At 44.1% G+C, this 65328-nt stretch overlaps 2 protein-coding genes across 3 annotated transcripts; both read left to right on the forward strand.

Annotated features, from left to right (window-relative positions):
• The first annotated feature begins 3524 nt into the window (after positions 1-3524).
• On the forward strand, positions 3525-32430 carry LOC139388076 (metal transporter CNNM3-like). Of its 2 annotated transcripts, XM_071134605.1 has the most exons (13): positions 3528-4241; positions 4540-4734; positions 5596-5735; positions 6046-6222; positions 6569-6726; positions 6912-7055; positions 8126-8284; positions 9163-9332; positions 14012-14108; positions 21752-21882; positions 21968-22097; positions 24152-24220; positions 28805-29117. In XM_071134605.1, the coding sequence occupies exons 1-12, from the start codon at positions 3528-3530 to the stop codon at positions 24199-24201; spliced, it is 2265 nt and encodes a 754-aa protein (XP_070990706.1). In that variant the 3' UTR covers positions 24202-24220; positions 28805-29117. The 2 variants fall into 2 exon arrangements, with proteins under 2 accessions (XP_070990705.1, XP_070990706.1); XM_071134604.1 differs by lacking the exon at positions 24152-24220 and having other exon boundaries at positions 3525-4241; positions 28805-32430.
• A 23705-nt stretch (positions 32431-56135) lies between these two features.
• LOC139388329 (interleukin-1 beta-like) lies at positions 56136-60457 on the forward strand. The gene is made up of 7 exons (XM_071134937.1): positions 56136-56415; positions 56548-56583; positions 57196-57247; positions 57493-57715; positions 58089-58274; positions 58432-58568; positions 58763-60457. Exons 2-7 carry the CDS (start codon positions 56552-56554, stop codon positions 58973-58975), a joined length of 843 nt encoding a protein of 280 aa, XP_070991038.1. The 5' UTR covers positions 56136-56415; positions 56548-56551; the 3' UTR covers positions 58976-60457.
• The last annotated feature ends 4871 nt before the right edge of the window (positions 60458-65328 follow it).

Raw genomic sequence — 65328 nt, forward strand, 5'->3', positions numbered from 1 at the left:
GTTTGTGTGTGATGTCACAGTGGAGTTTAGAATTGAGTTTTACTGTGTGATGATACAATCAGTGAGGGGTTGTTGCCACTGCTAATGACATGAAAAAAGGCACGCCACCTCGACCACAATGTTCCCTTACCATTTACATTGTAGGTACTCCAAAAAGACATTCCAAAAACAGGGGATCCACAATTGACCCTTCAGATTCAATCTGATGTAGGATTTATTGTGTGTATAAATGAAGCTGTTACACGCACTGTGCCCTGCCGTGCTGTCTTAGAGATGACCACATGTGTTTCCCTCACCATGCATTCTCTCTGGGTGGAGGGCAGACCACACATATATAATGCTGCTATCATCTACCTATCTTGATCCCTAGAAATATATTATGAAGTGACAATGAAGTAACTCAAGCAACGGTCGACATGAAGGAAAAGAATGTACGCATACACATGTATTTCTATGTAAATACATACCACTGATAAGAATATCACTTTAGAACAACGAGAGAGAACTGAGTATTTATTCCAAAGAATTTCTGTAAGGTCTGTTCCACAGGGACGAGTTCCTACCTGAGTTTTAAGAGTATATCCCCTCCTTAGAATTGGAATAAATAGAACGGACACACGCCCCTCAGTACAGGGTATTGAATGGGGTCGTCCATTCTAGGATTTCTAAGTCTATGGTTGGTGCAGCCTTACACACTACTACACACAAAAACCCTAGACCTGACTGCTGGTTCACATAGGTCACTTCATAGCATTGGGCCTTACTGGTTCCGTTACACCACTGGTCTAGTTCCCAGTCTAGCCACTGGTTGGCTGCGAAGGTCCTAGTCTACTGAGAACGGTCAGATTATGAAAGCGTTGTTCGACTACTTAGAAATGTTGTATTTATTTGAAAAATAATAATATTCTGTCATTTTTGTTCTGTGTTCTCTCATGTGAAACAGGCTTTCGTTTTTGACAGACAGTCATGTCTGTCAACGGGTTACTGGAACGAAGGAAGAGATTTGTTATATATTTCCTGCTTGTACTATGTTACTGTGAATACTACTGTATATTGTGAAGACATTGGCATTTGTCTACTATATTATCTGTGATGGGAGTGAGAGGGGGGATGCCTATATGGAACACATGTATAAAGTAACCTCTGTGAGAATACTTACCGGATATACAAACTTTTATCTCCTTACACTGAGTCATTTTACTTGGAAGATATTGTATTAGCAATAAAATTATTGCTCTGTTTTGACCTCAAAGAACATTTCTACCTTTCTCTCAAATTCATTTCCCCCCCCCATTGAAGTAGCATGAAGTAGCATTCTGACCATGATTTATTGCAGCCGCTGTGTTAATGTAGCTGTTAGCTTATGTTATGTCTGGCTAGACCGAACTACCTTGCCCTTCACTAGCACTCCTCCTTTCTTTCATCTCCTTTCCTTCTCCACACTTCTTTCCTCTCCTCTTCCTCCCTACTCTGCTACTTTCCTTACCCTCTCCCCCAGCTTCTCTCCCCTCACACCCCCACTTCTTCCCTTCTCCTGCCGGTCATGTTATATTGACATTCCTTGACTGCTGGTCTGAACAGTCTTATAAGCTCTTTTTAATGTCCAGATCCTTCTAGCTGGTGGGTGGTTCCTGGCGGGAGGGCAAGGCTTAACTGGCAGCCAGGCTCTGCTCTGCTGTGTTGTTAGCTCAGCCCCAGTGTGATTATTCGACCTAAACGAGGAGGGTTTAAGAGTTCTGGTGCTGTATTCTCAGACCAGGGACAGCTTTTCCACTGTGTAGACAAAGGGGTGCCATACTAGCCTGGTCCCAGATCTGTTTGGGCTCTCCGCCAACTACTATATAGGAGATGGCACAAACAGATCTGGGTTCAGGCTAGTGCCATACTGCTAGACTGGGTGCATGGGAACCAGAACCCTACAATGGAATAGAACACTGTCCTCCAAGAAGGATGTTTTTGTGCGTGTATGGAATTAGAATGAGTTCAATGATTATAAACACTACAGTCTAATACAGGTTACTCAGACAGAGATAAGCACACGAGTCCAGTGTCGGCCCCATATGTAAAAACACACACTGAACAGTCTGACAGAGACTACGGGTCTGGCCTCCAGGCACACACACTATTCTCTCTCTCTCTGCTAGAGTCTTCCACAAGAAGCTGGTCAGTGATGAAGTTCTAAAGGTTATATTTAGGACTTAAAGTTAGGGGGTTGGAGTGCTTGTTTTCAACAACTATGACTCATGTTTAATGACTGATCAGCGGTAAGTTCTGTGGTAGAGACTTTTCCCGGTCTGTTGTTTTCTTTTTTGGAGGGGGACGTTGATTTGAAGAGTAAACGCCTGTCACTTCATCTGACCCCTGGGGTTGTTCAACTTGTTCAGCAAAGTGTACATACTGTTTTATAATGACTTTGGAGGGAGCTGTGAAGAAGTCAACATGGGGTTAATAAACCTGAGTTCTATTTCTCTACGTAAACTACTGTCTCCTGTGCTCTTTTTATTTGACTGTCTGTGTTCACTGTTTTTCTCACTTTAGTTGAGTCAAATGTACAAAAACAGAGGTTTCCCACAATTGCAATGTCAACAGTAGGTCACAAAGATTAGTGACTGTTGGCAAACAGTGGAGCTATGTGACAAAGTAGGCTAAGTAACAAAAGGTAAACAAAAAATGCTCTGTGGTGCATGACTTCACAACAGCACAAAGTGATCTAGCTCAGTTTGTTGGGTACAAAGTATGCAGCGCAGTAGAAGTCCTCCACCACATGTCCATGCTGTGTGTTCATCTGGGTTACATGGTAACTACAGAGTTTGGCTCAGTGACAGGTGCTTCACGGGAATCCTTCATCAGTAACCATGTTTTAACTGACCCAGACTCTTTAGGATTCTCTTGTGAATGTATCCCAAAGTACACGGCTATGTATCAGAGGGAGCCGTCTGTGCACAGAGTATGATGACTTCCCTAGTAGGTGCTGGTCTGTGTAAATTGTGTGCGCCCTCCCCAGAATAGTTGAGGTTAGGATTTAGGGAGGGAGGGTAAACTGTTCCTGATCCTGATCCTGCTGATGATAAGCTGATGATAACAATGTCCATCAAACGAAGGAAAACAAAAAAAGCCCGGCAAATGGTTAGTTACATAGTCGTTAGGCTGCCTAAGTAATCTCAATTATGCGTCAAGGAATATTGACGAAGACCCTTTAAATTTGACTTGTTTTCAAGACTCTCAAACAAAGATGGGCGTGGCACGATACTCATTTTCCCTGCACCCATTGGATGTCATCAGCCATGGACTCTCATTGGTTAATTTCTGAGAAGGTGGGTTTAGTTTGCGAGGAAAGTGCGTCCATTGTGGCTCTGAACGAGAGCAGCGGATGACACTAAACCAATGTCCTTTCTCCCCAAAATGGCGTCAAATGGGAGCCAGTTTTTCTCTGAGCGCTGTGTGGCTCGCAGAGCCTCCGTAGGCGGGCAGCTGCGAGAGGGAAGCAGTCACATGATTCGCGCAGAGCCCAGCTGCCCAATTCCAATATGGTGGCCAGCTTGGCAGACCTACGGTTCTTGTTGATGATATTGTTGCTCTGCGGGAGGATCGGGGACGGCGCCTGCAGCCAGCAAGCCCCGCGCGTTCTGGGGTTGCGACTGGAGGACCCAGAAAGCCGGGTGTATATGAAGGAGAGGATCATCTCTGCGCCGCAAGGGGCCAGTTTCAAGCTCCGGCTGTTCGGCTCGGATCTGAATGGTACCTGGCCGTGGGTGGCGTTCGCTGGGGCTAGACTGGGAGAGGCCGGGGCGGTGGGGGATGCAGCCGACCCGTGTGGGCAGGAGACCCGCCGTGACACCTCCGCCTTCCAGGTCACCGGGGAGGTCACGGCGGACGAGGAGTACAGCGGGCTGATAGAGGTAAAGGTGCGGGACAAGAGCATTATGTCTCTCGCTGCAGGGGATGATGCCAACCCGACCTACCACCTGTGTGTGCTGAAGAGCGGGAGTTGGGTGTCAGTGGGACCGGACAGGCTGCGGATCAACAACGAAAATGGTCTCCCAGCGGACTACATCCCTCCGTGGGGTGTGGCGGTGCTGATTGTGCTGCTGATCCTGGTGTGTGGGGTGTTGAGGACTGTGAACCTCAGCCTGCTGTGGCTGGACCCTCTGGAGCTCTATGTCCTGCACAGCTGCGGCTCTGAGGAAGACAAACGGGCTGCCAAGCGCCTCGAGCCCATCAGGAGAAGGGGCAACTTCCTGGTGGGTCCCTAGTGTACACACACACAGTTAAACACCAGAATTTGGGGGGGTCTCCAACTTTCACCAGTCCTGTAGAGCCAGGGTTCTGGGTATGCATGCAGGCTTTTGTTCCATCCCAGCACTAATGCACCTGTTTCAGATAATCAGCTGGTGTCTAGATTGGAACAAAAGCCTGCATGCATACCCAGTAGCTCTCCAGGACCGGAGACCCCTGCACTACCCTCAAGAATATTCAGATGTATGACATCTCTCTGGCTCCACACTATCTAACTCCACATCTCTCCACTCTCGGTTTTAGGTGTGTTCCCTGCTTTTCCTGTGCGCTCTGGGCCATTCGGTTCTAGGTGTGCTGCTCTACCGGGCCGTGGGTTCCATAGCGCCCGCAGTCTTCACCAGCGGGTTCCTCATCTTCCTGGTGTCAGAGCTGGTTCCACACATAGTGTGTTCCGGCTACGGCTTCCAGCTGGCCCCAGGCCTCACCTGGCTGGCACAGGTCTGTATGGAGACATTTTGAAAAAGCCAGGGTTGTGTTCATTAGGCATCAACCAGAAGGAGACAGACAGACATTTTGAAAAAGCCAGGGTTGTGTTCATTAGGCATCAACCAGAAGGAGACAGACAGACATTTTGAAAAAGCCAGGGTTGTGTTCATTAGGCATCAACCAGAAGGAGACAGACAGACATTTTGAAAAAGCCAGGGTTGTGTTCATTAGGCATCAACCAGAAGGAGACAGACAGACATTTTGAAAAAGCCAGGGTTGTGTTCATTAGGCATCAACCAGAAGGAGACAGACAGACAGACAGGGACTACCTTGTTGTTTTCCATTTGAAGACCTATTCTGTTGCATGCCCTTAGTGCAGTGGTTCTCCTACCTTTCCTTGGGGAGCCGTTACATGTATTTTATCAGTTCCAGACTTAGCACACCTGATTCAACTTGTCAACTCAGCCAAGCCTTTGGTCGTGTTCCTCCGCTCAGACGTGGTCGACACATGCCGGATCTTACAACTCCTGGATAGGTATTTTACGTATCAGCTAACCACATCATGTGTTATAGCAATCTAGTGCCCGACGGCACAGTCAGTGATGTGGCACTCGACCGTTGGTTCATGCGTGTAATGTCTGAGCAGGGGAACACGGCTCTTGACTAGGTGACTGAGGTGAGCTACTTCAGGGCTACAACAAAATTGTGACATGTCCGGGGATCCCTGAGGAGAGGTGTGAGAACCACTGCCCTAATGAACACACCCTCAGTTTCCTTTAGCCTCTGGTTGGACGGGTGGCTTCTAGGACCCTTTATCATACTTTTTCTTAATACAACATCATTGAACAGGCTCCTCCTTTCTCTAACTACCAGGTGTGTATGGTGCTGACGTGCCCACTGTCGTGCCCACTGGGCCTGGTGCTGGATCTGGCACTGAGGCGTGACATCAGCACCTGCGGCGTGAGGGAGAGGGCCATGGAGATGATACGCACCAATGTCAACGACCCCTACAGGTACCTGACACACACACACACACACACATACAGATGACCGTGTGTGTGTTGTGTTCATGGGTGGCACACACTGCTCTATGAATGGGGTGGCCAATGGGCGCAGGCTTTTGTTCCAGCCCAGCATTAACCTGATCAGGTTGGTGAGTGCTGGGCTGTAAACAAAAGCTTTTACTCTCATAGCTTTCTAGCGCTGTAGTTCTCCTTCCTCTGCCTAGGGTGTTTTGAGCGTTTTGTAAAGTAATTTTGAAGGCCCTGTATATGATATCCATGTAATCCATCCATTGTCATCGTTGTTGTGATTCCATTGCAGTGAGTTTGTGAAGGAGGAGTTTAGCCGTGGTGCGCTGCGCAGTAAGACCGTGGAGGACATCCTGACTCCGCTCAAGGACTGTTTCATGCTGTCTTCCACCGCTGTGCTGGACTTCTCCACCATGTCGGAGATCATGCAGAGTGGATACACACGTGTCCCAATCTACGAAGAGGAGAGGTGGGAAGATCTGACACGCACTTAAAGGGCCACACACACACCAATGACTGGTTCTATGAATGGACAAAGTTATCGATCACGTGACACACATCTCGTCTATCATAAGCAATAAGGGTTGCCATTGGTTGAAAAAATATATATATATTTACACAGATTGACCATGAAGATTGCCATTTGTCCATTCACTATAATGGGGGATCCCGTTTACTGCTTAAATGCGGACAGCCTAGACCTTCCGTGTTTTCAATGGGGGGTGGGAGGGGGGGGGCAGGCAGTCATTCATTCTCCCCTGACGCACACACGCATGCATGCACACACTAACAGGTATCTAATGTAATTTACCCAGGTCCAACATCGTGGAGATACTGTACGTGAAGGACCTGGCTCTGGTCGACCCTGATGACTGTACTCCCATGACAACTATCACCAAGTTCTACAATCACCCACTGCACTTTGTCTTCAACGACACCAAACTGGACGCCATGCTGGAGGAGTTCAAGAAAGGTGAGACTGTGCATGCTTGCGTGCACGCGCACGTGGTGATAGTTTTAGAAAAATAGCCCAAAAAGGCAGTAATTTCTTTAATGCGACCTACGTAGGCCTGCCTTGTGAACAGCCAAAGTTGTGATCCGCTTATGAATTCACCTTTGATGGGCCCAGCTCTCCTGACCTTTTACCCCTCACTCCAGGAAACTCAGCCCTGGCCATCGTTCAGAAGGTGAACAACGAGGGGGAGGGAGACCCCTTTTATGAGGTTCTGGGATTGGTCACCTTGGAGGACGTCATCGAGGAGATCATCAAATCAGAGATCCTGGATGAGTCTGACGGATACAGTAAGACGAATTGATTTTGTGTGTGAGAATGTAAGAGTGTGTGTATGGGAATGAATGAGATACAGAGAGCGTATGTGTTTGTGTAATGGGTTACTGGGTAAGAGGACAGCATTTTGTATTTAGTATGATTGCTAGAATTTCCTTCTGTCTTCCTACAATTTATATCCCTCCTCTCTTGCCCTCTCCCTCCCTCCTGTCCCCTAACCCCTCTCCCTCCCTCCTGTCCCCTAACCTCCCTCCCTCCCTCCCTAAAACCCTCCCTCCCTCCCTCCTAACCCCTCTCCCTCCCTCCCTCCTGTCCCCTAATCCCTCTCCCTCCCTCCTGTCCCCTAACCTCCCTCCTATCCCCTAACCTCCCTCCTATCCCCTAACCCCCCTCCCTCCCTCCCTCCCTCCCTCCCTCCCTCCCTCCCTCCCTCCCTCCCTCCCTCCCTCCCTCCCTCCCTCCCTCCCTCCCTCCTGTCCCCTAACCCCTCTCCCTTCCTCCTGTCCCCTAACCCTCTCCCTCCCTCCCTTCTGTCCCCTAACCCCTCTCCCTTCCTCCTGTCCCCTAACCCTCTCCCTCCCTCCCTCCTGTCCCCTAACCCCTCTCCCTTCCTCCTGTTCGCTAACCCCTCTCCCTCCCTCCTGTCCCCTAACCCCTCTCCCTCCCTCCTGTCCCCTAACCCCTCTCTCTTCCTCCTGTCCCCTAACCCCTCTCCCTGTCCCCTAACCCCTCTCTCTTCCTCCTATCCCCTAACCCCTCTCCCTCCCTCCTGTCCCCTAACCCCTCTCCCTCCCTCCTGTCCCCTAACCCCTCTCCCTCCCTCCTGTCCCCTAACCCCTCTCCCTCCCTCCTGTTCCCTAACCCCTCTCCCTCCCTCCTGTCCCCTAACCCCTCTCCCTCCCTCCTGTCCCCTAACCCCTCTCCCTCCCCCCTGTCCCCTAACCCCTCTCCCTCCCTCCTGTCCCCTAACCCCTCTCCCTCCCTCCCTCCTGTCCCCTAACCCCTCTCCCTCCCTCCTGTCCCCTAACCCCTCTCCCTTCCTCCTGTCCCCTAACCCCTCTCCCTCCACCCTGTCTTTCTGTAGTCGACATGAAGGTGAAGCGTCCTCTGGCCCCTCTGGAGATTTCCCTGGAGCCTCGCAGCGTCCACGAAGAATTCTCTCTGTTCAAACTTCCCGAGGGCGAACCCAAGATCCGCACCTCGCCCCAGCTACTGCTGGCCACACACCGCTTCCTGTCCAGAGGTGGGAGTACATGTGTGTCCATGCGTTAGAAAGACTCCTTAAAATGAGTAAATGAGTAAATGAAATGAGACACCCACACTTCTCATGTATCCAGCCTGTTATGACCCTAACCTTCCCACTCAGTCAGTGGTTTACCAGGACCGTGACAGTTTAGCGCCCAGTGGCGCAACTTTCACTGGGGTCGGGTTTAGTCCTACTCAGTTTTATCATTGGAATGTGATACAAAACAAGGCAACTGTGTGCTTTAGGACCATGCGGACACCTCCAAACGGTCGGGTAGGCTGTTTGGAGTGTTTATCCGACTGGATAAAAAATTATTAAATAATTTCCCCCCCACTTCTAAAACCAAAGTTGCGCCACTTAACACCACTAGTAATGATCAAATCGCTGAAATAGAAGTCAATGGAAACACAAGCTAAATACTCACAGTGGAAAATATGGAGGAATGGATATTCAACAGGCATAGTTAATCTGTGTGTGTTGTAGGACGTAGACTTTGGATGTGGGTCTCTGTTGTTTGACATTTCTGTCCTCTTCAGCTGCTTGACATGGCGCAATCTTAAGCCCATAAGGTTTGGACTTAAAACAGAAAAGAATGTAGAATCTAATTACAATTGAGTGTACTTTTGATCAGCGATGAAACCATAGGTCCGGGATCGCCAAACCTGCTCCTGGATAGTTGCGAGGTGTACAGGCTTTTGCCCCAGCCCTACACAAATGGGTAATGAAAGCAACACAGACCTGTGTATTTGGCAACACGCTTGTGCAAAGCAATGACAATGTGTGTTTCTTGGAAAGGTCCTAAGAAGATGCTGTTCCTGTGTGTGTGTGTGTGTGTGTGTGTGTGTCCTCTCCTGTAACTGTGTGTCTCCTTACAGAGGTAGAACACTTCAGCCTGGCCCGTGTGTCAGAGAAGGTGTTGTTCCACCTGTTGCGTCACCCCAGTGTCAACCAGGAAGTCCACTTTGACCCCTCCAACCGCCTGAGCGCAGACCACTACCTCTACACACGCAACCACCCCGTAGACTACTTCATACTGCTACTACAGGTCAGTGTGTGTGACCACTACCTCTACACACGCAACCACCCTGTAGACTACTTCATACTGCTACTACAGGTCTGTGTGTGTGTGTGTGACCACTACCTCTACACACGCAACCACCCCGTAGACTACTTCATACTGCTACTACAGGTCTGTGTGTGTGTGTGTGACCACTACCTCTACACACGCAACCACCCTGTAGACTACTTCATACTGCTACTACAGGTCTGTGTGTGTGTGTGTGTGTGTGTGTGTGTGTGTGACCACTACCTCTACACACGCAACCACCCCGTAGACTACTTCATACTGCTACTACAGGTCTGTGTGTGTGTGTGTGTGTGTGACCACTACCTCTACACACGCAACCACCCCGTAGACTACTTCATACTGCTACTACAGGTCTGTGTGTGTGACCACTACGTCTACACACGCAACCACCCCGTAGACTACTTCATACTGCTACTGTGTGTGTGTGTGTGTGTGTGTGTGTGTGTGTGTGTGTGTGTGTGTGTGTGTGTGTGTGTGTGTGTGTGTGTGTGTGTGTGTGTGTGTGTGTGTGTGTGTGTGTGTGTGTGTGTGTGACCACTACCTCTACACACGCATCCACCCCGTAGACTACTTCATACTGCTACTACAGGTCTGTGTGTGTGACCACTACCTCTACACACGCAACCACCCCGTAGACTACTTCATACTGCTACTACAGGTGTGTGTGACCACTACCTCTACACACGCAACCACCCCGTAGACTACTTCATACTGCTACTACAGGTCAGTGTGTGTGACCACTACCTCTACACACGCAACCACCCCATAGACTACTTCATACTGCTACTACAGGTCAGTGTGTGTGTGTGACCACTACCTCTACACACGCAACCACCCCGTAGACTACTTCATACTGCTACTACAGGTCTGTGTGTGTGTGTGTGACCACTACCTCTACACACGCAACCACCCTGTAGACTACTTCATACTGCTACTACAGGTCTGTGTGTGTGTGTGTGTGTGTGTGTGTGTGTGTGTGTGTGACCACTACCTCTACACACGCAACCACCCCGTAGACTACTTCATACTGCTACTACAGGTCTGTGTGTGTGTGTGTGTGTGACCACTACCTCTACACACGCAACCACCCCGTAGACTACTTCATACTGCTACTACAGGTCTGTGTGTGTGACCACTACGTCTACACACGCAACCACCCCGTAGACTACTTCATACTGCTACTACAGGTGTGTGTGTGTGACCACTACCTCTACACACGCAACCACCCCGTAGACTACTTCATACTGCTACTACAGGTGTGTGTGACCACTACCTCTACACACGCAACCACCCCCGTAGACTACTTCATACTGCTACTACAGGTCTGTGTGTGTGACCACTACCTCTACACACGCAACCACCCCGTAGACTACTTCATACTGCTACTACAGGTGTGTGTGACCACTACCTCTACACACGCAACCACCCCCGTAGACTACTTCATACTGCTACTACAGGTCAGTGTGTGTGTGTGTGACCACTACCTCTACACACGCAACCACCCTGTAGACTACTTCATACTGCTACTACAGGTCAGTGTGTGTGACCACTACCTCTACACACGCAACCACCCTGTAGACTACTTCATACTGCTACTACAGGTCTGTGTGTGTGTGTGTGACCACTACCTCTACACACGCAACCACCCCGTAGACTACTTCATACTGCTACTACAGGTCTGTGTGTGTGTGTGTGACCACTACCTCTACACACGCAACCACCCCGTAGACTACTTCATACTGCTACTACAGGTCTGTGTGTGTGTGTGACCACTACCTCTACACACGCAACCACCCTGTAGACTACTTCATACTGCTACTACAGGTCTGTGTGTGTGTGTGTGTGTGTGTGTGTGTGACCACTACCTCTACACACGCAACCACCCCGTAGACTACTTCATACTGCTACTACAGGTCTGTGTGTGTGTGTGTGTGTGTGACCACTACCTCTACACATGCAACCACCCCGTAGACTACTTCATACTGCTACTACAGGTCTGTGTGTGTGACCACTACGTCTACACACGCAACCACCCCGTAGACTACTTCATACTGCTACTACAGGTGTGTGTGTGTGTGTGTGTGTGTGTGTGTGTGTGTGTGTGTGTGTGTGTGTGTGTGTGTGTGTGTGTGTGACCACTACCTCTACACACGCATCCACCCCGTAGACTACTTCATACTGCTACTACAGGTCTGTGTGTGTGTGTGTGTGACCACTACCTCTACACACGCAACCACCCCGTAGACTACTTCATACTGCTACTACAGGTCTGTGTGTGTGTGACCACTACCTCTACACACGCAACCACCCCGTAGACTACTTCATACTGCTACTACAGGTGTGTGTGACCACTACCTCTACACACGCAACCACCCCGTAGACTACTTCATACTGCTACTACAGGTCAGTGTGTGTGTGTGTGTGTGTGACCACTACCTCTACACACGCAACCACCCCATAGACTACTTCATACTGCTACTACAGGTCAGTGTGTGTGTGTGACCACTACCTCTACACACGCAACCACCCCGTAGACTACTTCATACTGCTACTACAGGTCTGTGTGTGTGTGTGACCACTACCTCTACACACGCAACCACCCTGTAGACTACTTCATACTGCTACTACAGGTCTGTGTGTGTGTGTGTGTGTGTGTGTGTGACCACTACCTCTACACACGCAACCACCCCGTAGACTACTTCATACTGCTACTACAGGTGTGTGTGTGTGTGTGTGTGTGTGTGTGTGTGTGTGACCACTACGTCTACACACGCAACCACCCCGTAGACTACTTCATACTGCTACTACAGGTGTGTGTGTGACCACTACCTCTACACACGCAACCACCCCGTAGACTACTTCATACTGCTACTACAGGTGTGTGTGTGTGACCACTACCTCTACACACGCAACCACCCCATAGACTACTTCATACTGCTACTACAGGTCTGTGTGTGTGTGTGTGTGTGACCACTACCTCTACACACGCAACCACCCCGTAGACTACTTCATACTGCTACTACAGGTCTGTGTGTGTGTGTGTGACCACTACCTCTACACACGCAACCACCCTGTAGACTACTTCATACTGCTACTACAGGTCTGTGTGTGTGTGTGTGTGTGTGACCACTACCTCTACACACGCAACCACCCCGTAGACTACTTCATACTGCTACTACAGGTGTGTGTGTGTGTGTGTGTGTGTGTGTGTGACCACTACGTCTACACACGCAACCACCCCGTAGACTACTTCATACTGCTACTACAGGTGTGTGTGTGTGACCACTACCTCTACACACGCAACCACCCCATAGACTACTTCATACTGCTACTACAGGTCTGTGTGTGTGTGTGTGTGTGACCACTACCTCTACACACGCAACCACCCCGTAGACTACTTCATACTGCTACTACAGGTCTGTGTGTGTGTGTGTGACCACTACCTCTACACACGCAACCACCCTGTAGACTACTTCATACTGCTACTACAGGTCTGTGTGTGTGTGTGTGTGTGACCACTACCTCTACACACGCAACCACCCCGTAGACTACTTCATACTGCTACTACAGGTGTGTGTGTGTGTGTGTGTGTGTGTGTGTGTGTGACCACTACGTCTACACACGCAACCACCCCGTAGACTACTTCATACTGCTACTACAGGTGTGTGTGTGTGTGTGTGTGTGTGTGTGTGTGTGTGTGTGTGTGTGTGTGTGTGACCACTACCTCTACACACGCAACCACCCCATAGACTACTTCATACTGCTACTACAGGTCTGTGTGTGTGTGTGTGTGTGTGACCACTACCTCTACACACGCAACCACCCCGTAGACTACTTCATACTGCTACTACAGGTCTGTGTGTGTGTGTGTGACCACTACCTCTACACACGCAACCACCCCGTAGACTACTTCATACTGCTACTACAGGTCAGTGTGTGTGTGTGACCACTACCTCTACACACGCAACCACCCCATAGACTACTTCATACTGCTACTACAGGTCTGTGTGTGTGTGTGACCACTACCTCTACACACGCAACCACCCCGTAGACTACTTCATACTGCTACTACAGGTGTGTGTGTGTGTGTGTGTGTGTGTGTGTGTGTGTGTGTGTGTGACCACTACCTCTACACACGCAACCACCCCGTAGACTACTTCATACTGCTACTACAGGTCTGTGTGTGTGTGTGACCACTACCTCTACACACGCAACCACCCCGTAGACTACTTCATACTGCTACTACAGGTGTGTGTGTGTGACCACTACGTCTACACACGCAACCACCCCGTAGACTACTTCATACTGCTACTACAGGTGTGTGTGTGTGACCACTACCTCTACACACGCAACCACCCCATAGACTACTTCATACTGCTACTACAGGTCTGTGTGTGTGTGTGACCACTACCTCTACACACGCAACCACCCCGTAGACTACTTCATACTGCTACTACAGGTCTGTGTGTGTGTGTGTGTGTGTGTGTGTGACCACTACCTCTACACATGCAACCACCCCGTAGACTACTTCATACTGCTACTACAGGTCTGTGTGTGCGTGTGTTACTACAGACGTGTATGTGTGTATTGTGTGTTGGCACATGCATGTGTTTTACTTTAACTGACTATCTCTGTAGGGCCGTGTGGAGGTGGAGATCGGTAAAGAGGGCTTGAAGTTTGAGAACGGAGCGTTCACATACTACGGTGTGTCTGCACTCACATTGCCATCCTCAGGTAAGCCACAGTACTGCAGGACTCACAAATACCTCACTACCATTACCTGGGTCGAGCTCATTTATAATTATTTTCATTTCATCTTTATTTAATACAGATTTTTCTCATGGAGAGAGAATCTATTTTTCGGACTCAGGTCTCTCGATAGAAATGGTGCAGGACAGGGCCGTATTGAACTTTCTTCAGCCGGTTAGCGGGGGTTTTGAGGTCCACGCCATTTGGTCAAATTGTCCCTTCCACGCATCTAGATACCATCTGTAGTCCCCTTCGACGAGAGAGAGGACAGATCAGAACAACAGTGCATTAGGCATTTCCGGTTCAAGAAATCCAGACAAATTCAAGAAACCAAACAAAAATATTGACAAATTATTACTACTACCAATATTCTCAATGCAAAGTTCTAAGACAAATGTCAAAGAAAATAAATGGTTTCAATAATGTTGAAACCATTTATCAACTTGGCTTATACTCCCCTATCACACTGTCGACCTCATCGCCGAGTCACAGGATCAGGAATTTAGGGAGTGATCTCGATCATTCAGCAGACCCAATCTGGTGAGATTTGTATAGAAACAAACAACACAACAATCCACTCCTTCATACATCACTCGATGCACTGCTACATATCACTCGATGCACTGCTACATATCACTCGATGCACTGCTACATATCACTCGATGCACTGCTACATATCACTCGATGCACTGCTACATATCACTCGATGCACTGCTACATATCACTCGATGCACTGCTACATATCACTCGATGTTAAAATGGGGGAATTACCAGTCCTCTGAGGGTTTTTGGATTAAAGTTTACACACATGACTCCCAATGTGATTAATGTGTAAAAACAACACTGCAAATCAAATTATAATTACCATCTTTAACTCCATAAAGAAAAATATGTGCTCATAGTAAAATAGACTAGAGACAGGTATATCCTTCTCTCGTGGTCCGAATCACACAGCTATTCATTTATACTACATAATTATCAGTATTACACATTTCCTTCAAATCAGTATTACATATGACCTTTAACTTCTTATGGCTGAGATCCCGTTACCGGGAGCGATATAACAACGTCCAGGGCGCCATATTCAAAAGAACAGAAATCTCATAATTAAAATTCCTCAAACATACATGTATTTTATATCGTTTTAAAGGTAGTCTTGTTGTTAATCCCACCACAGTGTCCGATTTCAAATAGGATTTACGGGGAAAGCACCACAAACGATTATGTTAGGTCACCACCAACTCACTAAAATACACAGCCAATTTTGCCAGCCAAAGAGAGAGAGAAAAAGCACAAATAGAGATCAAATTAATCACTAACCTTTGACCATCTTCATCAGATGACACTCATCGGACTTCATGTTACACAATACATGCATGTTTTGTTTGATAAAGTTCATATTTATATCAGAAAATCTGAGTTTACATTGGTGCATTACATTTAATGTTCCAAAAACAACAGGTGATTTTGCATAGCCACATCGTTTCAACAGAAATACTCATCATAAATGTAGATGATAATACAAGTTATACACATGGAATTATAGATATACCTCTCCTTAATGCAACCGCTGTGTCAGATTTAAAAAAAACTTTACGGAAAAAGAAATGCATGCAATAATCTGAGACAGTGTTCAGAAGTAAAAACGCCACAGCCGCAAAGATGGCGTCAACATAAACAAGAAATGACATGATAAATATTCCCTTACCTTTGATGATCTACATCAGAAAGCACTCCAGGAATCACAGGTCCACAATAAATGTTTGTTTTGTTCGAAAATGTCCGTTATTTATGTCCAAATACCTTCGTTTGTTAGCGCGTTTGGTATACATATCCAAATGCTAATTCTGGTCAGTGTATGTTGGACAAAAACTTCAAAAGGTGATATTACCGGTCGAAAAATAATTTCAAACTAAGGACAGAATCAATCATTAGGATGTTTTTAACATATAGCTTCAATAAAGTTCCAACCGGAGTACTCCTTCTTGTCTTCATGAGCAATGGAACGCAAGTGACTACCACGAGGAATAAACATGATCAGAAAATGGCTGACTGCCAGACACCTGACTGATTCTGCTATCATTCACTCCCACAACATCATAGAAGTCTCATTATAATTTCTATTGATGGTTGACATCTAGTGGAACCCCTAGGCAGTGCAACATCATTCATATCTCAAGGGGATTTCATTGGAGACTCTGGTGAATACATACAAAGCTCAGATTTCTGACCTGTTTTGATTTCAACTCAGGATTTTGCCTGCCATATGAGTTATGTTATACTCACATACACCATTCAACCAGTTTTAGAAACTTTAGAGTGTTTTCTATCCAATACTAATAAAATGCATATATTAGAAACTGAGACTGAGGAGCAGACTGTTTACTTTAGGCACCTTATTCATCCAAGCTACTCAATACTGCCCCCCAGCCATGAAAAGTTAAATCATCACCCAACGTCTCTCGGGCTTTACAGTGAGGGTGATCAAACCACACTAGAAAGTCAGGACAGAGGTCAAATCTCATTCAAACCCTTCAAATAAGTGTTTATTTCTCTATTCGATCAATTATTTAAAAACAGTAATACATTTCATATTCCAGATTACAGCAAGTTTATACAGTACATTTCTTATAAAATAATTCACGTGTTCAATTAATACTTGAAAGTTTTAATTTGTGTGCCCCTTTTAAGATAACTTGGCTCTAACCTGTGAAAAACCCACTAAACCAAATGAAATGGACCACTCACAATAAATCAGACAAAGCATTAAAAACACTAACAAATATTCATAATGTAAGGTAAAAACAAACAATTTGCCAGGACTTATTTAATGTGGGAGCTCCTGTAACATACATACTGTAGTGGACTTCCTTCAGAAAAAAATCCTACTCAAAACACATCAGATAATAGTGTTCCGTTAACCTCTCTAGGGTATGTGGGACGCTAGCTTCCAATCTGGCCAACATCCAGTGAGATTGCAGCGCGCCAAATTCAAATACAGAACAGTTCTTGTGAATCCAACCACTGCGTCAGATTTAAAAAATGCTTTACGGCGAAAGCATACCTTACGATTATTTGAGAACATAGCCCAGTTGACAAATTATTACAAACATTAACCAGCCAAGCAGAACTGTTACAAAACTCAGAAATAGAGAGAAAATTAATTACCTTTGATGATCTTCATATGGTTGCACTCAGAAGACATTCATTTACTCAATAAATGTTCCTTTTGTTCGATAAAGTCTCTTTATATCCAAAAACCTCAATTTGGTTCGCGTTTTCTTCAGGCTCAAACGCAGTCAAAACAGGCAGACACAAAATCCAAATTGTGTCCGTAAAGTTCATAGAAACATGTCAAAAGATGTTTATATTCAATCCTCAGGTTGTTTTATTCCTAAATAATCTATAATATTTTAACCGGACAATAACGTCGTCAATATAAAAGGTAAACAAGAAATGCACTCTCTCGGGATTGCGCATGAAAAAGCTCTGTGACACGTCAGGGTCCACTCATTCAGACTGGTCTTACTCCCTCATTTATAAGAATACAAGCCTGAAACAATTTCTAAAGACTGTTGACATCTAGTGGAAGGCATAGGAACTGCAAATTGAGTCCTAAGTCAATGGATACGGTAATGGCATTGAATAAAAAACTACAAAAAATACTTCCTGAAATCAGTTCTGTTATACTCACAGACACTATTTTAACAGTTTTGGCAACTTTGGAGTGTTTTCTATCCAAATCTACCAGTTATATGCATATCATATATTCTGGGCCCGAGTAGCAGGCAGTTTAATTTGGGCATGCTTTTCATCCAAAATTCTGAATGCTGCCCCCTACCCTAGAGAAGTTAAGTGGAATAGACACCTTATGGTAAACAATCAGAGAGCCCCTTTCTGGTAATCTTATCATTTTAACCTGTTGAATTAATTTAGTAAAAATATAAAACCTCTTATAACATCTAGGACCTACAAAAAGTTGGTGCTGTCAGCAGCTCAATATTAAAACATTCATTTGAAATACTTGCCACTGTTCCACGTAATGGAAACAGATGATTGTTTTAAAATGACAGTACCTTCCTGCTCCAATTCACTGCTGTTACCCAAACTCTAAAAACCGAGCAACAATAATCAGAAACTGTCAAAGAACATGTCTCATACCTCTGCTCCAAATGTCCCAATGCTTCCCTTACAGCCCGCTCGCTTTCAACCGCAGCTAATCTATTTTTCAATCGCAAGGCTCAATAATTTAACCTAGTATTGAAACCTCGGCTTCTTCAAATTACTAAAATATGGCATTATTAGGTGCTATCCAATAAACCCACTAATAACATATACCACTCACGTCCTGTCAACACATCAATATATCAATCCCCTTTATCAATGTCACTGTCACCCATCGTAAGGTTTAGAAAATAAACCAAAACATGATTATTCTCTCCTTACTAGAAGGCAGTGTTTACGTTGTGGTCTATCCCAACAATATTCATCTATATTTGTAATACCAACCTCTGCTTTACACTTATTAAATGTCTATGATTTTAAGATTAACCTGTAATGAGCCAAAAGTATAAAATACAGCAGCCAATTCTTAAGGAAAAGACGCATTTCGATGGGCTCAATACTACAGCCTCTTACTACCCACAACTTCGATCCATTGCTGTTGTAGCCTTGTTTTATCATGATCACTGCTCTATCGCAATTACCTATCCGCTATTATTAGAATGCATTAGATTTAGGTAACCGTCCCTTCTGATTAGGCTACAGGTAATTAAACAAACACTTGCAATTGTTGACAAGCATATATTCAGTTCATGATTCAGTGATTCAAATACGACCCCATTCTCAGTAGGCAACACAAAAAAGTACTACCTCGAAATAGCCCCTCTATTCATGTTGAATAAATTATCCTTTCAATTTGATCTAAACAAGCTGCTAAAACGTTCAGTTTACATCTTATAACGAACACTTGCTATATCTAAGAAAAACATGGCAATAGTTGAATTGCAATCAAAAACCCAGATTTGAGTCAGTAAGATAGAACCTATCCCACAAATAACCCAATTATAATGCTGTGGGATTTTTAAAATCAGCTTATTATACACATTTCCACGTATAACATAGGAAATCTTAGGTACTCACGTTAACCGTTCCATGTGCATTTTCAACGACTCCATCGCCATAATCCCAGCGGAACCCAAGAACTTTAGTTTCCTGGACGCTGCCCGGCCGGTCATGGGAATAATGCTCCACACGTATCATCAACGGTTCTCTAGACTTCCAGAAATTATACACTTGCCGCTACTGTTCTAAAATAGCATTCCGTGCTCAATACCACCCCGTGATATTCTATGATGGGCAGTGATGGACGAACCCCAAGATAATGCTACATATCGAAACTTATTATCCAAATTTTAAATCAGCTTATTATACACATTTCTATATCTTATTATCCAAACTTCAAATGAACACTTATTTCCACACTCTCACAACTCTCATATCACACTCACGAACATAGGACACACAGGGGAATGAGACAGACGAGGAAAAACCGGTTAGCGCTGTTTTTAGATTTCAAACCCTGTCTATATGAACAGGGAAACCCATACCATACCAAAATATTGCCTAATTAGTGGTCCCACAACGGGGTGTTGTATCCACACAGGGATATTGCCTACTGTGGAATAGATTATCTTATGTCTATCCAAATCTGCAAATCTACCTACAGAGTACCCATGTCTCCTATCTAACAATGTAACACGGTCCCAAAAATCCAATCCAAGTACCAGGAATATCAAAACACTCGCAGTAACATCTAAAAATAGTAAGGGCATACTTGTTTACCTCATTTATCAAAACATTCCATGTTATAATTTGAACTTTACCAAGCCAGATGCCCTCGTAAGGCGTCACCTGCACTCTAGTCCCTCGTTCAATGAGCTTCACCAAGCCGAGTTCTCTCGCAAGTCCACTCGCGCTCTAGTTCCTCGCTCTACACATTACCCTCACCAGTCCTGATCAACTCAGTACCACGGATCTGGACTTTTGGTTACCCGCAACTGGCTAATTTAACAATCATGTCCGAGGATAACTCACTTAAGAACACTCTTATCAACTCAACTCAGTCCTGCTAGTTACCTCAGCTGTGACCCTCTTAAGGAAGACCTCGCTCTGAGCATACCCTCAACAGGGGCTTCTTATTTTTACATTTTCATCACTTATTGATAGATTGTCGAAGCCTACCTCTCTCAGTACTAATTTTGGTATCTGGCATCCACCCGCGTCCACTTCCTCTCAGATCTTAGGCGGGTCCAGCTGCTCTATCACGAGTGCGGTTTCCCTGAGATCCCAATTTTGGATCCCCTGTGCACAGTTTACACAGATCTTCAGGAGCGGTCAACAGGTGAAGTTGCAGATCTTCTCCTCGTTGCCAAAAATGTAGTGGAAATTCATGTATACTGAGAGAGACTTTTGTCATTTCTTCAAACAATCATCTTCATTTAACATCGATTTAATTGTTGCAATAATGAAGCTGGTCGACCACACATTCCGTAGTGTGTGTTGCCGACAGCTGAACCTTTTTAATGAAAAAACTGATCTTATCAAGGAGACCCAAAAATGCTTAGTCATGGCTGGTTAACCAATCCTGATTCAGATCACCCATCAAGACAAACTCAGAGTTGACTGTGATAACAGTTGTAAAAGTACAATCCAAAGAGCCAACAGATGGAGGTCAAAACAACAAGATGCAACACTATTTAAAGATAAGCCGAGGTTTAGGTTCAAAGACAGATATTGAAATTGCTTAGTTTTAATAACCGAAGTCAGAACGACCGCTGAGAACTTGCCTTTCACGTATACAGCAACACCACCACCCTTAGATTTACCATCTGCATGAAAAACATTGTAACCATTTATACCAATATTTATGTCTGTAAATATATATTTTTTTACCCAGTTTCAGAAAGCATAAATACGTTAGGGACGGCAGTTTTAATCCATATATTCACAAAATCATACTTCGTCAGAATACCTCTTACATTCGTATGCAGAAACTTCAGGCCACTCTGACTACTTAATTCGTCAGGGGTAAAAATGTCAGGACCGGATTTAGATTGCACATTTCCAGACCGTAGAAGCAGCAAGATGATTGCAAGTCTATCTCGGGGGTTACAACATTTGGATTTACAGACGGCACTTGAACGACAATCCACATCCTTTAACGTCACAAAGGGGTCTCAACAGAATAAAACAATTATTAACGTTTCACAATGGAAAACAATAATGAGTTGTTTTGGGGGGGGGGGGGGGGGGGGGGGGTGTACATTTTCTTCCGTTTCATGCCTAATGAACACAGCCCTCTGTATCACACCACAACATTCGCTAGCTAGGCCTTTTATCTTGAATTCCAGGCTACCAGTGTTGCATGTTGCATTCTATGGTTTTTGATATTTGATTACATAACGCAAAGTTAGTGTCATATGATGCTGTATTTCAATGTGGTGGCACAGTTTGACAGGGAAGCACAAAATGAGCTGACACAGGTGTTGTGTCCCTTGAGATTCCTGTGAACTTCAGTGTGCGCGTGCGTGCGCACGTTTGTTTGATGCACTTGTATGTGTGTCCAGTGCACCAGTCTCCAGTGTCGACCCAGCGTCGTTCTCCCAGGGATCCGTTTGAGTTGGGAGATGCCACCAGCTCATCCAGCTACTGTCCTGACTACACCGTCCGTGCCCTCACTGACCTGCAGCTCATACGGGTGAGGGTGTGTCTGTGTTAGAATACGTGTGTGAGGGTGAGTGTCGTGCGAGTGTGTCAGACTCACAGTGCCCTCCCTCTGCCAGGTGACTCGCATGCAGTACCTGAATGCTCTGATGGCGTCACGTGTTGGCCAGAGCCCAGACCCTTCTGAAATCAAGATCCTGCCCAACAGTCAGACCAAGCTGCTCAACGAGAGGAACATCACCACGCAAGGTAGGTCACATAGACATACAATTGAAGTCGGAAGTTTACATTTAAACTCAGTTTTTCACAATTCCTGACATTTAATCTTCGTACAAATTCCCTGTTTTAGGTCTGTTAGGATCACCACTTTTATTTTAATAATGTGAAATGTCAGAATAATAGTAGAGTGATTTATTTCAGCTTTTATTTCTTTCATCACATTTCTAGTGGGTCAGAAGTTTACATACACTCAATTAGTATTTGGTAGCATTGCCTTTAAATTGTTTAACTTGGGTCAAACGTTTCAGGTAGCCTTCCACAAGCTTCCCACAATAAGTTGGGTGTATGTTGGCCCATTCCTCCTGACAGAGCTGGTGTAACTGAGTCAGGTTTGTAGGCCTCCTTGCTCACACATGCTTTTTCAGTTCTGCCCACAAATGTTCTATAGGATTGAGGTCAGGGCTTTGTGATGGCCACTCCAATACCTTGACTTTGTTGTCCTTAAGCCATTTTGCCACAACTTTTGAAGTATGCTTGTGGTCATTGTCCATTTGGAAGACCCATTTGCAACCAAGCTTTAACTTCCTGACTAATGTCTGGAGATGTTGCTTCAATATATCCACATCATTTTCCTGCCTCATGATGCCATTTATTTTGTGAAGTGCACCAGACCCTCCTGCAGCAAAGCACCCCCACAACATGATGCTGCCACCCCCATGCTTCACGGTTGGGATGGTGTTCTTCGGCTTGCAAGCCTCCCCATTTTTCCTCCAAACATAACAATGGTCATTATGGCCAAACAGCTTTATTGTTGTTTCATCAGACCAGAGGACATTTCTCCAAAAAGTACAATCTTTGTCCCCATATACAGTTGCAAACTCTGGCTTTTTTATGGCGGTTTTGGAACAGTGGCTTCTTCCTTGCTGAGTGGCCTTTCAGGTATATGTCGATATAGGACTCGTTTTACTGTGGATATAGATACTTTTGTACCTGTTTCCTCCAGCATCTTCACAAAATCCTTTGCTGTTGTTCTGGGATTGATTTGCACATTTCGCACCAAAGTGCTTTCATTACTAGGAGACAGAACGCTTCTCCTTCCTGAGCGGTATGACAGCTGCGTGGTCCCATGGTGTTTATACTTGCGTACTATTGTTTGTACAGATGAACATAGAACCTTCAGGCGTTTGGGAATTTCTCCCAAGGATGAACCAGACTTGTGGAGGTCTACATTTTTTTCTGAGGTCTTGGCTGATTTCTTTTGATTTTTCCATGATGTCAAGCAAAGAGGCACTGAGTTTGTAGGTTGAAATACATCCACAGGTACACCTCCAATTGACTCAAATTATGCAAATTAGCCTATCAGAAGCTTCTAAAGCCATGACATAATTTTCTGGAATTTTCCAAGCTGTTTAAAGGTATAGTCAACTTAGTTGTTGTGAACTTCTGATCCACTGGAATTGTGACACAGTGAATTATAAGTGAAATAATCTGTCTGTAAACAATTGTTGGAAAAATGACTTGTGTCACGCCCAAAGTAGATGTCCTAACCGACTTGCCAAAACTATAGTTTGTTAACAAGAAATTTGTGGAGTGGTTGAAAAATGAGTTTTAATCACTCCAACCTAAGTGTATGTAAACTTCCGACTTCAACTGTACATATATACTGTACACCACTCACACACGTTCCCAGACACCCATATACTAACACCATAGGCTAGAATGATGACATACATAACTGAAGATTGAAGTATGATAATATTTGTTGTTACGTATCTCATGTATAACCTTTACTGTGTACGCTCTTTGGGTGAACTAAGACTTCTCTCTTTTTTTCTCTTCCTTTTCTCCCCTGTCCTCTGGCCACTCCCCTTTCCTCTGGCCACTCCCCTGTCCTTTCCTCTGGCCACTCCCCTGTCCTCTGGCCACTCCCCTGTCCTCTGGCCACTCCCCTGTCCTCTGGCCACTCCCCTGTCCTTTCCTCTGGCCACTCCCCTGTCCTTTCCTCTGGCCACTCCCCTGTCCTTTCCTCTGGCCACTCCCCTGTCCTCTGGCCACTCCCCTGTCCTTTCCTCTGGCCACTCCAGAGTTCCCTGCAAACTTTTCTTTCTTTGACAACATTGACAACTACTGTTAGTGTTTTCTGTGTGCATGAGGTAAGAGTCATGAGCTGTGTTCGAATACTCATACTAACCTTACTATTTGTGGCGGAAATTGAGTATGTAGTATGCTTGTTGGTCATAGTATGGATATAGTTAGTATGCCAAAAGTTCCTGGATGTCGTACTAAATTTGCCAAAAATACTAAGGATACAAGCAGTAGACACTATTTCTGTGCTTTTAGGGCCCATAATGCAATTCTTCAGAAAATGGGCGTGGCTTCACATTTTCAGATTTGAAGAAAATTGCGAAGTGGTTACAAATTCATTGCTTTAACTAATTATGATGAATGTTACGCAATCTAATAAAGAAATTACTTTTCAAATAAGTTACATTACACATTTGGCTGACAATTTGTTAGCTACGCTATCCTTACGTGCGAAGCATTACAGCAACTAGTTACCTAACGTTAGTTGGCTAATACATCAAACTTGCCAGGCAGTATAACTATATGCTAACTAACTGCCCAATGTTTATTGACTTGATTATTCACACCATTCTTAGCTAAGTGTGTTCTCAATGAACATTTCAGAGTGTGCCAGAGTGCAAAATAACTGGTGAATTTATGAACGCTCAACACCTGTTGAATATGGGCAGTGTCTGTAAATGTTGCCAAAAAAAGAGTCATTAAATTGTTGCCAGCAGCACAGTTAGTCACCAATGATCTGGATAACGTGAAAACAGCCTAACCAGCTCTGATAGGGTGAGTAAAATTGTCTGAGTGAGGTGTTCTTCCCTGAGGAGCTAAAAGCTCTGAAAGCCAGTAGGGAAGTTGCTAAGGAGAGCCGTCTTCTCTCTCTCACCCCAGAATATGATCAAATCCTTGGAGTGATCAGAGTCGGAGGGAAGCTGCGCCAAGCAGAAGTTTTGGACCCCGATGCTATCCACCCAATTAGCCTTGACTCCAGACACCCTCTTACCAGGCTCCTCATCAAGAGTTAGGATGAGAGGCTGCTCCACCCAGGGCCAGAGAGGGTCTATGGGGAGATCAGCCGGAAGTACTGGATAATTGGAGTACGAGGAGCCATTCGTAAGCACCAATACGCCTTCGTAGAATGTCAGAGATGGCGGGCCGGAGCCACGGTGCCCAAAATGGCAGATTTACCCCCTGCTCGCTTGCGCCTCCTTAAACCACCCTTCTGGTCAACAGGAGTAGATTGCTTGGCCCCTTGATGATCAAGCTAGTCGTCAAGTGGAAAAGCGCTGGGGCATTTTATTCAAGTGTTTGACAACTAGATGTGTCCACCTGGACCTACTGGAGAGGGGTGGCAGGGTAGCCTAGTGGTTAGAGCGTTGGACTAGGTTGCAAGTTCAAACCCCCAAGCTGAACAGGCAGTTCCTAGGCCGTCATTGAAAATAAGAATTTGTTCTTAACTGACTTGCCTGGTTAAATAAAGGTAAAAATAAAATAAAAAGAGTTTGGATACTGAAGCCTTCCTCATGGCCCTACGGCGGTTTATCTCCCGACGGGGGAAACTCTACGAGATCCTGCCTGGCAGGAGAAGCCAGGTTGTAGGAAGCTTTCCAAGCCATGGAACCCAGCCTCCAGGATCAGCTGATGGACCAACAAATCTCATTAAAATGTAACCCTCTAGGAGCTCCTCATTTTGGAGGAGCATGGGAGCGAGAGATCAAATCTGTAAAGACAGCCTTACGAGTCGCACTGGGGGACCAAACTGTCACTGAAACTGTCTTGAGGACCGTCCTGATAGAGGTGGAAGAGATACTGAACTCCAAACCCTTGGGATATCTCTCTGCAGACATCGCTGACCCTGATCCGGTTACACCGAATATGCTCTTGATGGGACGCCAAGATGCGTCACTTCCTCAAGCCATGTATGCTGATACCAACCTCGTTGGCAGGCGCCGGTGGCGACACAGTCAGATCTTAGCTGACCATTTCTGGGCCCGATTAATTCAGGATTTACCTACCAAGTCTACAGCACAGAGGGAAATGGTGGAGAGAAATGGCCAGCCTGGAAATTGGCCAAGTAATAATGATGGTGGACCCTCAGCTGCCTCAAGCCTCCTGACCGGTGGGCCGTATCACGAAGACCACGCCTGGGACCGATGGTCGTGTTAGATTGTTAGCTTGGGTGCTTGACTGCCGTTGTAAGGTCAGAATGCTCGGATCAACCCTACTCCTCGGCCAGAGCATCCAGTGAACTCTCCGAGAGCAAAATGCTCTGAATTTACGAACTGACCACTCTCTAGCACTCCAGATTGAATTGACAAACACACCCGAAATCATAAAATGTCCAGCTATTCATTTGTTATGCTAACAAGCTGTCAAGAGGTTGCATAGCAACACCATCAACTTCCGGTAGACAGGCGAAGCGCTAGTATGCTCAACTGAAATGATACCGTTCATATACAGTATACTAAAATGAACTAATAATATATACTCATTTAAGGATGTAGTATACAGAATGTTAGTATGGGTATTCAAACACAGCTATGGTCCTCTCAGTAGCATGACGTCAATCGTACACACTCTCTCTCTCTCTGAAAGGTTACCAAGGCATTGAGAGAGAGAATTAAACAGTCTAGGCATTCAGTCACAAACCACCTGAGTTATTAAGGGCTTTATTCAGACTTGAGATCCACACACTACACTTGAATGTTCACGGAAGTCTCCCATTGACATCAATGAATGGTTTACGGGAAGATTGAGCGTGCCGATTTCAAGTCTGAATATGGCCTTAAGAAAGGTTTGTCTCTTTGGCAGATCCTTCTCGGACACTAGAATAACGCTTGCTGAGTGGAACCTTCTCAGATGGAAGAGTTTCTTTGGACATAGACTATTTCCTCTCAATACTTAGTGCCCTTCATTTGTATCACACAGATAGTGAGATATAATCATGAGATTACAAGCATTGGTTTCTCAAATGACTGCCTCGCCTGGTTTACCAACTACTTCTCAGATAGAGTTCAGTGTGTCAAATTGGAGGGCCTGTTGTCCGGACCTCTGGCAGTCTCTATGGGGGTGCCACAGGGTTCAATTCTCAGGCCTGCTCTTTTCTCTGTATATATCAATGATGTCGCTTTTGCTGCGTGTGATTCCTTGATCCACCTCTACGCAGACGACACCATACTGTATACATCTGGCCCTTCTTTGGACACTGTGTTAATAAACCTCCAAACGAGCTTCAATGCCATACAACACTTCTTCCGTGGCCTCCAAATGCCTTTAAATGCTAGTAAAACTAAATGCATGCTCTTCAACCGATCGCTACCCGCCCGCCCGACTAGCATCACTACTCTGGATGGTTCTGACTTAGAGTATGTGGACAACTACAAATATCTAGGTGTCTGGCTAGACTGTAAACTCTCCTTCCAGACTCATATATTAAGCATCTCCAGTCCAAAATGAAATCTAGAATCGGCTTCCTATTTCACAACAAAGCCTCCTTCACTCACGCTGCCAAACATACCCTCGTAAAACTGACTGTCCTACCGAAATGATGTAATTTACAAAATAGCCCCCAACACTACTCAGCAAACTGGATGCAGTCTATCACAATGCCATCCATTTTGTCACCAAAGCCACATATACTACCCACCACTGCGACCTGTACGCTCTCGTTGGCTGGCCCCGCGCTACATATTCGTCGCCAAACCCACTGGCTCCAGGTCATTTATAAATCTTTGCTAGGTAAAGCGCCGCCTTATTTCAGCTCACTGATCACCATAGCAACACCCACCCGTAGCACGCGCTCCAGCAGGTATATCTGGTCATCCCCAAAGCCAATTCTTCCTTTTGGCTGCCTTTCCTTCCAGTTCTCTGCTGCCAATGACTGGAACGAATTTCAAAAATCGCTGAAGTTGGAGACTTATTTCTCCCTCACTAACTTCAAGCATCAGCTATCTGAGCAGCTTACCGATCGCTGCAGCTATACATAGCCCATCTGTAAATAGCCCATTCAACTACCTACCTCATCCCCATATTGTTTTTATTTACTTTCTGCACTTTTGCACACCAGTATTTCTACTTGCACATCATCATCTGCACATCCATCACTCCAGTGTTCATTTGCTAAATTGTAATTACTTCGCCACTATGGCCTATTTTTTGCCTTACCTCCTTACTCCATTTGCACACACTGTATATAGATTTTTCTATTGTGTTATAGACTGTACTTTTGTTTATTCCATGTGTAACTGTTTTTTTGTCGCTTTGCTTTATCTTGGCCAGGTCGCAGTTGTAAATGAGAACTTGTTCTCAACTGGCCTACCTGGTTAAATAAAGGTGAAATAAAAGCAATCAGGTCCGGGTGAACGAGAGTGCATGGAAAGCCCATTTGTTTCCTCATACTCTCTCTTGTCCCATATTTCTGTCCTTTTCTGCCTGCCCTATCTCATCCCTCTCTACTGCGTATGTATGTCGCTCTTTTCCCACTCTTCTCCTTCATCTGCTGTGTATACAGTACACCCACAGGAGGTAAAGACTAAATGCATTGTGACTTCATAGTGGGCTGCATTGTGATTTGTTTCACCGGTGCCATTGTGGAAGTCATAACGGGTGGCATTGTGATGTCATCTCCCCACTCACTCCTCTCTCTCATTGGCTGGGTTCTACAGGTGGCAGTAAATCCCAGGAGAGTTCCACAGAAGAAGAGGCTCATGGGTAATGCAGTTCTCTCCCTCAGAACGACGTGTGTTACTCAGACGACCAACCGACAGTCACATGCGACTGTTTTTAGGAGTAGACTTAAACACATTATCTCTGAAATGCAGTGATTGAACCTGGCTAGTGTGAGCGTGTGTGTCGCTGCTGCACCATCCTCAGCTGTACATCTCATTCATTATGTTTTAAATTGAATCAGCCATGACTATTGTGCGGGTGTATGCATACCTGTGTGTGTACGCGGTGTGTGTGTGTGTGTGTGTGTGTGTGTGTGTGTGTGTGTGTGTGTGTGTGTGTGTGTGTGTGTGTGTGTGTGTGTGTCTCTCCTCCCTGTTGTAATTCAACCTCCTTTCCTAAACGTTACACTGCCTGTTCCTTCATTTATTATCAGTGTGCCAAAGCGACTCACCTTAACCTCCTGTGGGTGTGCGTGTGTGTGGATTGTCAAAATCCGTCCATCCAAGCATTAGACAGAGGGTGGTAAAAAAAAACTAAAAAAACAGTTGATTTGCACTAAAGTGGTGATTTGCTTTAGTCGTTGAATTATACGTCCATTTCATTTTATACACTCCCACATTTCAGATGCATACATATTTGTATGTAGAGCCAAATATTGCTTGTTTTTGTTGTTTATACCATTCAATGCAGTACTTATTGATGCCTAATGAAGGCCTGTATTTTTTCTTTAGTTAGTGATAGTTCGCCCAACATTTAATAAATATCTATTTGAACATTTTCGTATTTTAACATTTTCGGTGAACTATCCCTTTAAGAGAGCTGATTCGATGCCCATTCCTTTGCACAGTCAGACGTTTAGCTTTAGGTCTGAGCTGTGATGAGCGAGGCAGATTACCCTGACCCAATCTGCTTTCATGCATTCTTTTTGTGTGGCCAACAAGATTCATGAAGTTGCCGTAGTGTGTGTGTGTGTGTGTGTGTGTTTGTGTCATATCTAAAGCACCTTGTTGATTTTTCTCATCCTTGATAGCCCAGTAGGTTGAGTTCCATTAACATTCCACATCACTTCTGTGTCCAGGTGTGGGAGTGTGTGTCTGCTGTTTGGCTGGCCATATGTGTAACTCTTAACACTTGTCCGTCAGTATTCAGTCTTACAGACTCCTTCAGGAAACTCAATTTCCCATGTTGCAGCGTACCTACCCATGTGTGCAGGGAACACATCTGTTACCCACTGTAGAGACTGGAAACCTAGAGAACGGCCTGGTCCAGAATCAACCCCTTGGGCCTTCCCCTAATGCCTTCCCCTGGCCCATAGCCGTCTACCCTTTTCTTGTAGGCCCTAGTTATTGAATTAATGTTGGTTGATCTAAAGAAAAGGTGGTGACTCCACCTAGACTTTGTCAGGACTAAGGTCATGGTGAAAGGTCCCCATCTGATTAATTCTGATCTGCAAATATCAAACAGAGGGGGTCTTTGGAGTGGATCAACGTGCACAGTGCAGACCATAGCAAAGAATTTCTTATTGGACAAGTTCGGGTAGTCCAACCCTGTTTCAGTCGTGTTCTTTTGTTTGGTGCCTAATGAACACGACACAGTGTTTCCCAGCGGTCATGTTAGGGGTCGGCCATCTTGTTTGCCTCAGTCCTTCCCCACCCTTCTGAGGGAGGGTCTCATTTTTGTTTATCTACTTTAACAATAAAAAAAATCATTAGCAATCTACACACAATGACAAATCAAACTGTATTTTTAGTTTGTTTTTTTGCTAATTTATTCGAAACAAAAAACAGTACCTTATTTACATAAGTATTCAGACCCTTTGCTATGAGACTCGAAATTGAGCTCAGGTGCATCCTGTTTCCATTCATCCTTGAGCTGTTTCTACAACTTGATTGGAGTCCACCTGTGGTAAATTCAATTGATTGGACATGATTTGGAAAGGCACACACCTGTCAATATAAGGTCCCAGAGTTGACAGTGCATGTCAGAGAAAACCATGCCATGAGGTCGAAGGAATTGTCCGTAGAGCTCCAAGACAGGATTGTGTCAAAGCACAGTTCTGAGGCAGGGTACCAACACATTTCTGCAGCATTGACGGTCCCCAAGAACACAGTGAACTCCATCATTCTTAAATGGAAGAAGTTTGGAACCACCAAGACTCTTCCTAGAGCTGGCCGTCCGGCCAAACTGAGCAGGAGAGAAGGGCAATGGTCAGGGAGGTGACCAAGAACCTGCTGGTCACTCTGACAGAGCTCTAGAGTTCCTCTGTGGAGATGGGAGAACCTTCCAGAATGATAACCATCTTTGCAGCACTCCACCAATCAGGCCTTTATGGCAGAGTGGCTAGATGGAAGCCACTCCTCAGTAAAAGGCACATGACAGCCCTCTTGGAGTTTGCCAAAAGGCACCTAAAGACTCTCAGACCATGAGAAACAAGATTATCTGGTCTGATGAAACCAAGATTGAACATTTTTGCCTGAATGCCAAGCTTCACATCTGGAAGAAACCTGACACCATCCCTATGGGGAAGCGTAGTGGTGGCAGCATCATGCTGTGGGGAGATTTTTCAGTGGCAGGAACTGGGAGACTAGTCAGGATCGAGGTAAGATGAACAGAGCGCTCCTTGATGGAAACCTGCTCCAGAGCGCTCAGGACCTCAGACTGGGGGGCGAAGGTTCACCTTCCAACAGGACAATGGCCCAAAGCACACAGCCAAGACAATGCAGGAGTGGCTTCGGGACAAGTCTCAACGTCCTTGAATGACCCAGCCAGAACCCGGACTTGAACCCCATCAAACATCTCTGGGGAGACCTGAAAATAGCTGAGGAGCAATGCTCCCCATCCAACCTGACAGACCTTGAGAGGATCTGCAGAGAAGAATGGGAGAAACTCCCAAAATACAAGCTTGTAGTGTTATACCCAAGAAAACTCGATGTAATCACTGCCAAAGGTGCTTCAACAAAGTACTGAGTAAAGGGTCTGAATACTTATGTTAATATTAACGTTTTTTTTATTTGAAATAAATGAGCAAAAATGTCTGTTTTTGCTTTGTCATTGTGGAGTATTGTGTGTAGATTGAGGGGGGGGGAAACTATTTAGTACATTTTAGAATAAGGCTGTAACAATGTGGAAAAGGTCAAGGGGTCTGAATACTTTCCTAAGGCACTGTAATTACGTACATATGCTAATTAAGTGATTCACCGTTTTGATTCAAAGTTAAGCTGTTTTAACAATTATTTTGTATCAAGTCCATTCATATTGTATCAAAGACTGAATGTATATTGTAAAAAAAGGTAATCATTACTTGTGCTACTTATACTGATCTGGATAATTATTTTGTTTGTTGATGTGGAGAACTGTATATTATATACATACTTATAGAAAGAATATGAATCAAGGATGTAGATTTTAAGCTTGTAGTTTTAATCTCAGTTTTCAGGTACATATGTATAATACTGTTACCATGACGATAAAGGCCAGACCAGGTCTACTTTCTCTCCAGGTTTTGTTTGTATAGATTCTTTCCCAATTTTTCTCTGGAATGCTGAGTTGTGGCTGCAGGGAACATTGCATTGAAATCTTTCAATATCTGCTGTTTCTTAGTAATAAACCCAGACCTGGTATACATCTGTCTTTTAGTTTTCTATTTTTTTTACCCTGATTTCAGAAGAGGCTGGTGGGAGGAGCTATAGGAGGATGGGCTCATTGTAATTGCTGGAAGGGAATCATTGGAACGGAGTCAAATGTGTGGTTTCCATATGTTTGATAACGTTCTCCTCTCACCATCCTCCTCTAACTGATTTGTTTCTTAGTTAGAAAGCAGCTTTACTCCCTCATTTCGCGTTTAGGCGGCGAGAAGTGGGGGGAGTTAGTGTCTGGAGAGCAGTGTTCATGATGAGAGGAGGAAAAATGACAACAGAAGAGAGGAAAGAGGATCAGAGTAAAGCAGAGTCTGAAATGATTTGTATTTATTTACCTCTGGTACAAGCTGGTGGCTTTTTTTTTCAATCATTTGCATGTCTTTGTGAGTGACGTGTAAAGGGCTGAGTCTGCAACTCTTTTCTCCCCTCTTCTCACACCTCTGCTGCTCTGTAGGAGCAAGCCAGTGGAGTAGATATTGGTGGGCCCAGGATAGAGTTTCCCAGGTCCTGCATGGAGATGATTTCTTCCCTGCAGCTCAGTGCGGGAGATGGGCTGGGGGCCTGATGACCAGTCAACACCGGTAGTGCTTGGGGCTGGGGCGCAGAGAACACAACCAGGTGCTGTTTCCAGTCACTGGTGTTTGTGCCTTGAAAAATCAAAGTAGAGGGCTAGTACACATATCCAAACCATCCAAAACAATCAAATATCATTAACCGAGACTACAATAGGCTATATAATGTTGCAAACGATTGAGCGGAGTTGATTAGGCCTGGCCTAGCCAAGCTACTTCACTCTGCTCAAACGTTTTTAACATTTTGACTAAATGGACTTTGCTACTCAACGTGGGAAGCTTATGATTTTCTTTCTCTGACAAAATGATGTATGATCAAAAGTTTTCTGCTTTTTCTGCAGGAGTATGCTGCTAGGCTAGCTAGCCACTAGCCAACCAAGTAGCTAGCGCTAGCTATTGTTGGCAAAACATGGCTACTCTTTTTCGTCGACCATAATAGAAAATACAACAACATACCTCATCCTTCCCATGCTTCACGTGTTGTACAAGCCAGCAGCAACATTTTGGGAGTAGCCTTTCCACCGGCATCTCCACTGCGGCCCTTGTTTTCCACTGCGACCCTACCCCACTTTTTCGAACAAGGGGTTGTGTCGGACCCCAGCATCTCCGCGATATCCCTCCACGAATTAGCATTTACATGCTGGTCTTTTACAAAATGTATGGCTAGAATCTTAGCGGTAAAGGCACTTCTGTACCTCCTCGGTCTGGACATGCTTGAAGTTGTCGTTCACCATGTTGAATTCACACTGAGTTTTGGGCTGAATCGACAAGGACGAAGGGGCGTAGACTTCAGCTCCTGAACTTTGGCTGAACATGAGGAATAATGTCCTGTGCCGAACACCAAAACTAACAAAAATGTCATAACATATTCTCAAACTATTCCGAACTGTTTCGGTTGGGAAGCATGCGGCCGCCTTTATCAGGGTCTGTTCACACTGCTTGTGGCAAAAACGCTACACCAGGAAGGAAGCCTTCGCTTTAGTTGCACTTGCACTTTGCAACCATACGCGGACAACATCCAATGGAATGGCTTCCTTTCTGCCGTAACGTCTTTGCAGCGTCTCCTGTGAACAGTGTGAACAGACCTTCACTAGTTTTCCACCCGTATTTCTTTGAAGGCAGATGCAGATCATATGTTAGACGTATTCCTCTGAACACCTGGCCCATAGTGCATCATCCACGTTCTCCGAATACTGTGTATAGACTGTTTGGTTCAACTAACTAACATTGACGTTATAGATCAGGGGTATTCAACTCTTACCCTATGAGGTCCAGAGCCTGTTGGTTTTATGTTCTACCTGTTCTACCGGGGCGGCAGGTAGCCTAGTGGTTAGAGCGTTGGACCAGTAACTGAATGGTTGCTGGATCGAATCCGTGTTCTGCCCCTGAACAAGGCAGCTAACCCACTGTTCCCCGGTGGGCCGTCATTGTAAATAAGAATTTGTTCTTAACTGACTTGCCTTGTTTAAATACAATTAATTGCATCTGCCTGGTGTCCCAGGTCTAAATCAGCCCCCGATTAGAGGGAAATAAAAAATACAACCATATGACTGGCTTTGAGGTCCAGAGTTGAGAGTTATAGATATAGATAATAATATAGATAATAGATAGACTCTCTAATATAGATAATAATGCACTCTATGATGCATTATTATTATTCTGAGAGCGGTCTTTAGTATGGTAGCCTACATCTGGTTGACACTAGAGGGAGCCAAAAGCATGCCGCACCTGCGAGAGCAGTTGGTGAGGTAACATCTGATATTTTTTTTTCCACTAATTGGTCTTTTGAACAATCACAGGTGTTTTCACATCAGATTAGTGCAACAAAAAGATGCCTTAGACACACATCAACACATCAACATTATAGACTAATGACATCACAATATACAGTGCTGCTTCTCTTTTTTTTTGCAACAGATCTTCAACCAAAACCCAATATTAGTTCAAGGGAACCTGAGTGAACAAATAACACATCTGATACTTATTTCATTTATTTAATAAACAAACTTATGCAACACCCAATGCACCTGTGTGTAAAAACACCCAATTCAAATCAAATCAAATTTTATTTGTCACATACACATGGTTAGCAGATGTTAATGCGAGTGTAGCGAAATGCTTGTGCTTCTAGTTCCGACAATGCAGTAATAACCAACGAGTAATATAACTAACAATTCCAAAACTACTGTCTTGTACACAGTGTAAGGGGATAAAGAATATGTACATAAGGATATATGAATGAGTGATGGTACAGAGCGGCATAGGCAAGATACAGTAGATGGTATCGAGTACAGTATATACATGAGATGAGTATGTAAACAAAGTGGCATAGTTAAAGTGGCTAGTGATACATGTATTACATAAGGATACAGTCGATGATATAGAGTACAGTATATACGTATGCATATGAGATGAATAATGTAGGGTAAGTAACATTATATAAGGTAGCATTGTTTAAAGTGGCTAGTGATATATTTACATAATTTCCCATCAATTCCCATTAGGGTGTCACGTAACACGTTTAAATGTCTTACTCACCTCGGCTGCAGTGAAGGAGAGACCGCATGTTTTCGTTGCAGGCCGTGTCAATTGCCCCCTTACATTTGTTAACTGGTTGTGCCACCTTTAGCTGCAAAGACTGTCTGCAATAGTTGGCAAAGACTGTCTGCAACTACCGCTTTTGGTAGTTGTTGATCAGTGTCACATCGCTGTGGGGGAATTTTGGCCCACTCTTCCATGCAGAACTGAGACATTTGTGGGGTTTTGGAGTATAAACTGCTCGTTTCAGGTCCTGCCACAACATCTCAATTGGATGTAGGTCTGGACCATTCCAAATCTTGATTTGTTTTTTGCTTTTTAGCCATTCTGATGTAGACTAGCTTGTGTGTTTTGGATCATTGCCTTGCTGCATGACCCAGCTGCACTTTCGCTTCAGATCATGAACGGATGTCCTTACATTCTCTGATACAGAGCAGAATTTATGGCTCCTTCAATGATGGCAGGTCGTCCAGGTCCTGAGGCAGCAAACATCCCCAAACCATCACACTACTACCACCATGCTTGACTGTTGGCATGAGGAGTGGCTTCCGTCTGGCCACTCTTCCATAAAGGCCTGTTTGGTTGAGTGCTGCGGAGATGGTTGACCTTCTGAAAGGTTTTCCCATCTCCACAGAGGAACTCTGGAGCTCTGTCAGAATGACCATCAGGTTCTTGGTCACCTCTCTGACCAAAGCCCTTCTCCCCCAACTGCTCAGTTTGGCCAGGCGACCAGATCTGGTAGAGTCTTGGTGGTTCCAAACTTCTTCCATTTAAGAATGATGGAGGCCACTGTGTTCGTGGGGACATTCAATGCTGCAGAAATGTTTTTGTATCCTTCCCCAGACCTGTGCATCGACACAATCCTGTCTCTGAGCTCTAGGGACATTTCCTTCAACCTCATGGCTTGGTCTTTGCTCTGACATACACTGTCAACTGTTGGACCTTATATAGACAGGTGTGTGCCTTTCCAAATCATCTGCAATGAATGTAATTTACCACAGGTGTACTCCAATCAAGGATGAACAATGGAAACAGGATGCACCTGATCTCAATTTCGAGTTGCATAGCAAAGGGTCTGACTACTTATGTAAATAAGGTATTACTGTTTTTTCTGTTTTATGAATTTGCAGAATATTATATAAACCTGTTTTCACTTTATTATGGGGTATTGTGTGTAGATTGCTGAGGATTTGTATTTATTTAATCCATTTTAGAATAAGGCTGTAATGTATCAAAGTGTGGAAAAAACAATGCGTCTGAATACTTTCCAAAGGCACTGTATGTAGCCTCAGAAACGCATTTCATGAAATCGTTAACGTCTTAGTCAGTATATGAGTGTTCTCTGTTACCATCTCTAAAATTCACTTAGATAATGCCTTTCATGATACAGTTGTAGCAATACATGGTTTCAACATCTTCAGAAGAGACAGGAATGCCAATGGTGGAGGTGTTGCCGTTCATGTTCAGTCATATTCCTGTCAAGCTTAGAGAGGATCTCATGTCAAGTACTTCTAAAGTAATATGGCTACAGGTTCACCTGCCTCACCTAAAGACACATTTTGTGGGAAGCTGCTATAGACCACCAAGTGCTAACAGTCAGTGTCTGGATAATATGTGTGAAATGCTTGATAATGTATGTGATCTCAATAGAGAAGTATATTTTCTGGGTGACTTAAATATTGACTGACTTTTATCAAGCTGCCCACTCAAGAAAAGCTTCAAACTGTAACCAGTGCCTGCAACCTGGTTCAGCTTATCAGTCAACCTGCCAGGGTATTTACAAACAGCACAGGAATGAAATCATCCACATGTATTGATTACGTGTTTATAAATGCTGCAGAAATCTGCTATAAAGAACTATCAAAATCCATCGGATGTAGTGATCATATTATAGCAGCCATATCTAGGAAAACCAAAGTTCCAAAAGCTTTGCCTCGTATATTGTGTAAGAGGTCATACAATAAGTGTTGTAGTGATTCTTTGTAGAAGATGTAAAGAATATTTTCTGGTCTGTGGTATGTAATGAGGAGCAACCAGACGCTGCACTTGACACATTTATGAATTTGCTCACTCCAGTTGCTAATAAGCATGCACCCATTAAGGAAATGGCTGTAAAAACGGTTAAATCCCCATGGATTGATGAGGAATTTAAAACATGTATGATTGAGAGGGATGAGGCAAAAGGAATGGCAAATAAGTCTGGCTGCACAGCCGATTGGCAAACGTACTGTACATTTAGAAATCATATGATTAAACTGAACAAAAAGAAGAGGCAAATATCAATTATATAAAGAATGATAGTGAAAAGCTTTCGAGCACCTTGAGTGACATTTTGGGCAAAAAGGCAAACTCAGCTCCGTCAGTCATTCAATCAGATGGCTCATTCATCACAAAACTCACTGATATTGGCAACGACTTTAATGATTTTTTCATTGGCAAGATTAGCAAACTTAGGCATGACATGCCAACAACAAATTCTAAACCTACACATCCATGCATGACTGACCAAATTATTGAAAGACAAGACTAACATTGTCATTTTGAATTCCGTAAAGTGAGTGTCAGAGGTGAAAAAAGGATTGTCTATCAACAATGACTCAATGGCTTAACAGATTTTAACAGATTTTGCCGTTGGAACAGATTTTGGCATTGGAATCTGTGCATAAAATATATTTTTTAATGAGGCCACACGTTATCACATCTACTCTTACAACATACAGTGCCTTCAAGTATTTACACCTCTTTACTTTTTCCACATTGTGTTGTCTTACAGCCTGAATTTAATATTGATTAAATTGAGATTTTTTGTCACTGATCTACACACAACACCCTATAATGTTAAAGTGGAATTTTGTTTGTAGAACATTCTCGCAATTAATAGAAAATGTAAAGCTGAAACGTCTTGAGCCAATGAGTATTCAACCTTTTGTTATGGTAAGCCTAAATACGTTCAGGAGTAAAAATGTGCTTAACAAATCACAAAATAAGTTACATGGACTCATTCTGTGTTCAATAATAGTGGTTAACGTGATTCTTTAAAGTTTTTAACCACTACCCCATCTCTATGCCCCACCCATACAATTACCTGTAAGGTCCCTCAATCGAGTAGTGAATTTCGGTGAACCGATGCTTCATGTCTGAAAACGACCGGGCAGCAGCTGTGGACCATGTGAACAGAACCTTGGGAGAGGTGAGAGCAGAGAGGGGGGGAAGCCAGGGTGCTGTAGTCCCGAATAAAGCAGCTGTAGAAATGTGCAAATCCCAGAAAACGTTGCAGCTGCACTCTGGTCGTGGGTTGAGGCTAATCAACCACTACTCTCACCTTGTCAGGATCCATCTGAATGTTCCCCGCTGCAATGACATATACCAGAAAGGAGATAGTGGAACGATAGAATTCACACTTCTCAGCTTTGACAAACAACTGGCTCTCCGGGAGGCGTTGTAGGACATCTCGGACGTGGAGGACATGCTCCTGAAAAGAACGGGAAAAGACAAGGATGTCGTCGAGGTAAATTAACACGAATCGGTTCAACATGTCACGGAGCACATCATTGACCAGAGCCTGGAACACTGCAGGAGCATTGGTCATCCCCAGATACTTGTAGTGCCCGCTAACGGTGTTAAAGGCCGTTTTCCATTCATCTCTTTCCTGTATCCGAACCAGATTGTAGGCGTTCCAAAGGTCCAACTTCGAAAAATACAGTCGCCCCCCTGGAGAGGCTCGAACGCCGAGGAGAGGAGTGTCAGCGGGTAACGGTTCTTTACCGTGATGTCATTGAGGCCCTGGTAGTCAAAACAGTGGGGTTGTGTGGAGATACTCAGCTCCGACAGGGGGGCAGTGTCCATAAAACTCTCATCGGCCCCAGAGTCCAGGAGCACCCGGAGAGATTTAGACCGGTCATCCAGGATAGCATGGGAGAGGAATACGAGTAAAGGGAGATGGGAGACTCCCTCTATTGCCCACCAGTGTACTCGTACCTACTGATGGGCCTGGGATTTTTATTGGACAGGTGGATATGTAATGTCCCAAAGTTTAACAGTCACTTTAACAATAACAGTTCCTCGGGATAATCTAGCCTTGCCCAGTTGCGTGGGCGCAGGAGGAGACGAGTTGACAGTCCTCGATTCCCGAGGGAACTCGTACCTTCGGATTCTTTCGGGAGTGTAGGCGTCGGGGACTTCCAGGATTCTTCAGAGATGAGGGAAAAACCGAGGACAAGCGAGGGAACAGACTTCCTCTCCGTCCTGCGTTCCCGTAGCTGCCATCAAACCTTATGGTCAGGGCTTTGAGTGAGTCGAGGTCCGTGGGTAGCTCACGGGCTGCGAGTTAGTCTTTAATCCTCTCCAATAATCCATGAAGGAAGGTGTCAAATAGGGACTCCAGATTCCAGGCGCTCTCGGTGGCCAATGTGCGAAAGTCTACCATGTAGTCAGCCACACTATGGGAATCCTGACACAGTTGCAGTAGCTTCCGAGCCACCTCTCTCCCGGACATCGGAGAATCCAACACCTTCCTTACCACCGCCACAAACGCCTCCAGATTGTGGCACACAGCGGTTTGTTGGTCCCACACCTCCGTAGCCCAGGCAAGTGCCCTCCCAGGCATCAGCGTTATAAGATATGCTATCTTCGAGCAATCCGAAGGAAACGAAGAGGGCTGCAGCTCAAAGATTAGGGAACACTGGGAGAGAAATGCCTGACATGTTTCAGAATCCCCGGTGTGGGCTCGGGAGGAGGTAAGTGAAGTTCCCGGAGAGCCTGGGTAGGAAGGGGAGAAGCACCACTAGTAGTGGGGTTACAGAGGGTCTGGACGGGTACTGTTGTGGCTTGTGGCGTGTTCGGTAGCTCTCAGAATTGCTCCAGTAAGGTGTGGAAGGTTTGGTCATGATGTTCTGCCACGGTGTGGAATCCTTTCATAAGGTTCTGTAGCAACTCCTCGTGGCTCCTTGTGAGGAGACAGTGTTGCAGAGCTGGTCCGAGTCTGCTGGGTCAGTCATGGCCAGTTCGTACGACTACAACTCAGGATATGACCCAGATGCAGACACAGGAGGCGGATAGCACAGTTCTCATAATATTTATTATACAAGCAGACAGGGCAGGTTGAGGGCAGGCAGAGGTCAGTAATCCAGGACAGTGTCAATGAGGTACAGAACAGCAGGCAGGCAGAATGGTCAGAACCGATAAGCCTAGAAAGACTTTAAAAAAATGGAAAACAGGCTGGTAAGACTTGACGGGACAAGACCAACATCAGCAGACAAACAATGGTATAAATACACAGGGGATAATGGGGACAAATGGGAGACACCTGGTGGAGGGCGGAGACAAGCACAAGACAGGTGAAACAGATCAGAGTGTGACACCTGGTGGGGGGCGGAGACAAGCACAAGACAGGTGAAACAGATCAGGTTGTGACACCTGGTGGGGGGCGGAGACAAGCACAAGACAGGTGAAACAGATCAGGGTGTGACACCTGGTGGGGGGCGGAGACAAGCACAAGACAGGTGAAACAGATCAGGGTGTGACACCTGGTGGGGGGCGGAGACAAGCACAAGACAGGTGAAACAGATCAGGGTGTGACACCTGGTGGGGGGCGGAGACAAGCACAAGACAGGTGAAACAGATCAGGGTGTGACACCTGGTGGGGGGTGGAGACAAGTACAAGACAGGTGAAACAGATCAGGGTGTAACACCTGGTGGGGGGCGGAGACAAGTACAAGACAGGTGAAACAGATCAGGGTGTGACACCTGGTGGGGGTGGAGACAAGCACAAGACAGGTGAAACAGATCAGGGTGTGACAACAGGCAAAATCTTAAAGGATTTTCAGCATGACAATAACTTAAAACGCAAGACCAAATCTACACTGGATTTACTTACCAAGACAACATTGAATGTTCCTGAGTGGCTTCGTTACAGTTTTGACTTAAATCGTCTTGAAAAGCTATGGCAATAATTGAAAATGGATGTCTAGTAATGACAGATCTTGAAGAATTAAACAATTATATTGGGCAAATATTGTACAATCCAGCTGTGCAAATCTTTTAGGGACTTACCCAAAAAGACTCACAACTGTCTGTAATCGCTTTGTTTCTGACATGTATCGTCTCAGCGGGTTGAATACCTATCAAATCAAGATATATTGGTGTTTTATTTTCCATTTGTTTTTATAAATGTTAGAATTTTTCTTCCACTTTCACGTTACAGATCGTTGACCAAAATTTACAATTAAATCCATTTTAATCGCACTTTGTAACACAACACAATGTGGAAAAAGTCAAGGGGTGTGAATACTTATGTCATGGGAAACACTGTGTGTCATGGAAATCAATCTGAAAACCATGTGCAGATTGAGCAGCCCCTTGTCTGAAAAAAGAAGTTACAACATTGCTGGACAACAGGAAGTAGAGATTGAAAAACCTGGAGTGTGACATTACTTCACTGCCTGTTCAGCAAGTGACCGACCGCCTCGATTCGGTCTTATGTAGCAAAACTTAAAATTGTGATTTTACATTGCATGAAAGTATAGACTCAAAGATATAACATGTTCTATCATACACTGCAGTTGAAGAACAATGGAAAAGTAACCTGCTAAACTGAAAGTGAGAACCACCTCCATTTAACCACTGCAAGGCGACTGGTAATATGGCAGAATATAAACAGTGTAGTTATTCACTCCGCAAGGCAATCAAGAAGCTAAACGTCAGTATAGAGATAAAGTCTCAATTCAAAGGCTCAGACGTGAGACGTATATGGCAGGGACTACAGACAGTCACGGACTACAAAAGGAAAATCAGCCACGTCGCCGAGACCAAGGCCTTGCTTCCGGACAGACTAAACACTTTCTTCGCACACTTTGAGGATAATACAGTGCCACCGACATGGCCTGCTACCAAGAACTGTGGGCTCTCCTTCTCCGTGGCCGACTTGAGTAAAACATTTAAACGTGTTAACCCTCGGGCTGCCGGCCCTGACGGCATCACTAGCCGCGTCCTCAGAGCATGCGCAGATCAGCTGGCTGATCCCAGTCTGCTGTCCCCACATGCTTCAAGATGGCCACCATTGTTCCTGTACCCAAGAAGGCAAAGGTAATAGAACTAAATGACTATTGCCCCGTAGCACTCACCTCTGTCATCATGAAGTGCATTGCGAGACTAGTCAAGGATCATACTGGAACGAATTGCAAAAATCGCTGAAGTTGGAGACTTTTATCTCCCTCACCAACTTCAAACATCTGCTATCTGAGCAGCTAACCGATCGCTGCAGCTGTACATAGTCTATTGGTAAATAGCCCACCCATTTTCACCTACCACATCCCCATACTGTTTTTATTTATTTATTTTTCTGCTCTTTTGCACACCAATATCTCTACCTGTTCATAACCATCTGATCATTTATCACTCCAGTGTTAATCTGCATAATTGTAATTATTCGCCTACCTTCTCATGCCTTTTGCACACAATGTATATAGACTCCCCTTTTTTCTACTGTGTTATTGACTTGTTTATTGTTTACTCCATGTGTTGTCTGTTCACACTGCTATGCTTTATCTTGGCCAGGTTGCAGTTGTAAATGAGAACTTGTTCTCAACTAGCCTACCTGGTTAAATAAAGGTGAAATAAAAAAAAATATCACCTCTACCTTACCTTCCACCTTAGACCCACTCCAATTTGCTTACCCGCCAAATAGATCCCCAGATGATGCAATCGCCATCACTCTGCACACTGCCCTATCCCATCTGGACAAGAGGAATACCTATGTAAGAATGCTGTTCATTGACTATAGCTCAGCATTCAACACCATAGTACCCTCCAAGCTCATGACGCTTAGCCATATACATTTGTAGTCTAGGTAGCCATTTGATTAGCTGTTCAGGAGTCTAATGGCTTGGGGGTAGAAGCTGTTTAGAAACCTCTTGGACCTAGACTTGGCGCTCTGGTACCGCTTGCCGTGCGGTAGCAGAGAGAACAGTCTTTGACTAGGGTGGCTGGAGTCTTTGACCATTTTTATGGCCTTCCTCTGACACCGCCTGGTATAGAGGTCCTGGATGGCAGGAAGCTTGGACGGTGATGTACTGTAAAACCATTTGAGGATCTGAGGACCCATGCCAAATCTTTCTCAGTCTCCTGAGGGGGAATAGGTTTTGCTGTGCCCTCACACAACTGTATTGGTGTGCTTGGACCATGTTAGTTTGTTGGTGATGTGGACGCCAAGGAACTTGACGCTCTCAACCTGCTCCACTACAACCCCGTCGATGAGAATTAGGGCGTGCTCGGTCCTCCTTTTCCTGTAGTCCACAATCATCTCCTTTGTCTTGATCACGTTGAGGGAGAGGTTGTTGTCCTGGCACCACACGGTCAGGTCTCTGACCTCCTCCCTATAGGCTGTCTCATCATTGTCAGTAATCAGGCCTACCACTGTTGTGTCACCGGCAAGCTTAATGATGGTGTTGGAGTCGTGCCTGGCCGTGCCGTCATGAGTGAACAGGGAGTACAGGAGGGGACTGAGCACGCACCCCTGAGGGGCCCCCGTGTTGAGGACCAGCGTGGCGGATGTGTTGTTACCTACCCTTACCACCTGCGGGCGGCCCATCAAGAAATCCATGATCCAGTTGCAGAGTGAGGTGTTTATTCCCAGAGTCCTTAGTTTAGTGATGAGCTTTGAGAGCACTATGGTGTTGAACGCTGAGCTGTAGTCAATGAATAGCATTCTCACATAGGTGTTACTTTTGTCCAGGTGTGAAAGGGCAGTGTGAAGTGCAATAGAGATTGCAATATCTGTGGATCTGTTGGTGCGGTATGAAATTTGGAGTGGGTCTATGGTTTCTGGGATAATGGTGTCGATGTGAGCCTTTCAAAGCATTTCATGGCTACAGACTTGAGTGATACGGGTCGGTAGTCATTTAGGCAGGTTACCGTAGTGTTCTTGGGCACAGGCACTATGGTGGTCTGCTTGAAACATGTTGGTATTACAGACTCCGACAGAGAGAGGTTAAAAATGTCAGCTAATTAGCACAGGTGGTCCCTCCCTCTTCCGTAAACATGCGTTGTAACATGGAGATATGACCGTGTGGGAACACTAACTCTAACCCCATAAAAGGTGTGTCCATTTAACATTGTCTTATAAAAATTGTTTCTCGCTGACATGAAAGACAAGGTCCTTATGCTTCCAAAACCGTACCGCAAGCGATTCATGTTCAGGCTGATTATCTGGGCTCTTAACAAAACTTTGTCCAATGGCTGTGCCTACAGAAAGTATTCATTCCCCTTGATTTATTCCACAGTTGTTGTGTTACAGCCTGGATTCAAAATGGATTCAATACATTTTCTTCTCTCGCGCATCTACACACAATTTTCCCATAATGACAAAGTGAAAACATGAAAACACTCATTTACATCCCTGAGTCAATACTTTGTTGAAGCACCTTTGGCACCGATTACAGCTGTGAGTCTTTCTGGGTAAGTCTCTAAGAGCTTTCCACACCTGGATTGTGCAACATTTGCTGATTGTATTATTTTCAAAGTTCTTCAAGCTCTGTCAAATTGGTTGTTGATCATTGCTAGACAACCATTTCCAGGTCTTGCCATAGATTTAGTATATTTAAGTCAAAACCGTAGCTTGGCCACTCAGGAACATTCACTGCCTTCTTGGTGAGCAACTCCAGTGTAGATTTGGTGTTTTTTGTTATTGTCCTGCTGAAAGGTGAATTCATCTCCCAGTGTCTGGTGGAAAGCGGACTGAACCAGGTTTTCTTCTAGGATTTTCTCCCTTCTGTTTATTTTTTTTATCCTTAACTCATTAACGATTGCAACCATACCCATAACATGATGCTGACACCACTATGCTTGAAAATATGGAAAGTGGTTCTCAGTAATGCGTTCTATTGTAGATGCCCCAAACATAACACTTTGTATTCAGGATATAAGGTGAATTGCTTTGCCACATGTTTTGCAGTATTATTATTCTGTACAGGCTTTCATCTTGTCAATTAGGTTAGTATTGTAGATCAATGTTGTTGATCCATCTTCAGTTTTCTCCTATCAAGGTGTGTGAATACTTTCTGAAGGCACTGTATGTGTAATGTGATAGAACTGAGAGTCATGATCAAGTGCTTAACTTCCCCTAAGAGCATGGGACATTTTGTTGTCCCTGATTTTGTGTGTGTTTGTGTGTCAGTGTACTGTACATGTTTGCATGTAGGCCCAACTGAAATCATGGTTTTGAGACTTGAGACAATGAAACTGATACTCCATCTACACTGTAGAGTACTTTCAGTGTAATTTTCACTTCTATAAATTCTCTATTTTTCACTTTTTAGTTCCAAAACAAGTTCAAGTTCAATATTTTTCAGGGGAAAAGCAGACCATATTGTTGAAGATACAATGAGCAACACGTGTCTCTGGTGACGAAAAGGAAAGTCCCACATTGGTTTGGCCTCAATACAAGAATAAGAGAGAGGTGTGGGGGAGTGCAATGTCGTAGTGGCCTGCATGTACACACACACTGTGCACTATACTTTTTCTGTCAGTGGAATTCCCTTGGTGGTAAGAGTACGCTCCACAGAGGTGATGAAACACACGTTACACAACCAGCCTTACTTTCCATTTACCTCTGGTCTGATAGAACACACTGTAACCATACTTTTTACCATTACTGGCTAATCTAGGACCTATGCCAACAGCACAACATTGTTCCTGTGGGAATGTGGGAGGCAACCTGTCTTCCTAGGGAGACTAGTTACTGGCTAATTCTCATTATTACAAAACCACTGTTGTGAGCCCATAGGGAATAAAATGCAGGGTTCTGCCATTTTCCCAAATCCTCTTCCTCGGTGGCAAAATGACTGGCAACTGAATCAGCTGACCATTGTTAGAATGATTTAGGGTTGTCACTAGTTACCACAGCCACAAAGTCATAAATATTTATGATTTTAAACCTAACCTTAACCACACTGATAACCATATGCTTAACCCTAACCTTAAATTTTATGAGATAGCCAATTTTGACTTTGTGCTATTTAGTGTAAACCATGATCAATTCAATCCGACCGCTTCAGCCAACATCCACGTAGCGGTTGGTGTCGAGGGTGGAACTGCATTAGAGCTGTCAAATCTACAAAAGGCTCCTGGCATTACACCTGAAGCGGAATTGCCATTGGCTGCACAGAGTCACATTAACAGAAATCCCAAGTTCAAACACTGGAATGTGAGATGTAATCTACACCTCGATTAGGATAATAGAAATCCTAATTTAGTTGAATGACTTCAATTTCAGCAAAGTTATTGTGGGGTGTGGCTTCATGACAATGACTGCAAGAGCAGCTGCTCGCCGATTTGAGGGCAGTTCCACCTCTGCCAAAACATCTGCTATGTAGGTGTCTCCTAACGCTTGATCTGATTGAATCTAGGCCTTAGTTTTGTCTTGTAAATCATTAAAATGTGAGTCACAAAAATAATCCACTACAATAATTGTTTATGGTCAATAGTGGGTAGCCTATTTCTAAATGGTTGACTTTCTAAAAGCTACAGTTGAAGTCGGAAGTTTACATACACCTTAGCCATATACATTTGTATTCAGTTTTTCACGATTCCTGACATTTAATCCTTGTAAAAATTCCCTGTTTTAGGTCAGTTAGTATCACCACTTCATTTTAAGAATGTGAAATGTCAGAATAAGAGTAGAGAGAATGATTTATTTCAGCTTTTATTTCTTTCATCACATTCCCAGTGGGTCAGAAGTTTACATACACTCAATAAGTATTTGGTAGCATTGCCTTTAAATTGTTTAACTTGGGTCAAATGTTTCGGGTAGCCTTCCACAAGCTTCCCACAATAAGTTGGGTGAATTTTGGCCCATTCCTCCTGACAGAGCTGGTGTAAGGTTTGAAGGCCTCCTTGCTCACACACAATTTTTCAGTTCTGCTCACACATTTTCTATAGGATTGAGGTCAGGGCTTTGTGATGGCCACTCCAATACCTTGACTTTGTTGTCCTTAAGTCATTTTGCCACGACTTTGGAGGTATGCTTGTGGTCATTGTCCATTTGGAAGACCCATTTGTGACCAAGCTTTAACTGATGTCTTGAGATGTTGCTTCAATATATACACATAATTTCCCCACCTCATGATGCCATCTATTTTGTGAAGTGCACCAGTCCCTCCTGCAGCAAAGCACCCCCACATCATGATGCTGCCACCCCCGTGCTTCACGGTTGGGATGGTGTTCTTTGGCTTTCAAGCCATCCCCTTTTTCCTCCAAACATAATGATGGTCATTATGGCCAAACAGTTTTGTTTTTGCTTCATCAGACCAGAGGACATTTCTCCAAAAAGTACGATCTTTGTCCCCATGTGCAGTTGCAAATCATAGTCTGGCTTTTTTGTGGCGGTTTTGGAGCAGTGGCTTCTTCCTTGCTGAGTTGCCTTTCAGGTTATATGTCTTCATTGCTGGTTATGTCGATATAGGACTAATTTTACTGTGGATATAGATACTTTTGTACCTGTTTCCTCCAGCATCTTCACAAGGTCCTTTGCTGCTGTTCTGGGATTGATGTGCATTTTTTGCACCAAATTATGTTCATCTCTAGGAGACCGAACACATCTCCTTCCAGAGCGGTATGACGGCTGCGTTGTCCCATGGTGTTTATACTTGCGTACTATTGTTTGTACAGATGAACGTGGTACCTTCAGGCATTTGAAAATTGCTCCCAAGGAGGTCTTGGCTGATTTTGTTTGATTTTCCCATGATGTCAAGCAAAGAGGCATGGAGTTTGAAGGTAGGCCTTGAGGCACATCCACAGATACACCTCCAATTGACTAAAATTATGTCAATTAGCCTATCAGAAGCTTCTAAAGCCATGACATCATTTTCTGGAATTTTCAAGCTGTTTAAAGGCACAGTCAACTTAGTGTGTGTAAACTTCTGACCCACTGAAATTGTGACACAGTGAATAGTAAGTGAAATAATCTGTCTGTAAACAATTGTTGGAAAAATTATTTGTGTCATGCATAAAGTAATGTCCTAACCGACTTGACAAAACTATAGTTGGTTAACAAGAACTGTGTGGAGTGGGGCCTCCCGGGTAGCGCAGTGGTTAAGGGTGCTGTACTGCACTACGGAAATGTTGTTTTTTCTTCCCTTGTCAGTAACTCTGTTTCCTTCAATGTACTTTGATGCCTTTGACTGGTGGCCTTTATGCTTCTATCCCCTATTACTCTGCACATCAGTTATACCAGGGGTCGGTTGGGACAGAGTATGTATTGGGAACTGAGTATTAGATGTTTTTGAGTATTGAGTGAGGAGCATGCAAGATCATTTCAATCTATGCATTATTATTTTTATTATAATTACTGTGTCATACATTTCTCTTGTATTCTTTCACCTGTACTGTTTATTTGCAATAATTCGCACATACACACACACACGTACTCTCTCTCTCAGTATTGGCTCTGTCGTAACCAGCAGCGACCGGGAGATCCGTGGGGCGACGCACAATTGGCCTAGCGTCGTCTGGGTTATGGAGGGCTTGGCCGGTTGGGATATCCTTTTCTCATCGCGCACCAGCGACTCCTGTGGCGGGCCGGGCGCAGTGCACGCTAACCAAGGTTGCCAGGTGCTCCGACACATTGGTGCGGCTGGCTTCCGGGTTGGATGCGCGCTGTGTTAACCTCTTCATCCTACCCCCTCCTTTTTTGAAAATTCTGTTAAAAATCGCGCAACTTTTCAGCGTCCTGCTACTCATGCCAGGAATATAGTATATGCATATGATTAGTATGTGTGGATAGAAAACACTCTGAAGTTTATAAAACTGGTTAAATCACGGCTGTGACTATAACAGAGCGTGTGTTTCATTGAAAAACGCAAGAAAAACTGCTCTCTGAAAGCAAAAAATAATTTCCATAAGTCACTTCCACCAGTTGTTAAAGGAGAACAGAATTTAATGGGAATTTGCCTGCACCATCTACAAATTCCGCACGATGGCGCCATTGTACTAATTTTCAATCGAATTAATTGTTGGAAAATCCATCTGTCTGACCCCAAGTTCTCCAGTCTTCACCCGGATGCAGTTTAGCGAGAGATCAGATTGCATTGTTGTTGAAGTGAGGACCTATTGAAGAGACATCGCCCTGTAATCGTTTTGATAGATTATAAACGTTTACTAATACCTAAAGTTGGATTACAAAAGGATTTCGAAGTGTTTTGTGAAAGTTTATCGTCGACTTTTTTAATTTTAAAAAATTACGCAGCGTTTAAAAACGATGATTTTTTCTGAATGACACAACTTCCATACAAAGCTATTTTGGGTATATATGGACCGATTTAAACGAAAAAAAGACCCAATAGTGATGTTTATGGGGCATATAGGAGTGCCAAGAAAGAAGCTCGTCTAAGGTAATGAATGTTTTATATTTTATTTCTGCGTTTTGGGTAGCGCCGTCTATCGCAAAATCTGTTGTTTACGTGTCGAGCTGGCATTTTGGGGGGTGCATGCTATCAGATAATAGCTTCTGATGCTTTCGCCGAAAAGCATTTTAAAAATCTGACTTGCTGGCTAGGTTCACAACGAGTGTAGCTTTAATTTAATACCCTGCTTGTGAATTTTGATCAAGGTTTGAGTTTTAACGAGTACATTTAGCATTTAGCGTAGCGCATTTGCATTTCCAGGTGCCTACTTGGGACATATGCGTCTCAAGTAGGGGCAAGAAGCAGTGCGGCTTGGTTGGGTTGTGTATCGGAGGACGCATGACTTTCAACCTTCGTCTCTCCCGAGCCCGTATGGGAGTTGTAGCGATGAGACAAGATAGTAGCTACTAAAAACAATTGGATACCACGAAATTGGGGAGAAAAAGTCAAATTTTAAAAAATAAAATAAATTGTGGAGTAGTTGAAAAACAAGTTTTAATGACTCCAACCTAAGTGTATGTAAACTTCCAACTTCAACTGTACTTGCATGCATGTGTGTGTTTATTTAGGCCAGGGCGCTGTTACCCTGTTCCTGGACATCTACCCTCCTGTAGGTTTTGATCCAACCTCAGTTCTAACTTACCTGATTCAATTTATAAACCAGATAATTATTAGAATTAGGTGCGCTAGATTAGGGTTTCAGCAAAAACTTACAGGAAGGTAGCTCTACAGCAACAAGGTTGGAAAGTCCTGACCTAGGCCAAACTGCAATGGTATAGCCATAACCCTAAACCACACGATTGAGAATCATTCTGCGTTGGGTACTTGTAGTTAGTTTTCCTCTTCTCACCACAATCTTCTGTGTAATGTTTTTACTCGCCCCGAGCTCCCCAAACCGCCCCCCCCCCCCCCCCCATCTGAATTTCCAGCCCTCATATCTCTACTCTGCATTTTAACCTCAAGTTTTTGCCATCTGAATTTACCTCACTATACTATCTCTACTCTGCATTATGCCATCGTTGTAAAAGCCCTACTTGTTTTGTTGCTTTGACAATTAATCCAGTTGATAAGAACCAAATATGCTTGAGATCGTTCCACTTTATGGTACAAGTGTTGAACTTGGTACAATATTACAAGATACCTTAAGGAACATTTGAAAGATTACAGGCAGTCTGGGAAGTACAGACTACAGTCAAATAGAATTTCATTTAGATTTAGGGTAAAAAAAATATTTAAAAAAAGGGGTAAAATCATTACAAACATAAAATGGAACCATTATTTCACCTATCCCCTGGACTAAAAGTGATTTCTGAAATTATAATTTTTCCTGATTAGCTATTCATTTACGTCTATCCCTCATTTTAAGGTCAACCCTGCCACGTGACTGAACTCTCGTTTTAATATGGTGAAACTATTCCTTTGTAAATCTTTTTTTTTTTTTCTCAAAAGAAACAATGAACATCTACAGTGCCTTCAGAAAGTACTCACACCCTTGGACTTTTTCCACATTCTGTTGTTTACAACCTGAATTTAGAATTGATTTAAATTGCAATTATTTGGTCACTGGCCTATCCATAATACCCCATAATGTCAAAGTGGAAATAGGTTTTTTGACATTTTTACAAATTAATAAAAAATGCAAAGCTGAAATGTCTTGGGTCAATAAGTATGCAACCCCTTTGTTATCGCCAGTACTGGAGTAAATATTCTTTAAAGTACAATTTAAGTAGTTTTATTTGGGTAATCTGTACTTTACTTTACTATTTTTGACCACTTTTACTTTTACTTCACTACATTCCTAAAGAAAATAATGTACTTTTTACACCCATACATTTACCCTGACACCCAAAAGTACATTTTGAATGCTTAGCTGACAGGAAAATGGTCCAATTCATTCACTTATCAAGAGAACACGTGGTCATCCCTACTGCCTCTGATCTGGTGAACTCACTAAACACAAATGCATCATTTATAAATGATGTCTGAGTGTGCTCCTGGCTAACAGTAAATTACAAAACAAGAAAATAGTGCCATCTGCTTTGCTTGAAATTATGTATACTTTTACTTTTGATACTTACGTATACAGTGCCTTGCGAAAGTATTCGGACCCTTGAACTTTGCGACCTTTTGCCACATTTCAGGCTTCAAACATAAAGATATAAAACTGTATTTTTTTGTGAAGAATCAACAACAAGTGGGACACAATCATGAAGTGGAACGACATTTATTGGATATTTCAAACTTTTTTAACAAATCAAAAACTTAAAAATTGGGCGTGCAAAATTATTCAGCCCCTTTACTTTCAGTGCAGCAAACTCTCTCCAGAAGTTCAGTGAGGATCTCTGAATGATCCAATGTTGACCTAAATGACTAATGATGATAAATACAATCCACCTGTGTGTAATCAAGTCTCCGTATAAATGCACCTGCACTGTGATAGTCTCAGAGGTCCGTTAAAAGCGCAGAGAGCATCATGAAGAACAAGGAACACACCAGGCAGGTCCCAGATACTGTTGTGAAGAAGTTTAAAGCCGGATTTGGATACAAAAAGATTTCCCAAGCTTTAAACATCCCAAGGAGCACTGTGCAAGCGATAATACTGAAATGGAAGGAGTATCAGACCACTGCAAATCTACCAAGACCTGGCCGTCCCTCTAAACTTTCAGCTCATACAAGGAGAAGACTGATCAGAGATGCAGCCAAGAGGCCCATGATCACTCTGGATGAACTGCAGAGATCTACAGCTGAGGTGGGAGACTCTGTCCATAAGACAACAATCAGTCGTATATTGCACAAATCTGGCCTTTATGGAAGAGTGGCAAGAAGAAAGCCATTTCTTAAAGATATCCATAAAAAGTGTTGTTTAAAGTTTGCCACAAGCCACCTGGGAGACACACCAAACATGTGGAAGAAGGTGCTCTGGTCAGATGAACTTTTTGGCAACAATGCAAAACGTTATGTTTGGTGTAAAAGCAACACAGCTCATCACCCTGAACACACCATCCCCACTGTCAAACATGGTGGTGGCAGCATCATGGTTTGGGCCTGCTTTTCTTCAGCAGGGACAGGGAAGATGGTTAAAATTGATGGGAAGATGGATGGAGCCAAATACAGGACCATTCTGGAAGAAAACCTGATGGAGTCTGCAAAAGACCTGAGACTGGGACGGAGATTTGTCTTCCAACAAGACAATGATCCAAAACATAAAGCAAAATCTACAATGGAATGGTTCAAAAATAAACATATCCAGGTGTTAGAATGGCCAAGTCAAAGTCCAGACCTGAATCCAATCGAGAATCTGTGGAAAGAACTGAAAACTGCTGTTCACAAATGCTCTCCATCCAACCTCACTGAGCTCGAGCTGTTTTGCAAGGAGGGATGGGGAAAAATGTCAGTCTCTCGATGTGCAAAACTGATAGAGACATACCCCAAGCGACTTACAGCTGTAATCGCAGCAAAAGGTGGCGCTACAAAGTATTAACTTAAGGGGGCTGAATAATTTTGCACGCCCAATTTTTCCGTTTTTGATTTGTTAAAAAAGTTTGAAATATCCAATAAATGTCGTTCCACTTCATGATTGTGTCCCACTTGTTGTTGATTCTTCACAAAAAAATACAGTTTTATATCTTTATGTTTGAAGCCTGAAATGTGGCAAAAGGTCGCAAAGTTCAAGGGGGCCGAATACTTTCGCAAGGCACTGTATTTAGAACCAAATACATTTAGACTTTTACTCAAGTAGTATTTTACTGGGTGACTTTTACTTGAGTCATTTTCAATTAAGGTATCTATACTTTTACTCAAGTATCACAATTGGATACTTTTTCTGCCACTGGTTATGGCAAGCCTAAATAAGTTCAGGAGTAACTGATAATGTGTGTACCCCACACATTATCTGTAAGGTCCCTCAGTCGAGCAGTACATTTCAAACACAGATTCAACTATATAGACCAGAGAGGCTTTCCAACGCTTCACAAAGAAGGACACCTACGGGTAGACGGGTCAAAATAAAAAAAAGCAGACATTGAACATGTATTTGAGCATGGTGAAGGTATTAATAACACTTTGGATGGTGGATCAATACACCCAGTCACTACTAAGGTGTTCTTCCTAACTCAGTTGCCGGAGAGGAAGGAAATCAATCAGGGATTTCACCATTAGGCCAATGGTGGCATTTAAACAGTTACAGAGTTTAATGGCTGTGATAGGAGAAAACGTAGGATGGATCAACAACACTGTAGTTGCTCCACTTGGGTCAAACGTTTCGGGTAGCCTTCCACAAGCTTCCCACAATAGGCTTGGTGAATTTTGGCCCATTCCTCCTGACAGAGCTGGTGTAACTGAGTCAGGTCTGTAGGCCTCCTTGCTCGCACACACCTTTTCAGTTCTGCCTACACATTTTCTATAGGATTGAGGTCAGGGCTTTGTGATTCCCACTTTGTTGGGAATCACAAAGCCTTAGGACTTTGTTGTCCTTAAACCATTTCACCACAACTTTGGAAGTATGCTTGGGGTCATTGTCCATTTGGAAGACCCATTTGCGACCAAGCTTTAACTTCCTGACGGATGTCTTGAGATGTACGATCTTTGTCCTTACGTGCAGTTGCAAACCGTAGTCTGGCTTTTTTATGGCGGTGTTGGAGCAGTGGCTTCTTCCTTGCTGAGCGGCCTTTCAGGTTATGTTGATATAGGAGTCGTTTTACTGTGGATATAGATACTTTTATACCGGTTTCCTCCAGCATCTTCAAGGTCCTTTGCTGTTGTTCTGGGATTGATTTGCACTTTTCGCACCCAAGTACATTCATCTCTAGGAGACAGAATGCGCCTCCTTCCTGAGCGGTATGACGGCTGCGTGGTCCCATGGTGTTTATACGTGGGTACTATTGTTTGTACAGATGAACGTGGTACCTTCAGGCAATTGGAAATTGCTCCCAAGGATGAACCAGACTTGTGGAGGTCAACAAATTGTTTTTCTGAGGTCTTGGCTGATTTCGTTTAATTTTTCCATGATGTCAAGCAAAGAGACACTGAGTTTGAAGGTAGGCCTTGAAATACATCCACAGGTACACCTCCAATTGACTCAAATGATGTCAATTAGCCTATCAGAAGCTTGTAAAGCCATGACATCATTTTCTGGAATTTTCCAAGCTGTTTAAAGGCACAGTCAACTTAGTGTATGCAAACTTCTGACCCACTGAAATTGTGACACAGTGAATTATAAGTAAAATATCTGTCTGTAAACAATTGTTGGAAAAAGGACTTGTTTCATGCACAAAGTAGATGTCCTAACCGACTTGACAAAACTATAGTTTGTTAACAAGAAATGTGTGGAGTGGTTGAAAAACTAGTTTTAATGACTCCAACCTAAGTGTATGTAAACTTCCGACTTCAACTGCACATAGATTTTTCTATTATGTTATTGACTGTGTGTTTGTTCATGTGTAACTCTGTGTTGTTTTTGTCGCACTGCTTTGTTTTATCTTGGCTAGGTCGCAGTTGTAAATGATTACTTGTTCTCAACTGGCCTAGGTAGCCTAGCGGTTAAAAGCATGGGGCCAGTAACCAAAAGTTCACTGGTTCAAATCTCCTAGCTGACGAGGTGAAAAATATGTTGATGTGCCCTTAAGCAAGGCACTTAACCCTAATTGCTCTGAATAAGAACATTTGCTAAATGACTAAAATGTAAATGTCAATCTCTAGCCTAATAAACTGCATGGTTTCCAAAGTCATAGTGGGAGGACCACACACAATACCGCCACAGGACTCCAAGATTAATTAGATATGATGGTTATTATATCAATATTTGAGCATAAAGGTGTTTCCACCACCATTTCTCGCATAACTAATTTTACTCACACAAAAAGATCTGACTGCATTCCTTTATTTTTATGGAGTATGATTTTACTCACATAAAAACTGTAGATGGAAACGTGGTAAGTGACAATTATTTGTACAATTCAATGGATGTTTAGTGCACAAAGGATTTGACTGAAGTGTTTTCTTAGGAGATTTCAAATCTGATATCTTTATGTGGCAATCTGTGGAAATGGTCTTTCTGGGCCGAACGTCAATTAAACTGCAGTGCGGAAGTAAGACTGTTCGAAAAGTCGAAATGGTGCTTCCAAACCGGAACCCTGGCCGCTTGGATGAAACTCTGAAAGTGCGTTTACTTTTCCGACCACGTTCAGCGGTAGTTTCGCCTGTTCTCTACACGGGTCGTCTCTGGCCGTGTTCGAGAGGATCAAACCCGCAATGTATCACAGGGGAAATTTTGAATGACCGACTGATCTACAAATGAGAACGAGTCATTATTTATCCATTTTTTTGTCATTCGGCAGTCGCTTTGCGGTCGTTATGATGCTCTCGTAAATCGCCGATTTAAAGCGTGTGTCTTGGCACGTTATACACCAGTTTCACACTTCAAGTACGACAGACAACTCTTCCAGCATATAAACTCTCTCTAAAGGTGATATATTTAGAAAAACGTACTTAACTTTTTTATTTTTATTTTACTTTTTAAAAATATACAATACAATTAATTTCAAGTATTTTATGGTAATCTCAAATGACATTGATTTTTGTTCTCATTTTCTCTCAGAATCATGGACTTCGATTTAGCTGACGCTCTCCCGAGGTAGGTTGTCTGAATTGATTTCTGAGGAATACTGTATCAATTGCCGTTCTTACACTGTTTTTTGTTTGAGTTTATGTATTACCCTTCCGGTAAATATATATAGCCTACAGTAAAATATCCTAATTGAAGATGACACAAATAAATCATTACATAAAAAGGGAAATTTGAGTTTGCTACATGTTTTGATTTTAAAATGAAATGTTGCAGAATATAACTGCCTCGCGAGATTCAGAACCCAAAGTATAGCTTGTTTTACTCTATTGTTTGCAAACAATGTAATTGTAAACAAACACTGTATAGCCTCAAAGCATGGTTCAATATATAATTTTGATAACATGTCAGTCCTTGCATCCATAGCTCGGTCTATGAATTTGAGGGTGGTTACATTTCTCCAGCCACATACCTCAACTGTGTTATTGCTTGAACGGCAGATTGCCTATTTTCAATTTGCTGGTGTACATGCAGTTTTCACAAACCTAGCTTGTCTAGTTATTTTTAAAACGTTTTTAGAAATGGTTAGACCCACCTATAGACAAAAAAAACGTGTTCATCTGAGCTTGAATAGGAAGACGGCATTTTATGCTAACATCTTTAGTTTTAATTTCTCTGCAGCTCACATTCGAGTATGGAGTTTGACACCGAATACCGCCTGCCTGATGCGAAGGTAAGACCTTGCATAAAGAAGAATGGCAAGCGCCACAATGATTAGGGTACACCAGTTGTAAGACTTTAGACGGAGCATCACCAACAGGTTGAGTGTGTTTTTACATAAAGAGGACCAATAAGGTACTCTTTGATATTAAATTGCGTGCACTTGTGGTGGTGGCTTGTTCAACAGAAGAAAAAAAAAATGTTGTTATTTTTTTTCTTCTACATGGACTCTCATTCTGATTACTTGTATGTGTGTAGAGTGGACCAGAGATGGAGCGCTGTGGGCTGCAAGCAGGTCTGAGCCTGGACTTGGAGGTTATCCTACAGCATCGGGGAGGCATGAGACAGGTGGCTCACCTGGTGATTGCGCTGCATAGGATGAAAAACCCCTTCCAGAAGTCCGACTCCACACACACTCCCCTGGACATGGAGTGCACCGAAGAGCAGTTTTGCAGCATCATCATGGATAACCTGGTGGAAGGTGCCTAGGCTGCCGTGCCGTTTCCATTTAAATTTGGTCAATTCTGGAACTAAACTGAATTTCAATTTCCACATTTTCCTCAAAATATGAATGAAATTGACTCTTAATCCTGGACTCTGTACTCTTTGATTATACTGTACTGCTTTTCAGTTATTTTAGGTCCAGTTCCCTAAACAATTCATTTGATTGACGGTCCTTTTCCTGTGTCTCCACCCTTTCTCCCTACCCCCCCCTTCTGTTTCCCCCCTCCTCTGGCTCCTTCTTCCTCCTCTGGCTCCTTCTTCCTCCTCTGGCCCCTTCTTCCTCCTCTGGCCCCTTCTTCCTCCTCTGGCCCCTTCTTCCTCCTCTGGCCCCTTCTTCTTCCTCTGTGTAGATTGTGTGATGGTCTCGATCCAGGAGCCAATGGGAGTGGTGACCAAAAAGGTAAAGGGGACCTTCGAGCAGATTGGCAGTCCCCAGCAGTATAGCCTGTGTGACCATCACCAGAAGAGCCTGGTGTACTGCCACAGAACCATGGAGCTGAAGGCCGTCACAATCCAGGGAGGCAACAACCGGAGAGGTAGGCTAACTGCCAAACTACACCGCAAGCACATTGCAAACATTCTGTAAGCTTTGTTTTTGGCAGCCTTTACCAAAATCGGTAACATCATAGATGAGTGTTAAAAATGACAAAAAATAGTGAAGATGCCCTTTAACTCTGCCTCTCTCATTCTCAGCGAGGTTCAACCTCTCCAGGTATAGTAATGCCAGCACCACCACTCAACTGGCCCTGCCAGTTGTCTTAGGGATTGACCAATGGAACCTCTCCTGCTCCAAGCAGACAGACAGCGCAACTCCTGTCCTACAGTTGGAGGTCGGTCTCTCACTTACTCCCTCTCTTACTCAGTCACATGCAGGTACTCACTCACATTTATCACTCAAACCTACACACACTTACCTCACCGCATCATCCTAATCCTTTTCTCCTCCCCTCTCTCTCTCGCTCTCTCTCTCTCGCTCTTTCTCTCTCTCTCTCTCTCTCTCGCTCTCTCTCTTTCTCTCTCTCAGCGCTGTAAGGACCAGTTAACAACCATCGGGGCTCAGGAAAAAACGGTTCGCTTCCTCTTCTACAAGAATACCACTGGCTTCTCCCTGACCACCTTTGAGTCGGCCATGTACCCTGGCTGGTTCATCAGCACCTCACTGGAGCCAAGCCAGCCCATACAGATGTGTCAGAAACAGGACGCCAGAAAGCTCATCAACTTCATGGTCAAACACTAAACACACACAATCTGTCCCCCTAGTGTATGTTGGGGCGGCAGGGTAGCCTAGTGGTTAGAGCGTTGGACTAGTAACTGGAAGGTTGCGAGTTCAAACCCCCGAGCTGACAAGGTACAAATCTGTCGTTCTGCCCCTGAACAGGCACTGTTCCCAGGCCGTCATTGTAAATAAGAATTTGTTCTTAACTGACTTGCCTGGTTAAATAAAGGTAAAAAAATAAATAAAAAAATAAATAAAAAATGTACCACGTACAACCAGAGAGCGAGTGCGGGGTGAATCTGAGAAGATAGACTGACTGATATTGTAGAGGAGTTGAATGTTGAATTGATAGAGCTCTGCTTTTCTCAAACTCAAACAGCGTTGCATTGTGTGGTAACTAACTCCTTCCAATGTTTATTGAAAGTGGTTTGGTTGTAGTGAGGGAGCTTGACCAGCAGATGGCACTGTGTGTTTATTCTCTCTTCTGCAGTATTGTGTTTTACCTCAGAAGCGATCTTTTGGCGTTTGTTTCATTATTCCATTGTTGATACCAGCAGTATTTCCGTATTTTGAAGGTTATAAACTTTATTGCTGACATAAAAAATGTTTTGGGGACTATATCAAAAATAGACTAATGAAACAAATAGCAAATTCTAATTATTTGGGGGGGTTTTTCTTTTACTCTTTCAGGGAAGGCCCAGTTAGAACTGATTGCTCTGTAGGGTAGTAACAGTATCAAGAAGACATTGTTTTAGCCACAGATGTAAATGTTGAGAGTGTTACATTTAAAAAAAAAACAAGTAAATTCATATTGAATTCTTTATCTTATGGCTACAGTGCTAAGTATACAATTCTTACATTACAGTAGAGTAGAAAAGAGTAGAATCGTTAATAGTTTTCTAAGCAGTTCTCATTTATTTTTTCTACTTTCTGTACGGTCTTGGATACAAGTCATTTTTGAAAATGTCTCTGTACTCTGACTGAATTATCTGAGATTTTATTTTTGTATTTCCTATTAGAAGGTGAATCATTACTTTTCATTGTCTAACATTGCAGATGTCATTTTTATTTCAAGTATTTGTCGACATTGAAACTGTGCCTTTTAGTGCTATTTAGTTTTTTCTATAAGAATGCAAGTCAATCATCACTTTTCTAATACTACGATTAACTTCGTTTTTATCTCATAAGCTAACATTGTACATAAACAGCTAACATCAACTAATATTAACTGTCTTTTAGCGCCAATATTGTTGTTTTTCAATTCTTCAAAATGTACAGTACCATTCAAAAGTTTGGATTTGATTTGTTTAACACTTTTCTTTGGTTACTACATGGTTCCATGTTATTTCATAGTTTTGATGTCTTCACTATATTCTACATTGTAGAAATCAAGAAAAACCCTGGAATTAGTAGATGGGTCCAAACTTTGGCAGTTTTAACATTTCAATGGTTATATGATGTATTTTACTGTATGTTGGAAATAAAGTGACTCTATTCAATGCATTTGGATGGAAGTTGTTGTGGAGATGTGAGAGCAGAACAGAGACAATAACATGAGGATGGACGGTCTATCTGAAACTCGCAACACCTACCTAAGGTAGGGGAGAGTGGGGTAAGGTGAGAATCTTTGTTGCATTCAGCATCACTCCGTCAAGGGAAATGTAGTATTATTTCTGATAAAGATATCTACATACAGTGCATTTGGAAAGTATTCAGACCCATTGACTTTGTCCACATTTGGTAGGTTACCGCCTTGTTCTAAAATTGGTTCAATTATTTTTTTCCCTCATCAATCTACACATACCCCATAATGACAACGCTAAAACAAATAAAAAACTGAACTTACATAAGTACACTGCTCAAAAAAATAAAGGGAACACTTAAACAACACAATGTAACTCCAGGTCAAACACACTTCTGTGAAATCAAACTGGCAACTTTTGAAGCAACACTGATTGACAATACATTTCACATGCTGTTGTGCAAATGGAATAGACAACAGGTGGAAATTATAGGCAATTAGCAAGACACCCCCAATAAAGGAGTGGTTCTGCAGGTGGTGACCACAGACCACTTCTCAGTTCCTATGCTTCCTGGCTGATGTTTTGGTCCCTTTTGAATGCTGGCGGTGCTTTCACTCTAGTGGTAGCATGAGACGGAGTCTACAACCCACACAAGTGGCTCAGGTAGTGCAGCTCATCCAGGATGGCAAGAAGGTTTGCTGTGTCTGTCAGCGTAGTGTCCAGAGCATGGAGGCGCTACCAGGAGACAGGCCAGTACATCAGGAGACGTGGAGGAGGCCGTAGGAGGGCAACAACCCAGCAGCAGGACCGCTACCTCCACCTTTGTGCAAGGAGGAGCAGGAGGAGCACTGCCAAAGCTCTGCAAAATGACCTCCAGCAGGCCACAAATGTGCATGTGTCTGCTCAAATGGTCAGAAACAGACTCCATGAGGGCCCGACGTCCACAGGTGGGGGTTGTGCTTACAGCCCAACACCGTGCAGGACGTTTGGCATTTGCCAGAGAACACCAAGATTGGCAAATTCGCCACTGGCGCCCTGTGCTCTTCACAGATGAAAGCAGGTTCAAACTGAGCACATGTGACAGAGTCTGGAGACGCCGTGGAGAACATTCTGCTGCCTGCAACATCCTCCAGCATGACCGGTTTGGCGGTGGGTCAGTCATGGTGTGGGGTGGCATTTCTTTGGGGGGCCGCACAGCCCTCCATGTGCTCGCCAGAGGTAGCCTGACTGCCATTAGGTACCGAGATGAGATCCTCAGACCCCTTGTGAGACCATATGCTGGTGCGGTTGGCCCTGGGTTCCTCCTAATGAGTGTGTCAGCAGTTCCTGCAAGAGAAAGGCATTGACGCTATGGACTGGCCCGCCCATTCCCCAGACCTGAATCTAATTGAGCACATCTGGGACATCATGTCTCGCTCCATCCACCATTGCACCACAGACTGTCCAGGAGTTGGCGGATGCTTTAGTCCAGGCCTGGGAGGAGATCCCTCTGGAGACCATCCGCCACCTCATCAGGAGCATGCCCAGATGTTGTAGGGAGGTCATACAGGCACGTGGAGGCCACACACACTACAGAGCCTCATTTGGACTTGTTTTAAGGACATTACATCAAAGTTGGATCAGCCTGTAGTGTGGTTTTCCACTTTAATTTTGAGTGTGGCTCCAAATCCAGCCCTCCATGGGTTGATACATTTGATTTCCATTGATCATTTTTGTGTGATTTTGTTGTCAGCACATTCAACTATGTAAAGAAAAAAGTATTTAATAAGAATATTTCATTCATTCAGATCTAGGATGTGTTATATTAGTGTTCCCTTTATTTTTTTGAGCAGTGTATATTCAGACGCTTTGCTATGAGACTCGAAATTGAGCTCAGGTGCATCCTGTTTCCATTTATCATCCTTGAGATGTTCCTACAACTTGATTGGAGTCCACCTGTGGTAAATTCAATTGATTGGACATGATTTGGAAAGGCACACACCTGTCTATATGAGGTCCCAGAGTTGACAGTGCATGTCAGAGCAAAACCCAAGCCGTGAGAGGTTGAATGAATTGTCTGTATAGTGCCGAGACAGTATTGTGTCGAGGCACAGATCTGGGGAAGGGTATCAGAAAATGTCTGGAGCATTGAAGGTCCCCAAGAACACAGTGGCCTCCAACATTCTTAAATGGATGAAGTTTGGAACCACCAAGTCTCTTTACTAGATCTGGCCGCCCGAACAGACTGAGCAATTGGGGGAGAAGGGTCTTGTCCAGAGAGGTGAACAAGAACCCACTGGTTACTCTGACAGAGCTCCAGAATTCCTCTGTGGAGATGGGAGAACATTCCAGAATGATAACCATCTCTGCAGCACTCCACCAATTAGGCCTGTAAAGTAGAGTGGCCAGACGGAAGCCACTCCTCAGTAAAAGGCACATGACAGTCCGCTTGGAGTTTGTCTAAAGGCACCTAAAGGAGTTTCAGACCCTGAGAAACAAGCTTCTCTGGTCAGATGAAACCAATATTGAACTCTTTGGAATGAATGCCAAGCTTCTGGAGGAAACCTGGCACCATCATTACTGTGAAGCATGGTGGTGGCAGCATCATGCTGAGGCGATGTTTTTCAAGGCAGGAACTGCGAGACTAGTCAGGATCGAGGGAAAGATGAACAGAACAAAGTACAGAGAGATCCTTGATGAAAACCTGCTCCAGAGCGCTCAGGACCTCAGACTGGGGGCGAAGGTTCACCTTCCAACAGGACAATGACCCTAAGCACACAGCCAAGACAATGCAGGAGTGGCTTTGGGACAAGTCTCTGAATGTCCTTGAGTAGCCCAGTCAGAGCCTTGACTTGAACCCAAACTAACATCTATTAACTTTCGGCGCCGACAGAGATGGCCGCCTCGTTTCGCATTCCTAGGAAACTATGCAGTATTTTTTTTTTTTCTGGGTTATTTCTTACATTGTTACCCCAGGTAATCTTAGGTTTTATTACATACAGTCTGGAGGAACTATTGGATATAAGAGCAACGTCAACTCACCAACATTACAACCAAGAATATGACTTTCCCGAAGCGGATCCTCTGTTTGGCCTACCACCCAGGACAATGGATCGGATCCCAGCCGGCGACCCAAAACAACGACGCCGTAGAAGAAGGGGCAGACGGAGTGGTCTTCTGGTCAGGCTCAGTAGACGGGCACACCGCTACCGAGCATACTACTGGCCAATGTCCTGTCTCTTGACAACAAGGTAGACTAAATCCGAGCAAGGGTAGCCTTCCAGAGAGACATCCGAGACTGTAACGTTCTTTGTTTCACAGAAACATGGCTCACTCAAGACACGCTTTCTGAGTCGGTACCGCCACCTGATATCTTAACACATCGCGCCGACAGAAACAAGCATCTCTCTCGTAAGAAGAAGGGCGGGGGTGTATGCCTTATGATTAACGAGACTTCGGAAAAGCTGACCACGACTCCATTTTGTTGCTTCCAGCCTATAGACAGAAACTAAAACAGGAAGCTCCCCCGCTCAGGTCTGTTCAACACTGGTCCGTCCAATCGGATTCCACGCTTCAAGATTGCTTCGATCACGTGGACTGGGATATGTTCCTAATTGTGGCGAACAACAACATTGACGAATACACTGATTCGGTGTGCAAGTTTATTCACAAGTGCATCGGTGATGTTGTACCCACAGCGTCTATTAAAACATTCCCCAACCAGAAACCGTGTATTGATGGCAGCATTCCTGTGAAACTGAAAGCACGAACCACTGCTTTTAATCAGGGCAAGGTGACCGGAAACATGACCGAATAGAAACAGTGTAGCTATTCCCTCCGCAAAGCAATCAAACAAGCTAAGCGTCAGTACAGAGACAAAGTGGAGTCGCAATTCAACGGCTCAGACACAAGAGGTATGTGGCAGGGTCTACAGTCAATCACGGACTACAAAAGAATAACCAGCCCCGTCACTGACACGGCCCGCTAGCAAAACCTGCGGGCTCTCCTTCTCTGTAGCAAACGTGAGTGAAACATTTAAACGTGTTAACCCTCGCAAGGCTGTAGGCCCAGACGGCATCCCCAGCTGCATCCTCAGAGCATGCGCAGACCAGCTGGCTGCTGTGTTTACGGACATATTCAATCAATCCTTATCCCAGTCTGCTGTCCCCACATGCTTCAAGAGGGCCACCATTGTTCCTGAGCTAAAATACTACCGCCCTGTAGCACTCACTTCCGTCATCATGAAGTGCGTTGAGAGACTAGTCAAGGACCATATCACCTCCACCCTACCTGACACCCAAGACCCACTCCAATTTGCTTACCGCCCCAATAGGTCCACAGATGACGCAATCGCCATCACACAGCACACTGCCCTAACCCATCTGGACAAGAGGAATATCTATGTAAGAGTACTGTTCATTGATTACAGCTCAGCATTTAACACCATAGACCATGGGTCTCGACCCCTCCCTGTGCAGCTGGGTCCTGGACTTCCTGACAGGCCGCCCCCAGGTGGTGAGGGTAGGTAACAACATCTCCACCCCGCTGATCTTCAACAATGTGGCCCCACAAGGGTGCGTTCTCAGCCCTCTCCTGTACTCCCTGTTCACCCACGACTGCGTGGCCATGCACGCCTCCAACTCAATCATCAAGTTTGCAGACGACACTACAGTGTTAGGCTTGATTAACAACAACGACGAGACTGCCTACAGGGAGGAGGTGAAGGCCCTCGGAGTGTGGTGCCAGGAAAATAACCTCACACTCAATGTCAACAAAACAAAGGAGATGATCGTGGACTTCAGGAAACAGCAGAGGGAGCAGCCCCCAATCCACATTGACGGGACAGGAGTGGAGAGTTTTAAGTTCCTCGGC

The sequence above is a fragment of the Oncorhynchus clarkii genome, chromosome 29, assembly GCF_045791955.1.
Source record: "Oncorhynchus clarkii lewisi isolate Uvic-CL-2024 chromosome 29, UVic_Ocla_1.0, whole genome shotgun sequence".
Lineage (NCBI taxonomy): Eukaryota > Metazoa > Chordata > Actinopteri > Salmoniformes > Salmonidae > Oncorhynchus > Oncorhynchus clarkii.

Bases quoted from the DNA above. Each gene is read 5' to 3' on its own strand.
- LOC139388329 (XM_071134937.1), top strand. From the start codon at position 56,552: ATGGACTTCGATTTAGCTGACGCTCTCCCGAG. The intron at 56,584-57,195 runs GTAGGTTGTCTG...ATTTCTCTGCAG, and splicing joins TTAGCTGACGCTCTCCCGAG to CTCACATTCGAGTATGGAGT. The intron at 57,716-58,088 runs GTGCCTAGGCTG...TCCTCTGTGTAG, and splicing joins CATGGATAACCTGGTGGAAG to ATTGTGTGATGGTCTCGATC.
- LOC139388076 (XM_071134604.1), top strand. From the start codon at position 3,528: ATGGTGGCCAGCTTGGCAGACCTACGGTTCTTGTTGATGATATTGTTG. The intron at 4,735-5,595 runs GTCTGTATGGAG...TCTAACTACCAG, and splicing joins GCCTCACCTGGCTGGCACAG to GTGTGTATGGTGCTGACGTG. The intron at 6,727-6,911 runs GTGAGACTGTGC...CCCTCACTCCAG, and splicing joins GCTGGAGGAGTTCAAGAAAG to GAAACTCAGCCCTGGCCATC.